Source organism: Coregonus lavaretus, assembly GCF_964263955.1.
Source record: "Coregonus lavaretus genome assembly, chromosome: 22".
NCBI lineage: Eukaryota > Metazoa > Chordata > Actinopteri > Salmoniformes > Salmonidae > Coregonus > Coregonus lavaretus.
The window spans coordinates 25088999-25161087 of NC_140009.1; the positions used below are offsets into that span (position 1 = coordinate 25088999).

The window sequence follows — 72089 nt, forward strand, 5'->3', positions numbered from 1 at the left end:
TCACTTTCATAGCAGCCAGATCGTTGTATAATTCCTTCTTGCATCTACGTGCTCTCCTCCTCTCACCTTTTCCCTTCGCTTGTGGACTTCAATGCACAACACATCAGCTGTCTGTGACCAGGCAAAAAAAACTTTACAAGCCAAACCTTCATATCATAACCGCCATCACACAGCCTACATCATTGTCACCATATTAGCAAATGTCAAGTCAACAACATAGCTACTAGAACTAACGTGTTAGTAAACCCGCTACAATCATGCAGTACAATGTACAGTTAGCAAGCAGTTTAGCAGTTACACCGGAGGGCCCGGTGGCAATAAATTAATAAAACCTTGACTTGGAGGAGTTCCAGTGTTGGATAGCCATAGCCAGCTAGGTAACATATCATCCCTCTCTGTTTGAGCCAGGTGTTTGAGTAGTCTAAACTAGCTAGCTAGCTGCATTTGCTAGCTAAGAAAGTAAAAATAAAAAACTGAAATATAGCTAACTCTCTTGCTTCTCCTTCATTTTTGAAGAAATTAATTTGTTAAACTGTTCAACTATTGTCTTTCTCTCTCTTTGAGTCAACTACTCACCACATTTTATGCACTGCAGTGCTAGCTAACTGTAGCTTATGCTTTCAGTACTAGATTCATTCTCTGATCCTTTGAATCGGTGGACAACATATCAGTTCATGCTGCAATAGCTCTGATAGGTTGGAGGACGTCCTCCGGAAGTTGTCATAATTACTGTGCAAGTCTATGGAAGGGGGTGAGAGAACCACGAGTCAATGTGCCCAGAGGAGGACGGAAACTAGCTGTCCTCCGGCTACACCCTGGTGCTACTCTACAGAGTGCTGCTGAGGCTACTGTAGACCTTCATTGCAAAACAGTGTGTTTTAATCAATTATTTGGTGACGTGAATATATTTATTTAGTATAGTTTTATCTAAAGAATATCACTTTTTTTATGTTTCACTATTTTTATGAAATTCACTGAGGAGGATGGCCTAGCCTGCCTTCTCTGAGGAGCCTCCACTGGTCAATACATGTTAGAATCACCTTTAGCAGCGATTACAGCTGTGAGTCTTTCTGTGTAAGTCTCTAAGAGCTTTCCACACCTGGATTGTGCAACATTTGCCCATTTTTCTTTTCAAAATTCTTCAAGCTCTGTCAAATTGATTGTTGATCATTGCTAGACGACCATTTTCAGGTCTTGACATATATTTTAAAGCAGATTTAAGTCAAAATTGTAACTCGGCCACTCAGGAACATTCAATCTTATTGGTAACCAACTCCAGTGTAGATTTGGCCTTGTGTTTTAGGTTATTGTCTGGTGGAAAGCAGACTGAACCAGATTTTCTTACCTTACAGATAATTGTATGTGTGAGGTACAGAGATGAGGTAGTCATTCAAAAATCATGTTAAACACTATTATTGCACACAGAGTGAGTCCATGCAACTTATTATGGGACTTGTTAAGCAAATTTTTACTCCTGAGGCAAATATTTGGCCGGGGTAGGCCGTCATTGTAAATAAGAATTTGTTCTTAACTGACTTGCCTAGTTAAATAACGTTTTTTTTTAAATAAAATAAAATAAAATAAAAAGGGGGGTTGAGTACTTATTGACTCAAGACATTTCAGCTTTTCATTGTATTAATTTGTTAAAATTTCAACTTTGACATTATGGGGTATTATGTGTAGGGCAGTGACAAAATATCTCAATTTAATCCATTTTAATGAGAAGCAATAAAACTCTCATGAGCCGACTGAGTCGTACTCTTACTGTAAGTATCACCTCCTCTTTCTCATACTGTATATTCTAATAGATATCCTATTCCCCTCTGTTCCAGGAAGAGCCCTCCAGGGCTGTAGACGCGCCCCAGCTGGAGACATGTTCTAAGGGCAGCAGCAGACCTGCACTCTGGAAACCATGAAAGGGTTAGGAGCCAATCGCAGCCGTCACCTGTCGGACTCCTGTGAGCCATCGGGGGCCCCAAAGAAGCCCCTGTACCCCTTGACCTCTGACGCCGGCGGTCCCTTCCTCCTGAGCCCCACCATGAACCACTACAGCACCCTGGACCCCCACCAACTCTACCAGGCCCCCAACCCCCAATCACTGCCTCCGGAGTACCTGCTGCCCCTCAACCAGATGTCCAACAGCAGCACCTTCCCCCGCCTCCACTTCACCTCCCAACCGGAGCAGGCTGACTACTCCCAGGACTACTCCCAGGATTGCATGGTCCCTGCCGGGGGCGGGGGTGGGCCTGGGGGCAGCCGGGCGGGCACCATGTCCACCTCCATGTCCATGGGCCTGGGTCTTAGAGGGGCTCCCATGATCACCAGTGGATCAGTTACCATCTCCTCTGCAGCAGCGGCCAAGATGAATCGTCTGCCATCTAACCTGTTGGACCAGCTGGAGAAGCACCTACCTCTGCAGAGGGATGGCTTCAGTACCCTCCAGTTCCACCGGGGCAGGGTGGCCAAGCAGCGCAGCGAGAGCCCCGGACGCATCCGTCACATCATGCACTCTGTCCAGAAGCTCTTCAACAAGTCCCAGTCCCTGGAGGGCTCGGTGGTCAAGGGCAACATGAACAGCACTACAGGGGGAGGTGAGGAGGGGACCAAGCAGACCCGCAGGAGTAAGAGTAAAGACAGGGCTAAGACTGAGATGCTGAAGAAGCGACCTAGCAGGCAGAATGCACTGGGGCTCTGGAGCTCAGACGATGCCCTGGACAGTGACACCACCACCAAAGCTGGCACTATCGCCGTGGGCTACCGTAACCCACTTAGCATGATGACGCTGGGCAGGGCAGTGTCGGACAGCCAGGCTCCTCCCAGGCACCTCCCACAGGGCTACAACACCATCTCTGCTCACACACTCAAGGCCTCCAAGAGTAGCAGCGACCTCAAGTACCTGGCCTGCCCGCATGCGCTGGCAGGGACCAGCGGAGGGGAGCTGGTGGGAGGAGGAGGCAGGGAGAGCACTCTGGTGAAGAGAGGCTCCTGGTCAACACTGACCCTCAGCCAGGCCAGGCAGGTGCTCCAGAAGGGCTCAGCCACAGTCAACAGGACGCTGCTCAAATCCAAGTCATATCACCAGGACCTGACCTGTCAGTACCTCCAGGTAGGAGGCCCAGTGAGTATTATTCACACCAGGCACTAGTATCACTGCACCCCCTAATTCCCCTCACGGCTTTACTGTTTCCTGAAATTAGGAGATTTGTTTTAAAACCTCATTAATTTGAATCCCTTTCTAACTATTGCAGCAGCAGCATCTTGACATGTATAGTCTATAATCCCATTATTCAAATGCTTTCATTACAAATACACACAGTACATTCACATGAATTGAAATTACACATTCGAGGTCTCTCTCATTAAACTAGTTTAAAGACTGTCTGATAAAATGGAGATGAAGGTTTGGTGACTCAGTGAGTCACAGTGGGATGGGGTGTGGCCCCATGCTGTCTGTAGATTCCCCTGGGAGACTGGAGCGCTACGTTGGGGGGCCGGGGCCGGCCCGGTGGCCTGGAGATCCCCTGCCGGAGGATGCGTAGCGGCAGCTACGTCAAGGCCATGGGGGACGTGGACCAGGACAGCGAGGAGTCGGAGGGAAGCCCCAAACCCTCACCCAAAACAGCTGCCCGCCGCCAGAGCTACCTGAAGGCCACCCATCAGTCCCTGAGCGAGCAGCAGCCTCCACCACACAAGTAAGTGAGACAGCCACAAGAGGAAATGTGCATGTAGATCATACTGTAGTTAATACTGTTTAGATATGTGTCTGAAGAGGAGTTTGTTTCTCCTTATCAATTTATGTCATGACAGAACAGATAACATGGGATGTCCGGGGGAACTTATTATTTTATAGAGAAGTAGCTACAGACACCCTGCATGGAAACCTGCCTGCTCTATAAGAGAGTCAAATATAACTGAATAAAACTAAAGTGGCCACCACAAATGGACAGCAGGGGGCAGAATCCTGACACTGATGTGGAACAGTAACTACAGTATGCAAGGTCAAACCTGCAGGCTGCAACAGACCCTTGTTCATTAGGAGTACATATCAGCTTAACATGTTCTTAGGGGCTGTTCAATTATAGCAAAAGGAAATCACCTACCAACAACAAAGGAAATCACCTACCAACAACAGGTAACCAAAAGTTTCCATTTGAGGTCAAAAAGGTGAAATGTTTTGTCATGTTCCCCACCACCCACACCGGCAGGCCTCGCTGCTACGCTCTCATGCTGAAGGATAATGGGGTACTGTGGTCTCCACTACAGAGTGCATGCTCAATGCAGCATTTGGCCAGGTCAGTGTCCTATGTATGGGGGCAGCACGGTCCTCCACTCACACATGCCCACTGCTGCTGCCACTTCTCTTTAACCAACCCAGTGCTTTGTCCCGTGCCCCTGCCCACATCCCATCTATTGCCAAGTGCTCCGAGTGGTGTGTTATTATCCCGGCCACAGCCAATCCCGTCACGTCTCTCATTATAAACCACTGATCTCCCATATAAACCCCTTCCACCCTCACTCCTCTGCCCGGCACACACATTTCCACTAACAGGTGCCTTCTTGACAGGCAAGTCAGAACAGAGGAAACAATCTCTCTGTCTCAGCAGATTCGATTAATGATTATAAAGCAAAAATAGAACTCAAATTTTCTCCCTTTTGTTTAGATGTTTACTGACAACTCAATGTTTCCTCTGTGCTGTCATTTTGATACCCAGATACACTCCGCTATCCTCTCATCTCACTGGTATTTAATCTCACAAAATCACAAGAAGTTTGGGGAAGGTTCAAAGCATCCACTGAAAATGGATGCTCCAGCACCAGCGGTTCTCATCAACCCAAGACGTCACGTATCCTCCCCACCCTTCATCCAGGTATTTTCCTTACTGTTAAGGGGTAATTTCAGCAGCTAATTCTCCCCCCTATCCCTGTAGCTGTCTCCCCTCCCTGAGAGAGCTCTCCTCCAATCGGAGCCTGGACAATCTGGACTGCCTGGTGAGCCCGGGAGAGCCCCCGATGGCCATGCGGCACTGGGACGATGGCAAAGACTACCATCAGAGCTATGCTACCCTGGGCAGGGGCATGACGAGCAGTGGGCAGGTATGTAAGTCCACTCTCTCTATCACTCAGGACACTCTTCATCAGGGTCTAAAACAGGCCTGTCAGTGTGTGGGGGAATAATACCCCCATACAACAAATACAACATAACAGTGTGACAGATGTAGGCGTAATTAACTAATAAAAAGGTACTACTGTATGAAATGAATTATTCATAAAGAATGCCCTCAGCCAGTGCAAAGACCTTTAGTGTTGACAAGCCTCAAGCCTGAAACAACAACCAGAAATGAATAGGATGTTGACGGCATGGTGCATTGCAGACAGCAGAATCCTCTATTTCTGTGACTGCAGGCAGGGATAGAACATTTCAGATTATGTGTGTGGTGAGACGCTGTTTGGTTAAATATTCAGTAAGCCAGTAGAGACAGGAATAGGAATGATGTTTGAAAGTAATTTTCAGAAGTTAAGACTGGGACATGAGCCTCTGTCTAATCCTGAGGAAGTTCGGTTTTTATCAAGACCAGCAGACTCCTTTCAGATGGAAGACCTGGCGCCACTTATGCTCATGGAGATAAAATGTCATCATATTACAGATGACAATAGTTAAATTACCCTCTACCTCTTACAGGAAGCTTTTGTTATTATCAAATAATATTTTATTAATTTAATTTGGGAGATGACAAGAAGATCTCTCTTTGGGACAAAAGCACGTTTTTTATGAATGAACTGCAACGTTTTATCAGGATTGATATCTGACGGATTACGATGGCTGCCTTAGCAGGAGAAGAGCCTTCAAAGGATATGCATTGTCATGGAGGTAACTGTGCATACAATCTAATATAGGAGAGGTTGTAACACATCGATGCCTTTCCATCAAGGCTTTTCATTGGGTATAAAAAGGAGTACAGACAATATCAGCTTGCATGCTAGTCAGTAAAGATGGTTTCAAGATAGTAATAATCATTACAAAACCATGGTGAAAAGTATTGCAAGATTCCAATGGATCAAATAACAGATAACCAGCAACCAAGGAAAAAGCTATTATTTGTAAATATCATGAAATGGTGTGAAGTTTCATCATTTGATTTGAATGAAGATAAAACATTTATTTTGAAAACTGAGCATCCCTGTTACATCTCCTTTCTTTATTGGGGGACACAACAATGTGCCATCTCTGGCACCAGCCTCCTCCTCCTCACACTGCAATGAAAAGCAGGATGAACAAACAGAGACTCCACCTGCTACCAACATCATTAAACCCTTGAACATCACAGCAGCCTGGTATAGAAGACTGGGCTGTAATAGGCCATCATTGTTCCTCCTCCACTCTGGCACTGTTTGAACAGTGAAACTAGCCCTTATCGCAGGGTGGACAGGTGAAGTTGACTCAGCTGGTCCGTCTCTCTACAATACCTCCTTCCTGTCCAGCCTATCCCTGGCCCTGGGATATACAGTTGTATTATGATATATTCCTGCTGGTGAATGTGCTATTGTGGAAAAGTGTCATGTTGTCAACGCCGGAGCCTGGAAATGTGCTACACCAATAAATACGTCCTGTAGATCAATAGCATCGCTGAGCAAAACCAGACACCACCACAACCACTACGACTATGATGTGGAGAGAGTGGACAGCTTGTAATGGGAGGCTGTTGATGCCTCAGACAGTGATTACATTAGCTCCAGGCATGAGGAGGAAAGTGAAATCTGACGCTGCTGGCTTATCATCCCTGATTAAACATTCTGTGTGGTATTTCACATTAGATACAATACAGTGAGTACGCATATTCTATAAGTGGACACAAAGCTTAAACAGAATATTGATATAATGAGATGCCTTCAACATGGTTATTGAAGTAGCTTACTTTTGATCAATCCATTTCATTAAGTACAATTTTGACTGTGCATGATAACTCCTGTACCCATTTTCCTCTGGAGATAGTGAGAAGGTCCTTTATCAGTGCATGAGTTTCTTTGGTAAATCTAACAGTCATTTGGATTGGGCTCTTGTGAGCTGAGGGAAACAGGATCCTTCACACTTTCTCACCCTACACCACTACCTTACTCCAGAAGCATGCCCCGCCACCCGAGACTGGCACTGCTTTCGCCTCACCGGCAGCGGCGGGCTAGCAGTCGCCTAAGTCCCCGCCCCCAACGTGTCAACCTGCACGTGTCCTTTCAGGTGTGTGGGCAGGGCTGCGGGCGCTCGCTGTACTGCGAGGGGGAGTCCCAGGCGGTGGAGGCTCTGAACCTGCCCACACCGACGTGCTTTCGCTCCCGCAGCCACAGCTACCTGCGGGCCATCCAGGCCGGCTGCTCCCAGGATGAGGACACCGCCTCAGTGGACTCAGATTCACCTCCACCCACCACCACCGGCTGCACCTACACCTCCAGCACCAGTGAGTGTACTGTACTGCTCAGGAGGGGGGTGGGCTGGGACCTGGGCTCAGGAGAGGGGTGGGCTGGGCCATGGGCTCAATTCATTAATAATTTAGTATCTGCAAGATAAGGACTATGATTTAAGATTCCCACATGCATTGATGTATTTTCAAATCCAGCAGAAGGGAAATTAATATGAATGGTGTGAGGGACTGTACTTCTTCCGCCGTAAGGGGTATGTACTCAGTGACGCACGTATGCACATACACAAACAGGGCGAGACAGATTCGGTCTCTGGCCGGTGGCACTGAATGGCCTACCAGCCCAGTGTGAAAGTAGACAGTGTGGGGGGAGGTGATGCAGCAAGACTGTACTGGTGCCAGCTAACTCATCCATACTCATTACACAACAGAGTGCAGGGGAGGTATGCTATGTCTGGTGATAGAAATCATGGTGAGTTCGAACACCTGGGTCACAGACACATACAGTATACACTACACACACACTGGCGCTGCTGCTGTCTTCCATGCATGAGCACAACATTTCTCCTCTCTAGCCATCCTTATCAAATGATCACTCCATATCAAGCCAGTTCACAGTTTTAGGGGGATTACTTACATGACATGAAGCAATTCATCCATTGCAGCTGTGGGTGGTCTCAGATAGTGGCCTGTCCACTGCTGGAGCCTGTGAACAGATCAAAACATAAAGCCCAAAGCATGACAATCATATGTTGAGCATGAATAAAAACACATCATGGTCTACTTTTCATTGCAATTGTTTCCTCCAAACAAGGCTCAGCTCAGGGCCTTTGTTGTCTGTTACCACATCAAGGCCTATGAAAAGGGCACTCAGACAGAGCTTACAGAGGATGAAAAGTTTATAGGGGTAGAGTCTGAGCAGCATGGGAATCACTGTGCCATATGAATGCAGTCTCTTTGCAGCACAACAGCGGCGCTTGCCCAGATGAAAGTTGCCTCAGGGCAGATTGTGGTGGGCTTAGAGCAGCGGCAGTGGAGTTGGTCTCGCTAGGGCTGCTTTGTGCTCTCTTGCTGAATCATCTATTTTAAACAGATGCTGAAACAAAATGTTTTTTGTAGGCCTTTACAAGGGCAGGGCACCCCATAATTGAAATGTTAGAGACTATTGCTGCCGCCATTCAATTTTTTTGTACAGACTTAGCTATAGCCCGGTATGAATATTCAAGTGTCAATCTGAACATTAGACATTTACATTTACGTCATTTAGCAGACGCTCTTATCCAGAGCGACTTACAAATTGGTGCATTCACCCTATAACCAGTGGGATAACCACTTTACAATTTACCATAATGTATAATTGCACTCATAGTTTTCAGTCAATTGAAGTAACATGTTCCATCAAACATATTTTGCACTTTTGTCTTTTCTTACTGATTTTGCTGATAGCTGCTCTGAGGAAAGTTTTACTTGCAATGGCTGTGTGTAATGTGGTTGTCTTACCTAAGTTGAATGCAACACTGAGGCTGCGTTCACACAGGCAGCCCAATTCTGATCTTTTTTCCACTAATTGGTCTTTTGACCAATCACATCAGATCTTTTCACATCATCTCTGTTTCACAGAGCTGATTGATCAAAAGACCAATTAGTGGAAGAAAAGATCAGCATTGGGCTGCCTGTCTATGGATGTGTTTACGCAGGCATTTGTTTCAGTAATTTGACATTACCTCTGAAAAAGATCTGATGGGAATGCAGCCCTGGATAATGCTGGGTTCATAACCAAGTGGGAAGGTGGCAATTACCAGTTGTGAAGTCGTGAAATACCTGTTGAATGCATGCATTCATTCACATGCTTTGAACTAATTGAGAAACGCTGATTGGCTAATGGCCAACAACCTGCTTCAACCATAAACTAAAAGTACAGCTATTATGCTTGTAAACAAATTATAGTGTTAAGAAAACATATTAATATATAGATTGCTTTTTATAAATAATGTTTTGTTACGTTTAACTGCCGAAAATGCTGTTATCGAGGTAATTTCCTCAGTAGGTGACATCAGAGGTCAGCATGTGGGAGAAGTCGGAGCTCAGGGATGATAGATGAGTTTCCCACTAGTAATTACCAGTTGGAAATACAATTTAATGTTTAGTAAATAACAGGTGTAGACGAACAGTGAAATGCTTACTTACAGGTCCCTTTTCCAACAATGCAGAGTCAAAGATAAAGATACAAAATAAAGATACAAAAATAAACATAGAAATAGTGACACGAGGAATAAATACACAAAGAATAATGAATAACAATAACGAGTAAAAATAACATGGCTATATACAGGGAGTACTAGTACCTTGTCGATGTAATTGAGGTAGCTATGTACATATAATTTAGTAGGGCTGGGGTAAAGTGACTAGTCAACATGATAGATAATAGACAGTAGCAGTATGTGTGTATGGGCATATCGTGTGTGTGTGTGTGCATAGGGGCGTTCAAGTGGATTTTTCCCAGTCATATGGTAAAAATGACTAAAATGTAGATTTAGAGGCGGGAACGTACACTACAAGGGCGGGAAAAAACGTACCCACAAAAACAGACAGAGATATTGTCCAATGGGCGTTTCGAACTCCTCTGTCGTATACCAAAACGTCGGGGAAACGTGACGCACTTAGCTGACTGGAGAATTGAACCAATCCTGTTCGTCTACGCTAAGATTAATGACCATCAACATCCAATGGTGTTATAGTGTGTGCCTGTCTTGAAAAGGTGGACTCCAATCCCCATCTTCAAGGGCGTGTCCCATTCGATTCCTTTCTTTAAGGAAGGGACGTTGTGAACACTGAACAATCAAATGGCACGGTAGCGTCTGCCTCTCTCAATGAAAAAAACATGAATGAGTGAACAGAAAATACGGATTTATTGACTCACCTTTATCAAAGTAAGCTTCAATATGTTTTAACGTACTCCTGCCTGCACTGAGTTTTGAACCGATTGGCATTACACGTCGTTAGCTAGCTTTAAGTTTCGCTAAATACCTAGCTGGATAACGTGGATGAGGAATCGCCCTGATTCTGGTAACCACGTAGCTAGCCAGCTTGTTAGTAATGATAGCTAGGCAGCTAAATCTCCACGAGTCGTACAGATGCTTGTTTCATAGCAGTCGTTTGTCATGCTAATAAGTTAGCTATTATTATTAGCAGGTGACAGTTTGTGGCGAATACAATCTAGCTAGCAACATAATGCATTTGATGTAATGTTCGTTAGCTCGTTTAGCTAGCCAATGTTAGCGATGCCTATGAAAGCAACCGTATTGTTAACCAGCTAGCTACCAGCACGCCATCATGATGGAGCGGGTATTTAGCTAGCAAAGCTGTCAACCACTGGTTGAATTATCAAAGCATTTAACTAGATTCCTATTTTGGTGAGTTTGAAGAGAGACTGGTAAAATTCAATAACTAGTTCTAGGTCATACATTTTCCCTCCATGACATTGATGATCATTAGATCAAGCTAACGTTAGATCCGTTGCTAGATCATCCAGCAAAGTTATCTAAACAGCTTGTTTAACCATCTTGACATTATTGTGTATTCTGCTTTGTCTTAGTTACAGGTTAAGAGGTGTGTATGGTAAGTTAAGTAGTAAGAACTCACCCTTGCCAATGATCTAGCTACCTCCTTGCCAAATGCTTTAATAATGCATGCATTTGTTTGGTTTTACTGCTATGGTCAAAGAGCAAATTGATAGTTGACGATTTGTGAGCCAACCACATATTAAGCAAGTATGGATTGCTAACTATACTATTTCAAAACATACTGTTATGTATTTTCATCACTCAGGTCAACTGATGTTCATAGGACTTTATCTTCCTTAGAAGTCACTTGAAGGCCAGCGACTATTTCAGTAGCAATCCCCTGTCGCTTGGCTTTTGTATTGCCTAATATCTGAGTCAGTGGGTGGAGTGAGGGAGTCACTTTCGTTGCCTGAAATATGGTAAATTTCAGATCACCCTAAAGGATAAAGTAGTAAAATGACTCATTCGGTCGGTTGTGCTAAAGATAAATTAATAAAAGTAGCACAATGATGCAATCCCAGCCACAGAGTCTGCAAGAATCTGAATCTTCAAGTGAACAATCTGTCAGAATTGGGTCACAAGGAGGATTTCCTGCATCCATGGTGTCATAATTCAATCTCAAAGGCTCCGTCTGAGAAAGCAGGACGATGTACCGCTCATGTAGCTGGTCACTACACACACTGCTCTTCTAAAAAAGAGGGTCGCCCAATCCTACGATATGTGTTGAACACAAGATTACAAGGGGCTGAAAGGGGTTTGATGAAGTGTGTGCATGCATGAGCAAAAGTGTGTGTCTGGTCTGTCTGGCAATGTAGAAGGATTTGCCTTGCTGTAGTAGAGCCTATCTTCCGTTTTGTCTCATCAGCCCTGTCCGTCCCCTATGGTTTCGCGCCAGCCAGTCTGCATGTCACCCTGCCACACTGTCACTATAATGCTGTTAATCTGGGGCTGATCCAACCCCCGGCCGTGCTTGTGCAGATTGGGAACACTCAGACACTCACAGGAGCGCCTATTAAAGGTTTCCCAGGCAGCACTAGTCCCACACACAGTGGGGGCATGGAGGCTTAGTGTTGCAGACTGGAAGGAATGCAGGAAGCAGCTCTGGAGTCACCAGACCACCAAGGTCCCATTCAATGGGGTGCAATGGCATACATGTTGTAGAATGTTCAGAGAAAGAACATGCATGCTTCTTTTTCTATCTGCAGTGTTTAGAACTGTGTTCCCTCCAGGTTGGGGAAACAACAGGATCAACACCGTGTCTCATCTCCCCCCACTGAGGCTAGTTTGCTTAATTAACACACATCTCAACTGGCAGGATGAGGAGTGCACAGAAATAAGCCCAACAGTAATGAAACCATTGAAATCCCACAGCAATCTCCAAAGAGACTTGACGTCCCAAGAGAGCAGAGATCTAGGGCTGTCCCTGACAAAAAAAAGTAAGTTGTCTGTTCTTTCGACTAATCGATTGGTCGAAATTAAAATGTGTATTTTTCCATATATAGACATCCTATGTGTTTTAATCAAATCAACCATATGCACTGAGCTTGTCTAATGGCACACTGTTTGATTAAATAATTAAGACACAAGTGGCTAGAGGGAGTCCTATTGCAATTTATTTGATTGTGCCGGACCGGCTTAGACTTATTGCGCTGTGTTTTTAAAAAAAAATGACAGCGAGTGACTGTGACTTGCACCCGTTGTCTCGCTCTCCTCCCTGCTGCAGCGACCACCACAGAACATCAAGTGTTTATCGCGCTCTCCGTGTTGCTGAAGCTGCAACATAATTACAGCCACTTCTGACAAAGTTCTGTTACCGAAATACCAAAATTTGTTTAGGGAAAACATTCCCTCAACCCATGCACGTGACCAATAGGGCCTGCCCTATAGCATATCATAATCACATCAATAAATTGGTTATAACAAACTCTGAACACCGTAACAGCAAAGTGGATGCAGAGGACATGACAAACTCGAAACAGGAATGTTTACTGGTTGCTCAGGAGGTAAAGGGGAAGTCAGATGTGTGGAATAAATTTGACTAGTTGTGGAAAATACTGGAGATCAAGAAAAAAAAGGTAAGGAGCAAGCGCTGCATGCAAATTATGTGTGCCAAACAGGTGCTGTTAGATTACAACAAAATATCTGACCGTTTTGAACAATGTAAACAACACTAGATAAATTATAAATGTACCAGAGAGTGTTGTAATGTTTTTTTGCTAAGCCTTTATTACGGCAAAGACTAAAAACAGTCGCATTCATTGGAGAATGCAACTTCCAAAATGGAACGGTTTATTTATTGTTTATGCTAATTTTTCAAGGGAAGCTTTCTTTTAAAACTAAAATGCTTGATTGCATTACAAATCATGAATGACTCATATGCTGTGTGATGACATGAACGAATTATTGAAACAGTAGCATATATAAGTACTGAAATAGTCCTAAGTAAGTTATGGTATTAATACTAAACAGGATGCGCTCGATGGTGGTTATACAAGGCTGCTATACTACTCCTACTAATGATAATGACATTACTTTATTATTATAATGATGATCATAATAATAATGAGATCAAGAAAAATGAGGGTTATTATAAATAATTTCAGACAATTTGGAACAGTGTAAACAACACTAAATTAATTATAAATAATACGAGAGACCTAATTAAGTTGGTTTCCTCTCCTCACTTTTCTTAGACAATAAGGCAAGGGCTGTTTTCTCATCTCATTCTGCTGCTGCCTCCGCCACATTGTTCTCAACACCAATATGCTGATTAACTTTGCTATTATGCACATAGCAACATGGTCTAGGAAAAGGCGCCAATTCAACAGCGCACTGATGTTTCAGAACCGCGGACAGCGATCACTATCCAATGTGGAAGAAAGCGCATTTGTTATAAAATAACATTGTTATTAGTGTTGCACCATTGTTCTTACATAATATAACCATATAAAATGTAAGTAGCGCATGTCTTAGTGATGGACTGTGCCATCCCCACTGCTTCCACAATGGATTAGTCCAATCAGACAGGCGGGAATCAGACAGGTGTCTTGCTACTGCTCGACTAAAGAAATCTTGGTCAACCAAAAGCCTATCGACCAAACAATCGACCAGTCGACTAAATGGGGTCAGCCCTACAGAGAACAGAACTGATTTTAAATCTGCGGTTACAAACGATGATGACAGGGTGAAATGAGACTGGGTCACACACATTTTTTAACTGTCTACCGGTCCATTACTGGATATCAGATATGTCTCATGATAGAGCTAGTATTTCTTGGAGCATTCACTGCAATGCTTTAAACGAGCGATCCAATTTAGGTTAACTAAAATCGCCAACTTGTGATGATCACCAACATGTTGACAGTGCTGTTACTGCTGTAATGGATGTTGAGTGCTTACCTAGCAGGAGAAACCCCATGAGCCCCACAGAGAAACAACCTTTTGCCTACTGCCTAGCCTACTCTCCTAACACCTTTCACTTTCATCAGTGCATGATAGACCGCTCCCCATCAGTTATAATCAATAACACTGACTGTAAAACAACTTTGGTTCTGATCAAAGTCCAGTTCTGTAATCAACTCATGCCTTGTGTATGAACATACAGTAGCGTGGGCCAGACAGGTTTTGCATTGAGTGCAAAGTAAAGATGTGATTCGCTGACGCATTCACTACTCATGTTATCAGATATCCAAGTGCTCAGTGTTTTCAGAGATGAACAGGGTACATGTTTGTCCCTACTGATGCCAGCCCTAAGTATCTGATACTATCTGTGGAACCAGTGGGTGAGTAGCATAGCTGGTTGGCACTGCCCCATTTGAGCAGAGGTTCCAGGCAGCTTAGTTTATCTACCCCATAATCACCTCTGGGCGGTCAGCCCATGATCATGGAGTAGAAGAGGGCAGGGCAAGTATAGAACAGGAGTACAAATCACAGCAGGACTGGACGGAGAGCATTTCTGTCAACAGAATGAATAATCTGTAGTACTACAGCATTAGTGAGTGCTTTAGAACAGCATTTATCCTGTCACTGGTGTTATTGATGGATTATGACTTCTTTTTCTATGACATTTGTTTGCGGGAGTCGGCTGTCAGTCTGGACATTGTACACATTTGTGTGTGTGCTGTGTATAGTGCACACTAGCCTCATAGACATGGGGATCAAGAGGCTTGTGGTACTTAGAACGTGACAACAAGGAACACGTCACATTAATTAACTCATTGAGTCTCGTGTGTCTATGCTGGGCATTTGAGGAATGTGTCTCGTTCTCAAGGAATAAATGTCCCTTTGTCATCGGCTGGCGCCGGGCCCAGAGCTGAGGTGGTTGCTGCTATTAGAGCAACGTTTGAGACAGCATTTCTCTCTGTGGCCACTGGATTCCACAGCCCTGTTTGTGTGCATTGGTGACATTTTAATGATGGATTAAATGGAGCAGCCTGGCGTTTGTTGATGACAGATCTCATGTCTACACTTCCCTGTTGATATAAACAAAGGATATTGAAGGAATTTTGGTCACAGCAACATTAGCCTATATAGGCCAGGCATTGCCCTTTATAACAGTGAATCAACTGTGAAACAGGCCTAGGCAAACCCATGTAATTACCCTGTCCTTGTAGTAGTGAAGTATGTAGGTTATTCCCTACAGTTGCTGGTAATAGTGCTACCAACTTTTTTTCATTCAGCCTGTGACTGTGTGTGGGCGTAGACTTGGAGCCCATGTGACTTGGTGAATGTGGTAACTGGACAAGTTTTCCTTTCCTCTTCCATTTGAGGCAGCCCTGTCAGTCTTCTCTCTCTCTCTCTCTCCAGCATCTGTTGATCCCACTCAGCCAGCTTTTTAAATAGCTAGCCAGCTAAGTAGTTAGGCTCCATCTAGCCAGCAAGGTAGTTAGCCTAGCTTGCTATCTGTGCTACTTATGTGTGAATACTGGACTGGCGCCAAAGTGAACACTCGTCCTTGATGATACAAAAATAACACAGTTACAGTCTGGGCCTATTAGTGGTCTTATTTAGTCAGTTTTCTGAGATATGCCATCTGCAAAAAGCAATCCATCATTCAGGCCATGTGCTTGCATTCATGATGAGAAGATTTTTAGCTAGCTAAATTAGAACAATTGTGACTAAAACCAGTGTGGCAAGCGTTTTCCTGCATGGACGTTTTCAGTCATCAGCGCTAGCCATTTTGCAGAAATATATAGCCAATACATTTTGTATTGAATAACAGTGTAATTTACATTATGGTTTCAGTAAGAAAACATTAACAGCTAGCGTGTGCTTGACACATGGGTCATAACCACTGAGGTATAATAAGAAATGGAGACGTCCAAGATGTCCGCCCGTTGTTTTCAAGGTAATTTACTGCGCAAAGGTGATGACAAATGTGTCTGATTTAGGAATTTTCAAATCTGACTTCTCTATGTGGCCATCTATGAACATTTTCTTTCTGGGCCGGGCGTCAGTTAAACTGCAGTACCAAAGCAAAACTGTAGGAGCACTCAAAACCGTGCTTCTAGACTGGAACCCAAGGCCCCTGGTCGTCACTAGTTGCCACAAAGTCAGAAGGCCCGCCTACTCGACCAATCAGATGGAGTATTCCGGTTCACGGAAACGTCTCATGTTCGAAATGGCATATTTCGAGTTCAAGTTTTAGGACCAACTAACTAAATACATTTGGGAACAAGAATTGGCAACGTCACTAAAATTCATAACACTGAGAAAGGACAAAAGTTTTTGGCTAAAGGGAAAGTTGTCTTTTCTTTTTAGATAACTTGCGCTAGTTATTCTATTTGACAGGACAACATTGTTAGTTAACCTACAAGCCTTTCATTCTAATAGTAATATATCATATTCTTGAACTGCAACAGATGCACAGCCTTTGACAAGAAATGAACTCGTTTCGGAGAATAAAAGTTTACCATTCAATGGTGTTCCCTTTCAAGTTGTGGGGGGAAAAAAAGTATTTAGTCAGCCACCAATTGTGCAAGTTCTCCCACTTAAAAAGATGAGAGAGGCCTGTAATTTTCATCATAGGTACACGTCAACTATGACAGACAAAATGAGGAGAAAAAATCCAGAAAATCACATTGTAGGATTTTTAATGAATTTATTTGCAAATGATGGTGGAAAATAAGTATTTGTAACTTTGTTTTACATTTTGTTTTTTACAGATATGTTGTTACATATACATTATTTATACACTTACATGATACTTTTATACACAGTATTACATTATTAGGAATACAGTGATATACAGTGCATTCGGAAAGTATTCAGACACTTTACTTTTTCCACATTTTGTTACGTTACAGCCTTATTCTGAAATTGATTACATTGTTTTTTCCCCCTTATCAATCTACACAAAATAGCCGATAATGACATATCACATTTACATAAGTATTCAGACCCTTTACTCAGTACTTTGTTGAAGCACCTTTGGCAGCGATTACAGCCTTGAGTCTTCTTTAGTATGATGCTACAAGCTTGGCACACCTGTATTTGTGGAGTTTCTCCCATTATTCTCTGCAGATCCTCTCAAGCTCGGTCAGGTTGGATGGGGAGCGTCGCTGCACAGCTATTTTCAGGTCTCTCCAGAGATGTTCGATTGGGTTCAATGGCTGGGCCACTAATGGACATTCAGAGACTTGTCCCGAAGCCACTCCTGCGTTGTCTTGGCTGTGTGCTTAGGGTCGTTGTCCTGTTGGAAGGTGAACCTTCAACCCAGTCTAAGGTCCTGAGCACTCTGCAGAAGGTTTTCATCAAGGATCTCTCTGTACTTTGCTCTGTTCATCTTTCCCTCGATCCTGACTAGTCTCCCAGTCCCTGCCGCTGAAAAACATCCCCACAGCATGATGCTGCCACCATCGTGATTCACCGTAGGGATGGTGCCAGGTTTCCTCCACACGTGATGCTTGGTATTCAGGCCAAAGAGTTCAATCTTGGTTTCATCAGACCAGAGAATCTTGTTTCTCATGGTCTGAAAGTCCTTTAGGTGCCTTTTGGCAAACTCCAAGTGGGCTGTCGTGCCTTTTACTGAGGAGTGGCTTCCATCTGGCCACTCTACCATAAAGGGCTGATTGGTGGAGTGCTGCAGAGATTGTTGTTCTTCTGGAAGGTTCTCCCATCTCCACAGAGGAACTCTGGAGCTCTGTCAGAGTGACCATCGGGTTCTTGGTCACCTCCCTGACCAAGGCCCTTCTCCCCCGATTGCTCAGTTTGGCCGGGCGGCCAGCTCTAGGAAGAATCTTGGTGACTCCAAACCTCTTCCGTTTAAGAATGATGGAGGCCACTGTGCTGCCAACATTTTTTTTTGGTACCCTTCCCCAAATCTGTGCCTCGACACAATCCTGTCTACAGACAATTCCTTCGACCTCGTAGCTTGTTTTTTGCTCTGACATGCACTGTCAACTGTGGGACCTTTTTATATAGACAGGTGTGTGCCTTTCCAAATCATGCCCAATCAATTGAATTTACCACAGGTGGACTCCAAGTTGTAGAAACATCTCAAGGATGATCAATGGAAACAGGATGCACCCGAGCTCAATTTCGAGTCTCATAGCAAAGGGTCTGAATACTTATGTAAATAAGGTATTTCTGCTTTTATTTTTCATAAATTTGCAAACATTTCTAAACCTGTTATCGGTTTGTCATTATGGGGTATTGTGTGTAGATTGAGGGGATCATTTTTATTTAATCCATTTTAGAATAAGGCTGTAACGTAACAAAATGTGGAAAAAGTCAAGGGGTCTGAATGGTTTCGGAATGCACTGTACATTGTAATTATCGAACATATGCGTCAAACTCTATGCGTAGACGGCTTAACAAAAATGGTAGGAGAAGGTGAATGTTCAACTTTTGTTGTAAACATATCCAGGTGATGCTGCGCACCATTTTGCGCAATGACACTGTGTGATCAAGGCGTTATCTACTTCATGTAGCTAAAATTCATGCTTCACCTATTCCTCTTTTGATTTAAAAGATACTGTTGCACAAACAACATACTGATTTGGGCATACACCATCACTGGTATCAGGCTGTTTAGCTAGCTACATTATCCTGACTCAGTACATTTATCACCGACAACGACGAGACAGCCTATAGGGAGGAGGTCAGAGACATGGCCGTGTGGTGCCAGGACAACAACCTCTCCCTCAACATGATCAAGACAAAGGAGATGATTGTGGACTTGAGGAAAAAGAAGAGGACCGAGCACATCTCCATTCTCATCGACGGGGCTGTAGTGGAGCAGGTTGAGAGCTTCAAGTTCCTTGGTGTCCACATCACCAACAAACTAACATGGTCCAAGCACACCAAGACAGTTGTGAAGAGGGCAGGACAAAACGTATTCCCCCTCAGGAGACTGAAAATATTTGGCATGGGTCCTCAGATCCTCAAAAGGTTCTACAGCTGCACCATCGAGAGCATCCTGAGTGGTTGCATCACTGCCTGGTATGGCAACTGTTCAGCCTCCGACCGCAAGGCACTACAGAGGGTAGTGCGTACTAGCGATTAGCATTAGCGGCTAACACAACTTAGCCACAACTTGCTAAAGAAAGACAAACTAGCTGGTTGCAGATGTAAGAAACACAAACTAATAGTGTAATTATAGGACACGTGTGGATTTATATTAAGAAGCAAAGTGGAAACGGCATCGTAGTCATCAACATTATTGCATGTGCTGTATTGACCATGCAGACTGAACGCAAGTGTCTCGTGGTCGAGCAACAATAAATGCGCTCCTTGAGTGATGAAGCGGGGCTAAGTCTGTGGAAAGCGGCATGATGTGAGTGGAGAGAGATGAGTAAACTATAATAATGGACGTTACACACGGCGTATCACATTTTAACAAACTAAACATAAATATACCATTTTATAGAAGGTAAAGTAAAAATCCAAACCGGTCAGTGTGTATATACACTGAACTAAAATATAAACACAATATGTAAAGTGCTGGTTTCATGAGCTGAAATAAAAGATCCCACAAATTTGTTTAGTGAGCATTTTATCCTTTATCAAGATAATCCATTCACCTGAAAGATGTGGCATATCAAGAAGTTAATTAAACTGCATGATCATTACACAGGTGCACCTTGTGCTGGGGACAATAAGGCCACTCTAAAATGTGCAGTTTTGTCCCGCAACACAATTGCAGAGATGTCTCAGGTTTTTGAGGGAGCATGCAATTTGCATGCTGAATGTAGGACTACCAACCAGAGCTGTTTCCAGAGTATTGAATGTTCGTTTCTGTACCATAAGCCACCTCCAACATCCTTTTAGAGAATTTGGCAGTATGTCCAACTGGCCTCACAACTGCAGACCACGTGTAACCATGCCAGCCCAGGACCTCCACATCCGGCTTCTTCACCTGCTGGATCGTCAGAGGGGGGAGGGCGGGGTGCTGAGAAGTGTTTGTCTGTAATAAAGCCCTTTTGTGGGGAAAAACTCATTCTGATCGGCTGGGCCTGGCTCCCCGGTGGGTGGGCTTATGCCCTCCCAGTCCCACCCATGGCTACGCCCCTGCCCTGTAATGTGAAATCCATAGATTTAGGGCCTAATTAATTAATTTCATGTGACTGATTTCCTTATATGAACTGTAACTCAGTAAAATATTTGTAATTGTTGCGTTTACTTTTGTTCAGTGTAGTAAAATACGGTTTACCGCCCAGCCCTAAGTGTTCATTGTTCAAATGTGTTTGTGTTCAATAAACATTTGGAGAAAAAAAATAGTTTACATGAAGTCAACAATCTAAGCCAACCCCGTTTGTTTTGCCCCATAGTTGCGCACACGTCGGTTTTGTTGCTAAACAACCCGTCTATATTCCCATGAGAATGTACGACTATTTGGTAGCTAGGCAGGTAAGGGACTCCCATAGGGGCAGACTGATGTCAATGGAACTGAAACTGATAACAGGAAACATGGAGTGTGTGTGTGTGTGTGTTAGGCATGGGAAAATATGTTTAGGAAAATTGGGTATGTTTTCTGCTTTTGAGCGTGCTGCTCTTTTTGCAGTCGTTTGACTTCAGCGATAACCCTCTAGGCCTCAGGATACCTTTGTGATCTGCCCAGTTTTTTTACAGCTCCATTTAGCTGTTGTGGTGGTTCAGTTGGCACTACTGGAACGTCCTGCTTTGTCCTGGTTCAGGTTTCACATAATGGTCCTCCTGTCCCTTCTCTTCCCAGCACCACCTACGTGTGTAAGCAGCTCCTGTAAGAAGGCTCCCCCGCCGGTCCCTCCGCGCACTACCTCCAAGCCCTACATCTCTGTGACGGTGCAGAGCAGCACTGAGTCGGCCCAGGACACATACCTGGACCAACAGGACCACCGCAGCGAGGCCAACAGCCAATCAGGACGCAGCAGCAACTCTTCCGACAGCCTCTACAGCCTGCGTACAGGCAGCCTGGCCAAAGGCTCTCAGCCCCCGGCCCCAGCTGCCACCCCAGCCCACGTCGCTGCCCCTGTCCCTGCCCCGAGGGACCCCCACCCACCCCCTTCCTCCAGCACCCAGTCTTTGCCCCAGGTCCAGCCCCAGAATGACACCCTAAACCCAGGCCCCAGCCTCACCCCAGACCAGTCCCTGACCCTACCAGAGCCTGTTCCCACCAAAAGGAAGCTCTCATCTATCGGCATCCAGGTGAGCCCAGGAATCAATTTTCTAAATTGGCAAGACCTGGGTTTTCAGTATGAGTGTCTGACTTACTGGAATGTGCTGCTACACAGAGGATGTGTAGAATGACTCATTCATTGTAATGGTTGACTCGTAGGTGGACTGCGTTCAGCCAATCCAGAGAGAGGATCAACTGCCTCCTTCAACCAAGTTCCAGTCTATTGGAGTGCAGGTGGAGAACGGCAGGCCGTAAGTCTCAATCAGCTGTTCAGAGCCACTTGCGTAATGGTCATTTATCATTTTCACATTGGAGACCTTGACACTTTTCAGTTACATTTCCCACACAATCTCTAAATTTAGCTGCTACACATTTGTGTTTGTGCATCTCCTGCTGTGTCAGCCATTACTTTTCCATCCATCCACACCCTCTGCAATCCCTGTTTCCTCCCTCCATCCCTCCCTCCCTCTTGGCATGGCTTCAGCATGTTTGCTCCAGGCAGTTGCCAAGGTCACTTAGCAGTCACACTGTGAGTTAGCGCTGGCAGACAGTAGCAGCATTAGTGTAGCGTCTCTCTTTCTGATTGATGGCCTGTTTCTCTTATTTTGGCCACAGTGGAGGAGGCAGAGTGCTGTGAAGAACTGGCCATTTAAATAGCCTAGTGCAGAGTAATTCCCCCTAATCACATGTAAGTCGCTCTGGATAAGAGCGTCTACTAAATGACTAAAATATAAATGTAATTGGTTGGACTCTGCTGTTCTTCTCCCTATCGCTTAAAGCTGTAATCCATCTGCCTTTTTTATCTTGTCCTCTCTCTCCCCGTCCATCTCTCGCATTCTCTCTTTCTCGCATGCTCTCTCGTCTTGCCGTCTCTGCATTTACTGGAAAGGCAAAGAGACAGGCAATGTGCTTTCAGCTCCCCTCATCTATCAGTCAAACTCCACTTCATAATGATGTCTTACTGTGTATGCCTGTCGTTGGGAGAGGAAGTCTGACCTAGGTATTGGCTTCATAACTGTCCTTGGTCTATTTATTTATTATGTTACTATTTATTTGGGATACAGAGGAACAGCCTGTTAAAGTGTGTGCGTGTGACTCAGACCTAGATTCAATCAGATCAAGCATAAACAGGCAATATCCGGCACCCGCATAGACACCGCCAAAACATCAGCTGAGGTGTAACTGCATTGGAACTGTCAAATTGGCGAGCAGCTGCTCTTGTGATCATTGTCACGAAGCCATGCCTGTCCCACTGGCGTTAGAAGTTCAGAAGCAGAAAAATTAGGCAACATAGAAATATAGTTCCACCTCAGATACCGGCAAAACAACCGCTATGCGAATGTCGGCTAGTGCGGATCTGATAGAATCAAGCCCTCAGTGTTCCAGTAATCTCTGGAACACAGTGCGGTCAGAGGTAGCGCAGTGATGTGTTGGTCGTCAGGCCCCAAGGTCGACCTTTTCTACATCCACAGTAAATGATCTCCAACCTGCACCAATACTAATCCGTGTGTGTCCGTCCAGACTCAGCCGGGCCAGCAGCATGGCCTCCAGACAAGACACAGAGACAGAGCCTCAGGACTCTAAACAAGACGCCCCTCCCTCAGAAAACAACAATACAGTCAACCGCAACAGCCAGCCGCTAGACCCCGCCCCCGCTGCTTCCAACGGTAAGGAGCATGCGGTGGTGCGGCAGCCCCCTAAACATCCCCCTGTCCCGGCTAGAGCATCCGCCTCCCTCCCAGAGAGCCTGGACCCGGCCCTGGATCCCTCCTTCCTGCCCCCTCCGGACCCCAGCTTGGAGAGTGGAAACGGCAGTGCCCAGGGAGATGCGGCCACGCCCACCTGCCTCCGGAACGGCAACTGGTTTCTCAAACTTCTACAGGCTGAGACGGCACGCATGGAGGGCTGGTGTCAACAGATGGAGCAGGAGACCAAAGACAAGGACATCTCAGAGGAGGGTACGAGACAGACAGTACACCATACTCACTCTAACTAGCTAAATGTATACGAGACATACTATACTCACTCTGATAGGAATACAGAGGTTTTCAGAGAGTAAGAGAGTTTATCATACTCACTGTATAGAGTAGACCATATCAGTTCAATAGCAGTATTTGACTGAAGGAAATTAGAGAATCTTTTATCAGTTCTCTAACGTGGATTTGGCATTGAAATTATGACGTCCTCCTTGTCCCTGAAACCCAAAGACAACAGACAGTCCTTATCTGCTCCTGTCTACTGTGGGGATTGGAGATGACAGGGCAGGACATGCTAATGGTTAGCGGCTAACACTGCTCATTACCTAGTGGACCGGATCTTCCCTTCAGTCTTCTAGAGCTACTGCAGACATTCATTTCATGTCTTTGATCTGTCTCAGGCAGGCAGATAGATAATATACCTCCGCCTGCGTTGCAGGGATTTAATGAATGTGTAATGAACACAATTGACTCCCACATCAGATTATTAATCAGCTCTTTTCTCAGTGGACCTGTACTGTATGGATTTACTTTATTATGCAATTGTTAAGACTGGTTTAACAGTGTATAAAGTCCTTTAAAAAAGTATATTTATTCTAAGGATTAAGTGTGTCACCAGCAATGTAAATTCCACGCTGAATGAAAATGGTCATAGAGGACCAGGATTAATGTCAAATGAATGTCACATAATCATACAATTTTTAACAGCATTTTACAGATAAACTACATTAATTCACTAAATATTGGTCTCTGTGCCCATTTTGAAGAATGTTTAACTACAGTACCTGCATGTTGTTGAGGTTGTGATGGCTGACTGGCTGTTATGTGTGTAGTGATGGGGACGGTCCGCAGTGCAGTGGGCAGTGCCCAGCTCCTCATAGCCCAGAAGTTCCAACAGTTCAGAGGACTCTGTGACGAGAACCTGGTGAGTGGCACTAACCCTTCAAAATCCCTGTTAATCTGGCACATTTCAGTACACTGTTTTGAGTCTCGGCATGCAAAGGTTGAGTTGTTTAAGAGCTTCCCCTGGTGTCAAAATACATGCATACCAAAGGGAGGCATTCGTCTGCTAGGCAATGAGGCAACACACACCCATCTCTGTTATGAATTACTCATATTGGTGCTAAATCTTCCTGAAAGTGAATAATGTTATGATTTAATTTGTGATTTAGTTAAGTGTTATACACCTACCAGTGCCTAGCCCACATGGGCTTACAATACACTACTAAACACCATACCATTTTCCTTGTACTCAAAATATATTTGTTTACAAATTATATGCATATACAATAATCAGGGCAAGTACCGATACCATCTAGCCACACTACACAAGCGGTACATTTCTCCTCCTCCAGTTATGTAATGTCAATGTGTCTAGACAAGCCAATCAGCACTTCACATTTTAAACCAGCGCTGTCCTTCTTCCTGTCTGTTAGAATGTGAATGCCAACCCTCAGCCCACAGCTCAGGACCTGGCAGGGTTCTGGGACCTGCTGCAGCTCTCTGTAGAGGACATCAGTGTCAAGTTTGATGAGCTCTGGCAACTCAAGGCCAACAACTGGCAGCTGCCGGAGAAGAAGGTATTGGAATCACGCCACATTTCACCTCAATAGATCCTGTTTACATCCTAACAGATATTCTTAATGGGTTTGCATTGTTTGCTTTGCAACGTCTCTTCATCCTAGTCTCATCCTCAGGAAGAGAAGAAGTCTGCACCCCCCTTTGTGCCAAAGAAGACATCCAAGCCCAAGCTGAGCCCTGGGAAGGACCGGAGCATAGACTCGGCGATGGACAAGCAGCGGCAGGAGGCCAGGAAACGCCTGATGGCGGCCAAGCGTGCGGCGTCCGTACGACAGAACTCTGCCACGGAAAGCTCAGACAGCATTGAGATCTACGTCCCTGAGGCCCAGACACGCCTCTGAGAACGGACCACCATTGGCACCCTGCTCCCCCCCATTAAGGAACAGCCACACACACACACACTAGCAAACACGCAGACACCGTGCTCCCCATGAAGGAACAGCCTCAAACACATTAGAGAAACACCCAGGGGCGCAGAGGTCGGTCCCCTAATGGCAACGCAGCATCTGACAGGAGGAGAGCACAGGACCGCAAAAAATGCAGAACAATGCAAAACTATTTCCTTCCTGGCTGCCATGGAGACAGAGACCTGAACAGACATTTAGTACTATTGTTATTAATATTATAATAAGTATTGTTTTCTGCTCAAATATATCAAGACTGTCTTAAATGTGCAAGTATCTTGGATAAAAGGACATCCTTATTCCTTGTGAGCTAAAGAATCTTGGTATCCCAGAAGTTTACTCTCTTTTCACCCCCTCACTTCTTCTGAGTCTGTGAGCTGGGCTGGTCTAGTCCAGTCAGCCTCTCTCGTTTACGAGCTACGTACCACCACACTCAGGATACACACAGATGTACTCACTCACGGTCCACACACACAGTCTTCCTCTTCTCTCTTTGTATTAGGCTGCCACTGCATTGGTTGTGGACGGTAAGCTTTACTGTGTATGGAATTAAATCTATATGAGATGATGGTGTTGTCGTGTACAGAGGTAGAACACAGTCAGAAGACCAGAGGAAGACCGTAGCATTATACCCATCTCACAGTCTGGTTATTAGTAGGATGGGTCTTTTTTTTAAATGTTCTTTACCAGATTGTTTGTTAGACAAGGTCCAGTGTTCAGTACTAAGTTATTATTTTTTATAGAACAAGTACATGTACGGTCATGAAGATATTCTCACATGATGCAATCATTAACTCTCACTCATAAACACACACTATGCTGTGTGTTTTAAGTCTTATATGCCCTTTTGGAAGAGATATTACTATGGCCAGTTGATGTGTGCTACAGTAGGAATGTAAAATGCATTGAAGAATAACTTGACTGCACCTTCCACTCCATCTGTTTACCCAGATCAAGTTAGCTCCCTTCTGTTTCCCTGTTTATTGTCTACATATTTGGTGCAGGGGACCATGAGATACACGTCTATTTATTACATTCCTAGTTTCCCACTCAACCTTTGTGGACTCTCAGCAGCATCGCTCCCATTTGAATCAGAAAGAGGAATCAACAATAAGCTCCCTTTCTTGCCTCATTACAGACTGGTTTATTTTCACCTGCATAGGCCAGTGCTCTGCCAGTGGTTTCGTGAGACAACTAGTATAAGCAATAAGTAAAATGGGACATTTGAGATGGCACCGTAAAAATTATTCTGATGCCCAGTCAAAAAAACAACCCCTAGCCCCCAAACGTTCAGTGTTTTCAGACCTGAAGCGATAGGTGAAAGCCAAACAATATGTAATGACTCTACCTTGTCATACAATGTGCTTTGAGGAGCTTCCACTATATTGCTTCCTCCAGTCTAATGCTTAGGCTAGGAGTTGTTTTCTGACTGGGCTGAGTTTTCTCAGGTTGAGCGCTCAGTCACTTAACACACCAAAAGTCAAACCATAACAGCACTTTGGTCATCATACCCCATTACTAACCACTACTTGATTGGTCAAAGCCTTAACACAAACTGTCAAATTAATAATGATCCAAAAGTATGAAAACATACCATGCATTATAAAGAAATGCATTTGCATAAGTATCACTCATCTGTGCATTCAAAATGTCAGAATAAAAATATTGGTGTCAAGTACTATTCCTGTTTTGTTGACGCGTTTCAGACTATGCTCAAGCTGAATTATTTTAGTCATATTATAGTGTGTCAGCTTGACCTTTCATTCCTGTATACAGAAAAATGCACATTGAGGAGATTTTGTATGAGACATTTTCTGTGACCTGTTTGAATTGATCATGTTTTGACCTGTGCCACAGTGGTTATATTGGTATTTTTCTGGGTTTGGAGAGAATTGATGGTACTGCACAGGATTGACCATTGTACTGAGATGGTGTGGAGTTTTTCAGCATCACTGAAAAACAGGCTTATTCCCACTATCATGACTACAACATGCATGTAAATGAGCTTTCAGCTTTGCATTTCTCGTAACATGAAAGTTATTTTTCTCAAATTAATTGTAATGTTCCACTCATTCACTGAATTCCAAATCAACCCCCTAACCTAGGCACTCCTGTAGATATGAAATTATTGGATAGGTTGTAAACAATATGGTGCAAGAAATTCCACCCAGTCTAACATAAGCAAAGAACCTCTGATCAGAAGGTAATGTGATGTTATGCATAAACCTATGTGAGGGATTGATTTTGGAATTTAGAAATGGATGATCTGCAACAAGGATCTGCAATTTCAGGATCGCAGTACTACTTGTTCCCTTGAAGCGCTGGTTCTTCCCCCCCCTAAATGGTCAACACCTTCGTCACATGGCTGCCCCCAAAGTGTTGATCTGATCCACAGTCCGTTTTGTATTTTTAGATCTTAATGTCAAAGAATAGAGGGAATTAGTAGAACTGGGAAAGCAGCTGATGCGGTACCAGGATGTTAATTTTGATTATTTGTAATACATCAACTACGGACATGTACATTTCATTGTCCAAAGAAATCATTAAACATCCCTTTTGTTACAGTACATTTCCTTGTCACCATCATTATGCTGTTCTATTATACTCATTGCTATATGTAATATTAGCTCAGATGTTAATATTACAGATGATCGCTGTCTTCAACAATAGTTAGCTGTATGTTATACCCTAAAAGCATGAACCATCTCTCTTTGAATGACCATCCTCATAGCTCAGAACAAGAGTCATGCAAAGATCCTATTGAGATCACAGTACCAATCACAATCTGTTTTCTGTCAGGGGATGGAGACTAGGCTGTATTCTGTCTCATTGTGTCATTCAGGGTTGGTGAATTGGTCTTAGTCAATTGCAAAGATCTGTCTTTAACACATTTCACCATATTGATTGAAGGTATTATTGAAAGTTAAATCTTAGACTAAGATTTCATTTTATAATTATCTTTAATCAGTACAGTGAAATGTGTTAAAGACAGATTTTTGCAATGCAATGGCATAGCATAGGTTTCAGAATTTAGATCTGTTTCTAGATTAGATTCCTTCATAATCAGGAGCCTGGAAGGATGGAACCCTTTAGGCCCACACTACTTCAAGAGAACATGGCCTGACCAGGGATCTTCAGGCAGTTTGTATACTTCTTGAGATATAAAGGGCTATAATGGACACATGAAGGGCCAACCCCTGATGGCATATATCCTGTTGAGACTGGACGATGAAAAACTCTTCAGTCATCTGGCTTGGATTGTTAGAACTGATGATCTTGATTGTATCCTTAACGTCAATAACATTTTGCCATGAATCTCTTTCAGGGTAATGATGGGACACTAACAAAATCCCCTACTATATAATCTATTCTACATAGATTAACTTTTCTATGGACAGAAACACCCTATAATCTAATTTACCTGACTGTAGATATACCTCCTTAGACTTGTCACTTGTGATTAAACTATCCCCATTAACCAACTCCTCTTTGAGAGATGCAAATAGTGAAACATACATAAATAAATTAGATATAGAGGACCATTTAGATACTACTGGTCATTATTTTACAAATCAAGCACATATTATATTCTACTGATAAGGGGTTGTCCATATGGTATACTAGTTAGACACTGTGAGGGTTGTTTCTTTTGAAAGAATAAAGAATTGTGATTACCATTAAAATATGTGGATATCCATTTTCAGTGTGTGAATAGTGTAAATACAGAGTAGCAAAACTTATCATAGAGCACCTCCTATTGGCGTCTAGATGGTAGGCCTATTGACCTCAGACAAACAAACCAATGCCGCGTTCAAGTCCTGTCGGAAATTTAGGACCTCCGAGTTAAAGGGAGAATCTCAATTGCATACTCCTGGAGTCATTTCTTCTCGCCACCTCAAAACCCATTGGATGCGAAAGCCAGAGGTCCCTCCCGTTTGGCCTTCTCCAATGGGTGATGAGAAGGAGACAAGGAGAGAGGACGCAAGGATTATGCAATTGAGATTCTCCCAAACTGAACGTAAGTTATTTGGTAGAGCTTCCTATTGGTTGATTCTGTTACGGCTTCACATGCTCGTGGGAAATAGGAAACTGGGAAGTGGTAAGTTCAACATGATTGTGTTCAAGTGCCTTTGAAGTCGGAACAATTCTTCAACCAATAAGATTTTAGCTAACTTGATAAGCTTGCTAACATTGCTAATAATAAAGTTACCTAGGTTGCTAAACATTAACAATATGGTCGGAATAGCTACATTATCCATATTGTTAAGGTTGTAATTGTAAAAAACTGATTTGTTGTCATCTTTTGGTTGAAAAGGCAAAAGGTCAGTGGTGAAACGACAACTCGGGTAACAACATTTTCTTTGAGTTTGTCACTTGTAATTCTGACTTGGAGGGTCATTCAAGTGAAATTTCCCACTGGGAACTAGGAGCTTCCCATAACTCAGATAGCACTTGAACATGGCATCTTTCTACAACGAGTAAGTCGGAATTCTTCCAACATGACGTGAACGCAGCAACACCAATTTTAGATATACGAATAAATGTATGTGTGACATAAAACAGAGCGTTAAGCCTCATTTCTAAATAGAGACCATATAACCATTCCTGCAACAAACATTGTTAGAAATGGGTGTAATTGACTAATCTCTACCTCTTCTCTGCAACGGCACACGTGTATGAGTTTGAGTGAGCGACAGGGAGAATGAGCAAGAGAGAAATGGTAGGAACTTTACATGACTCACCAAGGGAAGTGTCTGTTGAATCAGGACACAAGGGTTTTGCACCTGAAAAAAAAGGTGAGTTAAAATAAGATTTCCTTTGCTTTACAAACATATATTATTAGAAGCGGTGCTATTTCAATTGGATCTACTTACACTACAGTCTTAGAAAAAAGCTTTCCAAAAGGGTCTTCAACTGTCCCGACAGGAGAGCCCTTTTTGGTTCCATGTAGAACCCTCTGTGGAAAGGGTTCTACATGGAACCCAAAAGAGTTCTACCTGAAACAAAAGGTTTCTACGTGGAATCAAAAAGGGTCCTTCAAGGGTTCTCCTATGGGGACAGCCAATGAACACTTCTAGGTTCTAGATAGCACCTTTTTTTCTAAGAGTGTAAGATCAGGCAATCATGGGCAGCTGAATAGCATGTCTCTTGGGGAATCCAGTCTCAGTGAGACCTGATGCAGAGAAAAAACATTAATGATCCTCAGCATAGCTAGTACAAACCTAGCTCTTACAAATCTGGTTAGTAGGAATCAATACACATTGAAGATCAGAGTATCAAGAAAAGAAAAAAAGTTACTGTCAGTGACTATGGATTTAAGGAGAGGTGGTTTTTTCACTGGGATGTGGCAGAATAGGTCACTGGTAACTGAGTGGTTGGCCAAACACTGCTGTAGAGGCCATGCATCAGGTCATTGACATGTTTCAGGAAATGTAAAGACAGAGACAAATCATGATTAACCATTACCTAAGGTCTTCACTAAGTTAGACTTAGCCTAGCAAGTACATTGACTATGTTGCCCCTCAGCAATCTGGCAGTTAGGCAGACATATGGAGAGAGAGAGAGAGCAAAACATAGGCTATTTTAATTTCTTAGTCATCAGGCTGGATAACTACTGTACTCCTCTTTGTTCCTCCTCCATCCTTCCATCCAAGCTGGAAGATTCTTGCAAGAAAATAGAATAAAAAAAGGCAGTTGAGAGTTGTAACATTAGAATGAGTGTTGGGGGGAGAAGGGACAGGCTAAATGTATAGTGAAATACAAAAGGATCCCTGATTAATCAAGAAAAACTTCACATCCATATTGGGGGGTACACGTTTAAAGTCTCTCTCTCTCTCTCTCTCTCTCTCTCTCTCTCTCTCTCTCTCTCTCTCTCTCTCTCTCTCTCTCTCTCCAACAAACCGTCGCTTTACTTACAAAAGTAATACAAGAATGCAGGGGAATGGGAACTGCCACCTAGCAGTCAAATATTTTTGATCTTTTTTTGTGTACATTTCAAGAAACTTTAGTTGTTTTCCAGCTGTGTTGTTGTGTAGCCTACTGGGCGCTCTGTCCCAACTGCCATATGGAATGTTGATCGATGTGCTTGAGCAAGCAGGATGCCTGCGGGCAGAGACATACAGTATTGCTGCGCATGAAGCACAGATTCCAATCCAAGTTTTAGCTGTAACTGATATACCTACCTCCTTATTTAACTACTGAAATTAAAATGCAATTACTGAATGCATTATGTTAATTGCTTAAAAGCTTTAAAGTGGCAATCAGCAGTAGAAACAATAACAAAGCAGTCGCCCCAACCCCTAATTCAGTAAAAAACTGAGGAATGGGGCTGAAGAAATGTAACCTATTTCAAATTCATAGACAGAGCTATGAATGCAAGGATTATACATTTAGTTTTAACCATGTGTTGAGGCTATATAGTGTTTGTTTACTTTTTGCGTTTACAAACATTAGAATAAAACAAGCTTATATTTTGGGTTCTAATGGGGAAAGACAGTTGAACTAAGCTCATGAGGCATTTAAGTTATATTTTTCAAGAATCAATGGGTACATTAATTTATAAGTCCAAAAATGGATGTAGCAACTGCTGATTGCCACTAAGGGAAAATAAAATGTTGTGCAAATTATTGATGGAAATAAAAGCGATAAATATATAGTTTTGTAAATCCTGGTGGACTGTAGTAGGATATTGAAATAAAACACATTGGCCTATGTGTTATTTGCTAAATTCTGAAAACCAAATGAGTTAGTCATAAAAGAACATCAAAACAGCATTCAGTGCAACAGAAGAAAAATCTGCAGCACAATAAACAGTGTAATTAGCTAACACAAAAGATTACCATTAGAAGCCAACACACAGCAAGCTACCAGATATAGTTGAAGTCGGAAGTTTACATACAATTAGGTTGGAGTCATTAAAACTCATTTTTCAACCACTCCACAAATTTCTTGTTAACAAACTATAGTTTTGGCAAGTCGGTTAGGACATCTACTTTGTGCATGACACAAGTAATTTTTCCACCAATTGTTAACAGACAGATTATTTCACTTATAATTCACTGTATCACAATTCCAGTGGGTCAGAAGTTAACATACACTAAGTTGACTGTGCCTTTAAACAGCTTGGAAAATTCCAGAAAATTATGTCATGGCTTTAGAAGGCTAATTGACATCATTTTACTCAATTGGAGGTGTACCTGTGGATGTATTTCAAGGCCTACCTTCAAACTCAGTGCCTCTCATGGGAAAATCTAAATAAATCAGCCAAGACCTCAGAAACAAAATTGTAGACCTCCAAAAGTCTGGTTCATCCTTGGGAGCAATTTCCAAATGCCTGAAGGTACAACATTCATCTGTACAAACAATAGTACGCAAGTATAAACACCATGGGACCACGCAGCCGTCATACCGCTCAGGAAGGAGACGCATTCTGTCTCCTAGAGATGAACGTACTTTGGTGCAAAGAGTGCAAATCAATCCCAGAACAATAGCAAAGGACCTTGTGAAGATACTGGAGGAAACAGGTACAAAAGTATCTATATCCACAGTAAAACGAGTCCTATATCGACATAACGAGAAAGGCCACTCAGCAAGGAAGAAGCCACTGCTCCAAAACCGCCATAAAAAAGCCAGACTACGGTTTGCAACTGCACATGGGGACAAATATCATACTTTTTGGAGAAATGTCCTCTGGTCTGATGAAACAAAAATAGAACTGTTTGGCCATAATGACCATCGTTATGTTTGGAGGAAAAAGGGGGTTGCTTGCAAGCCGAAGAACACCATCCCAACCGTGAAGCACAGGGGTGGCAGCATCATGATGTGGGGGTGCTTTGCTGCAGGAGGGACTGGTGCACTTCACAAAATAGATGGCATCATGAGGAAGGAAAATAATGTGGATATATTGAAGTAACATCTCAAGACATCAGTCAGGAAGTTAAAGCAAATGGGTCTTCCAAATGGACAATGACCCCAAGCATACTTCCAAAGTTGTGGCAAAATGGCTTAAGGACAACAAAGTCAAGGTATTGGAGTGGCCATCACAAAGCCCTGACCTCAATCCTATAGAAAATGTGTGGGCAGAACTGAAAAATGTAAAGGCAATGCTACCAAATACTAATTGAGGGTATGTAAACTCCTGACCCACTGGGAATGTGATGAAATAAATAAAAGCTGAAATAAATCACTCTCTCTACTATTATTCTGACATTTCACATTCTTAAAATAAAGTGGTGATCCTAACTGACCTAAGACAGGGCATTTTTACTAGGATTAAATGTCAGGAATTGTGAAAAACTGAGTTTAAATGTATTTGGCTAAGGTGTATGTAAACTTCCGACTTCAACTGTATCATTAATTAAACAACCATTATTTCATTGTACTGCAGTTTTACTGCATTTTAACAGGTGTGAATTTTTGTAAAGGTATCCTGTATTGTTGTGCATGTTTATCTAACATGCTGGTAGCCTATCATTTTTTTAATGGAAGTGAATGTGTACTTTTAAATTGGGTGGACCTCAATTACGAAAAACACTGCCATAGCCTGTAGTAAAAGCAAAAGCATTTATAGCATCAGAGATTCTCTAAATTAGGGACCATCTCTGTGAGGGAAAAAAGTATTTGATCCCCTGCTGATTTTGTACATTTACCCACTGACAAAGAAATGACCAGTATATAATTTTAATGGTAGGTTTATTTGAACAGTGAGAGACAGAATAACAACAAAAAAATCCAGAAAAACGCATGTCAAAAATGCTATAAATTGATTTGCATTTTAATGAGGGAAATAAGTATTTGACCCCCTCTCACTCAGAAAGATTTCTGGCTCCCAGGTGTCTTTTATACAGGTAACGAGTTGAGATTAGGAGCACACTCTTAAAGGGAGTGCTCCTAATCTCAGTTTGTTACCTGTATAAAAGACACCTGTCCACAGAAGCAATCACTCAATCAGATTCCAAACTCTCCACCATGGCCAAGACCAAAGAGCTCTCCAAGGATGTCAGGGACAAGATTGTAGACCTACACAATGCTGGAATGGGCTACAAGACCATTGCCAAGCAGCTTGGTGAGAAGGTGACAACAGTTGGTGCGATTATTCACAAATGGAAGAAACACAAAAGAACTGTCAATCTCCCTCGGCCTGGGGCTCCATGCAAGATTTCACCTTGTGGAGTTGCAATGATCATGAGAACAGTGAGGAATCAGCCCAGAACTACACAGGAGGATCTTGTCAATGATCTCAAGGCAGCTGGGACAATAGTCACCAAGTAAACAATTGGTAACACATTACGCCGTGAAGGACTGAAATCCTGCAGCGCCCGCAAGGTCCCCCTGTTCAAGAAAGCACATATACATGCCTGTCTGAAGTTTGCCAATGAACATCTGAATGATTCAGAGGAAAACTGGGTGAAAGTGTTGTGGTCAGATGAGACCAAAATTGAGCTCTTTGGCATCAACTCAACTCGCTGTGTTTGGAGGAGGAGGAATGCTGCCTATGACCCCAAGAACACCATCTCCACCGTCAAACATGGAGGTGGAAACATTATGCTTTAGGGGTGTTTTTCTGCTAAGGGGACAGGACAACTTCACCGCATCAAAGGGACGATGGACGGGGCCATGTACCGTCAAATCTTGGGTGAGAACCTCCTTCCCTCAGCCAGGGCATTGATAATGGGTCGTGGATGGATATTCCAGCATGACAATGACCCAAAACACACGGCCAAGGCAACAAAGGAGTGGTTCAAGAAGAATCACATTAAGGTCCTGGAGTGGCCTAGCCAGTCTCCAGACCTTAATCCCATAGAAAATCTGTGGAGGGAGCTGAAGGTTCGAGTTGCCAAAGGTCAGCCTCGACACCTTAATGACTTGGAGAAGATCTGCAAAGAGGAGTGGGACAAAATCCCTCCTGAGATGTGTGCAAACCTGGTGGCCAACTACAAGAAACATCTGACCTCTGTGATTGCCAACAAGGGTTTTGCCACCAAGTACTAAGTCATGTTTTGCAGAGGGGTCAAATACTTATTTCCCTCATTAAAATGCAAATCAATTTATAACATTTTTGACATGCGTTTTTCTAGATTTTTTTGTTGTTATTCTGTCTCACTGTTCAAATAAACATACCATTAAAATTATAGACTGATCATGTCTTTGTCAGTGGGCAAACGTACAAAATCAGCAGGGGATCAAATACTTTTTTCCCTCTCTGTATATGACCGCAGAGACGGTCACAAATTTGAGCTTTTAATGACCTAGCAATTTCGATGACTTGGAGGTGAAATACAGTGCCTTCAGAAAGTATTCACATCCCTTGACTTTTTCCACATTTTGTTGTGTGACAGACTGAATATAAAATGGATAAAATTTAGATTGTGTCACTGATCTACACATAATACCCCATAATGTCAAAATCTGTGTTTAGAATGTTCTACAAATTAATTACAAATGAAAAGCTGAAATGTCTTGAGTCAAAATGTATTCGAACCCCTTTGTTATGGCAAGCCTAAATAAGTACAGTCGTAAAAATGTGCTAAACAGATCACATAATAAATTGCTTGCATGGACTCACTCTGTGTGCAATAATAGTGGTTAACATGATTTTTGAATAACTACCCCATCTCTGTTTACCACACATACAATTATCTGTAAGTACTCAGTCGAGTAGTGAATTTCAAGCACATATTCAACCACAAAGACCAAGGAGGTTTTCCAATGCCTCGCAAAGCAGTGCACCGATATTTTTATTTTATTTTTTAAAGCAGACACTGAATATCCCTTTGATACAGGCCTCCTTCCTAATTCAGTTGCTGGAGAGGAAGGAAACAGCTCAGGAATTTTACCATGAGGCCAATGGTGATTTTAAAACAGTTACAGAGTTTAATGGCTGTGATAGGAGAAAACTGAGGATGGATCAACAACATTGTAGTTACTCCACAATACTAACAGTGAAAAGAAGGAAGCCTGTACAGAATACAAAATATTCCAAAACATGCATGCTGTTTGCAACAAGGCACTAAAGTAATACTGCAAAAAAATGTGGCAAAGGAATTCACTTTTTGTGCTGAATACAAAGTGTTATGTTTGGGGCAAATCCAACACAACACATCACTGTGTACCACTCTCCATATATTCAAGAATGATGGTGGCTGCATCATGTTATGGGTATGTTTGTCATCGGCAAGGACTGGGGAGTTTTTCAGGATAAAAAGAAACAGAATACAGCTAAGCACAGGCAAAATCCTAGAGGAAAACCCGGTTCAGACACTGGGAGACGAATTCACCTTTCAGCAGGACAATAACCCTTAAACACAAGGCCAAATCAACGCTAGAGTTGCTTACCAAGATGACATTGAATGTTCCTGAGTGGCCTAGTTACAGTTTTGACTTAAATCTGCTTGAACATCTATGTCAAGACTTGAAAATGGCTGTCTAGCAATGATCAGCAAACAACTTGACAGAGCTTGAAGAATTTCTAAAAGAATAAATGGGCAAATATTGCACAACCCAGGTGTGCAAAGCTCTTAGAAAGACTTACAGCTGTATTCACTGCCAAAGGTGTTTCTAACATGTTTTGACTTAGGGGGTGTGAATACGTATCTAATCAATACACACAAACAAAAATATAAACGCAACATGCAACAACATTTTACTGAGTTACAGTTTATATAAGGAAATCAGTCGATTGAAATAAATTCATTAGGCCTTAATCTATAAATTTCACATGACTGGGAATACAGATATGCATCTGTTGGTCACAGATACCTTTAAATAAAGGTAGGGGCGTCGATCAAAAAAACAGTCAGTATCTGGTGTGACCACCATTTGCCTCATACAGCGCGACACATCTCCTTCGCATAGAGTTGATCAGGCTGTTGATTGTGGCCTGTGGAATGTTGTCCCACTACTCTTCAATGGCTGAGCGAAGTTGCTGGATATTGGCGGGAACTGGAACACGCTGTCGTACACGTTGTTGTAGAAACATTTGACTAAGAGATAATCAACTCAAAAAAATATATCTCTCAAGACACAGGAGCCTGTGAATTCAAGAATTAGACTTTATTGCATAATAAAGTCAGAGTTTGCTCCATGAAGCAACAACTGGCCCTCCTTGGCTCAAAGATCTCCTTTTTATACAGTCACACTGATACAACTGATGGCTACACCTCCCTATGTAAATCAACAGCATCTTTCAGTATCACATGTTGGCTGCTCACGAGGGCTACTTGCGCTTCTCTAAGTGGGGCCTCTGTGTCTTATTAGTGGCATGACTCAAAAAATTATGCACATACGTACGTTAAAGAACAATCACACTCTGTATTGACTATATTCACTATCCAGGCATGCATCTGGAGTACAAAGTATCAATCATGTTCATTCTGTTTCACCATTATCATTTCATAACACATTATAAAAAATATCCATTAATACTTAAACATGATTTAAACATTTATCATTTACCATCCTCCCTGGCCCTTAAGATTATGTGCATGTGGCCATGTGTCAGGTCATAAGGTCATAAGCACAAAGAAATGATAACACTAGTTCCATTGTTACTCCAATCTCCACACAGCCACCACGAGGAGTTGTATCTCCATCACATGTCATTGACATGCCCTGACCATCTGCAGGGAGTTTATGATAAACACATAAATGTCTCTGCTCTGTATTAACCTTTCAACTGGTTCTCAATCCATAAACATTTTAAGGCATATAGGTGTTTAATTCTACAACATATGTACTTGAAAATCATCTATATATTTCCCCCTCTGGGACTTTTAAGTCCCAACCAATAAAACAAAAGATAACATAAAATGAGTGTAAGCATGTGCATATACTTATTCTTAGCCTTGCCATCTGTGGTTACATTTTATAAGAATATATATTCAGACCAATGTATCTTCCTCATTGTCTGACCCATCCTGATGAGGACCCATAGCCCAGTCAGGTATTGGATACAAGTCTGCAAGGTTTTTCTCTAAATTAACCTCCCCATTTTCCTGTTGGGCTTTGTAACCATGGCAGGCCCATCCACCCCCAGGAACAACTCCATACAGACATTCAGGATTCCCAAATGGACAGTCCATTGGTCCTCCTTTAACATTACAAGATTTCCCATATTTATTAACATACTGTCCTGGAGCTCCCTGAACTGGGTGTATTTCTTTGGCTGAACTAGTAACAATTGTCTGTACAGTCATTTGTTTTACTGTGGTTTGAATCAAAAGTGATTTTAACAGAGGTAGTATACAACAAAACACTACTCCCATTACTACAAGTGATATTCCTATCATTATTGCCATTTTAGTAAACATTGCACCCCATTTTCCCAAAGTTAATTCCATCCAGTCCCAAACATGAGCATCATACCCAGCATTATCCTTAACCTCTTTTCGTAGTCCTTTGAGCTTAGTCATTGCTTCAGTGAATGAACCATCCGGAGCAGTATTATTGGGGATAAAAGTACAACATTCATCTCCAAACATAACACAAACTCCACCTTTCTCCGCTAATAGCCAGTTTAGAGCCTGCCTATTCTGCCATGCCATTCTACTAGTAGCCTGTACTTGCTCTCCTAAAGCTGATAATGCAGAGTCTGTGTAATTAATAAACCTTTGTTGATTATAATAAATATAATTGATCCATTCTAGGTTTTTGTTGGTTGTAATCCAGACAAATATTGATTCAAATCCTGCTTTAATTTCATCTCTTGCCTTATATTCATTTGGAATTCCTCTGGGTTGACCTATTGCATCCAAATATACACTGGGGTCGTGTTCATATGATCTTTTTACCCTTTTATTATTATTCTGTGCATCCCTATTTGTTGTTTGGTCTACCTCCCACTCTGATATAACCACCTCCTGAAGCATTTGTACTCTAGCACATACTCCCTTCCATCCTTTAAGCAAAGTAGCTCTAATCCTTTGTCCTCCACATACCCAAAAGAAATCTGCCACTGCCACCGATTGATCCTCATAAGGAGAAATCAATGGCATTGCCAGTGTTTGCTTCTCACATTCCCCAGGGTCACCCGGCCCTCCATTTGTAGCTATTACCCCAGTACTTGATCCTGCTGCCTGATAAATTGCTCTGTGAGGGGTATCTGCATTCCAGGACGTATCATTATTTAGGTGCCATGTGGTCTCACACTTTCCCTTAAATTTTCCCAAATCATGCTCCCCATCTGTTTTATTGTAGCATTCATAATTTAGATTATAGTCTATACGGTATTTTTCCGGTGCTTCCATTTTTCTGGGCTCTATTCTGATATCTAATTTTTTACACCACTCTCCCCATCCTGTTTGATTATAGAATCTGTAATGATAGGGATTTCCCAAAAATGATAAACATTCTGCAGGACAGTATGGCCTTTCTCCTCTTTTAAGATGACAGTAGCTTCGTTGGAAGTTAGCACAGTCCTTGTAACTATGTGGACTTGGTATTACTATCAATTCTTTTAATGGAGAAGGAGCACATACTAAACAATTTGTTTTTCTATTAATTATTTTAGCTGAATATTGTGCCCATTTGTACCAATCATTTTGCATTGCTCCCTCCCATAGCCTTTCTATTTTTTGTGATGCTATTATTACTTTCGGTATTACTGTTGGGGCTGAGGTAGATTGTCTATTTTCCTGACTTCCCCAGTTTGTTAAAGAATCCCATACATTTTGAAAAAAACCATTTGTTTCTAATTTTTCTAATCCTGTCTTTGTTAGTTCAACTGCTATAGTAATTAGTGGTCCTTGGGTAGTGGTCATAGTTACATTAACTATTTCAGGTTCTTCCTCCTGTCTAGATTGGTGTTTGGAAATAGGATCAATGTCCATTGTTGTTATACTATTTCCTTCTAACCCTTTAACACTATCTATTTCCAATATGTACTTTGCATTATTTTCCTGAGTCAATTCCTTAAAGGTAATTTCCCAACTAGTGTCTCCTTTGTTAACTTCTATTTGACAGCCATATTCATCCCAGATTGCTTCTCCTCTTGTCTGATGTTTAGCCCACCCACAAAGTGACTTCTCCGGCAGAGGTTTTATCCTACGTATTGAAAAGGATCTTTGAGTTTCTTCAACTGTCAGTACTTGCGCTGGAATAGAAATACTAGTTCGAGCTATCCCCAATGGTACATGCTTTTTTATTCTATTCTATTCTATTCTTCAATCTAACTTTAGGGGCCAATTTCTTAAGTACTGATGGAATCATGAAATGTCTAGCTTGTTTTATATCCATTATTTTTCCATGTCTATTTACTTTTGGCTCAACTTCTACACAATGATTTACTAGACATTTTATTCTAAACATTACATATCCTTCAACCTGACACTTCCCCAATCTAGGCCATCCTGTATACGATACTTGTTCTTTGTTTACAACAGCAATTCTTCCTGGCTCAGTAAGACTATCTCTAGAATATTGTATAGTTGTAGGCAGACCCACCACCATCTCTCCTAGGTTAACTGCTATTACCGTTAGAGCAATTCCACAGTTCTTAAATTGTCGGAGATCATGTGAGGGCAGAGAAGTCAATTGTGGGAAAGTCTCTTTCCTCAACAGCAGAGGAGTCTCTTCCTTCAATGGTAGAAAGATCGCTTCTTCCTCCTTCTCCTGTTGTCCCTCCACTCCCTGGGTGTCTGCTTGTGTTTGGGGGATCTGCCATAGCAGGCATCCTATCAGCAGTATTCCCCACATCATCAGGCCCCTCCTCCCGACTCTCCGGATTTTCAGGTGGGAGTGCCTGTTGTCCTTCGACGTTGGCACTTGGACTCGTGCATGCTTCTTCTTCTTGGACTCCATCTGGTGCCTCGACATCCTCCTCTTCCCCATGGCTCGACGATGGCAGACTGGTTCTCTTCGGGACCCTGGTGCAGTGGTTTAGATGGTACCACGTCGTACTTCCTTCCACCTGTACTGCTGTGGGCGTCGCTCGGATCACCGTATATGGTCCTTCTCTCCTGGGCTCGTTCCACTTCCTACGAAACACTCGGATGTAGACTTGATCTCCTGGAATCACTGGTCCTGGCTCCTCTGGTCCAGGTTCCCGTTCTCGCCCTTTTTCCTGGAGATAGATCACTTTATGTATAGCAGTTAGTTGTCTTACATATGCTTTAAGTTCCATCTCTAATTGTTCCAATGAGGGTCCTTTGTAGGGCCCTCTTAGACCTGGCACTGGCATGGGTCGACCCGTAAGCATTTCATGCGGGGTTAGATGTGTATTTCTGTTAGTTTGCATGCGATAACTCATCAATGCTAGTGGTAGTGCATCCACCCAATTGAGTTTTGCACTAGCACAGATTTTATTCAGTTTAGCCTTGAGGGTGCCATTAATTCTCTCAACCATCCCCTGAGATTGCGGATGATACACACACCCTAATCTTTGCTTAATCCTTAGCTGCTGTAATACTTGCTTCACTGTTTTCTGAATAAACGCTGATCCATTGTCTGAACTGATTTCTGTTGGTATTCCGAATCTGGGTATTACTTCTCTGGTTAGAAATTTGACTACTGTTCCTGATCCTAGATCTGCTGAGGGTACCGCTTCTACCCATCTACTGAATCTATCTATGATCACTAGCATGTACCTTTTGCCATTCACCTTTTTTATCATATCTACATAGTCCATGACTAAATGTCGAAATGGTCCTTCAGGAACCGGTATGTGCCCTATAGGTGTTGTTATCCCTTTCCTTACATTGTTTTGTGCACACACCTCACATCTTGCTAATGCCTCATCTATTGTTGCCTGTAGGTATGGAGACCAGTATCCTTGTTTTTTAATTTTCCTTACTATTTCCCCCCTTGCGCAATGGTCAAAACCATGCGCATCAGTTATCATGTTGTGCCACATAGTCTGTTCATAAGGTCCTGCTCTTTCCTGCATCCTTATTATATCGTCTGGCTGTGGCATGGATTCAATAATGACCATTGGTGCTGTTAACACTGGGACGGTGCATCTAGATGCCTTTCTTGCAGCTTCATCAGCTGCATTGTTTCCTTTAGTTATAAATCCTTTTCCTTTTCTATGCGCCTGACATTTCACTATCGCCAATTTAGTGGGATACATTAACGCCATCATTAATTCCACAATCTGCTCGTGGTGTTGTATGGGTGTACCATCGCTTTTCTTGAACCCTCGCTGCTTCCAGACTGCCCCAAATAAATGACACACCCCATGTGCATATGCTGAATCAGTATAGATATTAACAGTTTTTCGTTTCCCTAGGATGCAAGCTGCAGTGAGTGCTTTTAGCTCAGCCAACTGGGCTGAGCATGGCTGTGGACAGTACTCTGCTATCACCTCTTTGAAACTTTCTCCTTGTTTTTTCACTACTGCATAGCCCGCATGATTTCCCACATGATCTTTATAACAGGATCCATCAACAAAATACTCTTCTATGCACTCTTCCCCTAGGCTGGACAACGGGGTTGACTCTAAGTCTGGCCTTAGTCGAGTAAATGTCAATGAATCTGCTACACAGTCATGTGCTCGCCCCTCAAACTCTAAGGGGATTCTTTCAGCTGGGTTTACTGTACTGCATCGTTTAATGGAAACATCTGCATAGGTCAATAGAGTCAAGTATTCCAAAGTTCTAGCATTGGTAAGGACAAACTTCCCTTGTTCTATTAGTTCCACTATTTTATGGTGTGTATATATTATTACCGGGTATCCCATAGTAATTGTGGACGCTTTGTCATATGCATATTGTAATGCAGCTAGACCTTGATAACCGGGTGGATATCCCTGGGCAACAGAATCTAGTTTAGAACTATAATACGCAATAGGTTGTTTTCGTCTTCCACTGCATGTCTCTTGCATAAGTACCGCTGTTGCATACCTATCACATCTATTTGCCACATACAACAAGAATGGTTTTGTGTAATCTGGGGCTGCTAGAGCCGGAGCTGACTGTATTTCTTTCTTTATTGTTTCGAACGCAGTCAATGCGTCAATGTTCCATTCCAGGCTTGCTCTAAGGTCTAGTTGTCCTGCTTCTTTCATGATTTCTCGTAGAGGAGCAGTTTTAACTGCATACTCCTCTATCCAGTCTGAGCTGAATCCAGTCATCCCTAAGAACGTCATCATCTGAGCAACTGTTTGAGGTAGTGGTGCCTTGCTGATTCCTTCCAATTGTCCTGGTGCTATTGCCTTTGTTCCATGTGCAATTGTTCTTCCTAGATATTCAACTTGGGATTGGCAATACTGAAGTTTCTTTTTTGACACCTTGTGTCCTCCTTCTGCCAGTCGCTTTAAAACCTTTATAGAATCAGCATGGCATTGTTCTAAAGAGGTAGCGCAGATCAACAGGTCATCCACGTACTGGATCAATGTTCCTTCAAGTATTAGATCTTCTAGATCTACTCTTAACACCCGATTGAACAAATGAGGAGAATGCTTAAATCCCTGTGGAGTTCGAGTATACGTAATTTGTTTACCTTTGTAGGTAAATGCAAACAAGTGTCTGCATTCTTCTGCCAGGGGCACACTAAAAAATGCTCCACATAAGTCAATCACTGTGAAGTGCTTTGCTTCTGGGGGAACATTGGTGAGTAGCGTATGAGGGTTTGGAACATCAGCAGGCCAATCTTGTACTATTTCATTTATGGCCCTTAAATCATGTACCAGCCTCCACGTTTTCCCATCTGCTTTAAGGACCGGCAACAAAGGTGTATTACAACAACTTTGTGTTTCTATTAGTACTCCTGCTTTTATCAGTCCTTCAATTGTGCCACTGATGCCCTCTTCTGCTTCAGGTTTCATATAGTATTGAGCCCTCCAAGGGGGCTTAACATGTGGCTTTGTTTTGACAAACACAGGACTTGCCGATTTTACCAATCCAACATCTGTATCATGTTGTGACCATACCTCCTGAGGTATGTTTTTCTCCATTTCCTGTTTTAGCTTGTCCTCCAATTCTATCACTTCCCCTAGCTGTGTTAGCTGTTGGGATGTAACTTCCACTGCCCTGGGGTCCCCAGTCATTATTGTAGTATGGTGTATTTTGATTAAGGCTTTATCTTTCGAGTGATAAATCAGTGGATTTTCTGTTTTGTTCCATTGAATTGTTTTTGCTCGCATCATCATGGTGCCCAAATCCTTAGCCTCCATTCCCTTGTTCACCAGCAAGGTAATGTGTGGGGCAGCTTTAGAAACATTATACCATTTTGCCACAAAGTCTGAGCCATCCATGTCCGTCACCTCCATTGCTGCTCCTTGATTTCCTATAATTATGTACTGAGACATTATAGGTACTGATTTCCCATTTGTATTTAACAACCACAGTTGCTCTAAAAGATCATCACGATAGGGATCATATTGCATGGTGCAGTGAAATTCTGACTTTCCTCTTTCCGCTTCTGGTATCTGAGCCTGAATAAACCTACCCCATTTCTTTACTACTCTATCTACTTCTGTCTCAATATCCCCTAACCAATAGACATTTGCTGTATCCTGTTTCATTACCATTTGTAAGTTCAACCCTGCCCTTTCTATAATTACTCCTTCAGAGGAACATCGAATTTGTATACCCATTTTGCATAGGGCATCTCTTCCCAATAGATTGACAGGGGTGTGTTCTGATACAAGTATAGGGAGGGTTGCGGATTTGTCATCCGCTGTCAGGCGAACTGGAGCTGTCATTGGAATTAACTGCGTTTGTCCCGAGAATCCTATAGTTTTTGCATATTTGCCAGACATGGGGAGGTGAGAGGCATAATTTGGACTTACACAAGTGTAAGTGGCTCCAGTATCAACCATCATTGGTGTGCCTCTGTTCTCTATTTGAACCTGCAGCATAGGTTCTTGATCAGCTTGTGTAGTTAGTACTGTAAACTGACCCTCCCCGGTAGGATTCTCTGGGCACCCCTAGTACCCCTGATTAGGCCCAGCCCATGGATTCACAGGACCTTGGATTTGTTGCTGATTTTGTTGCCAGCCGTCAGGTTGCTTCCAATTATTTTGGTTTTTGTTCCCCTGTTGTTGCCAGGGCTTTGTGGGGCAGTTTCGTCTGATATGCCCTTGCTGCTGGCATCCCCAGCAAATTCCAGGTTGCCCTTGTGGGCCCTGAGTTCCTCCTTTTTGATTATTTTGCTGAAATTTTTGTTGTTTATTGTTATTATTCCATTGCCGGGGTTGTTGTGCATACACATTCACTACTGGTACTGTGGGTTGTACTTGGGCCTGTGGCGCGGGAGGCAGATATGGCCCTCCTGGAGTAACTGCAGCCATCATTCCTGTTTCATTCGCAGGTGCTGCTACTGGGGCCTGGATTTTCTTCTTCCCTCTGTTTGTCAGTTCTTCCAATTGGAGTTGAGTCAGTTTCCTCTGAATGTCTCTCCCCTGCTCCATAAGTCTCTGTTCATCCTTTCTGTGTTTTTCTACTGCATGTATCACATGGTCACAGAATTCTTTGTGTGTCTTTGAGGTTAGTCCCACCACATCCTCCAGCCTGCTTCTTACTGATTGGGGCATTGCCTCTATTATGGAGTTTCGGAATAGAGTTGTCATCAGTGGGTCCCCTTCTGGATCTCGTTCCGTTTCCAGTCTCCATCGTTTCATCTGTTCATGTAGATAGGCAGCTGGATTCTCAGTTTCTCCCAGTGTCCCCCCTTTCAGTGACTTGGGGTCAATTCTCGCCGGGTATTCCAGTCTTAGTGCTTGCCAGACTTCGGGGCGGTGTGAATCAAAGTCCATCCCATCTCCTTGTGGGTCACTCACTTCTCTACTCAGGTCACTGTTCCCCAGTATATCCTCCATCTTTGCCTTTCCAACCACCCTCGCCAACAGTGCCTTCAGATCCCCCACAGCCAGCAGTTTCCCCATGGTCTGTTCCTCAAAAATCCTAATCCATTTTCCCGCCCCATCATGCAAATCTGGCAGACGGGCAACCAATCCTTCCAGGTCCTGTGATCCCCACGGAGCATAGTGAGCCTGGGTACCTTTTATCAGAATTGGATATTGTCCCTTATATTTTTCAGTCCTTCTCAATGTTCTCCTATTGCGCAATCTTTCTTCTCTTACGCCTTGATTGCAATCTCCCCATATGTCAGCTGCTGCTCCCTCCTCCTCTAGCTCTCTACCTGTATGCTGTCTTACCTCACTTTGCTCCCTTTTATTTTCTTCCTTTTCTCTCAACATTCGCCTCATCCTGTCCATTTCTCTCTCTATTTGTTCGTTTGTTGCTTCAATTTCTGCCATTTCTTCATCTGAGAGTTCTCCATCATCTCTCTTCGTCATTTTCATTCTTCCCAATGCTTCCCTCAGCTCTCCATAGCAGTCCAATCTATTTGGCTTGATTTCTATCCTTCGCTTGATTCCTTCTGTTTCCTTTGAGTTTTTTTCCATCCTTTGGGAGGATATAAACAAAGGTCTTTCTTCTTCCATTTCTATTTCTCCTTTTATTGATACTACTCCGGACACCTGGGGATATTGTCCACCAACATATGGTGGGGGTCCCACAGACCAATCTGCTTTCTTTTTGTTTGTTTTCTCATCATCTTTTCTCAACATGTTTCTGGCTTCTCGCATGTTCCTTAGCAATCCTTCTCCTTCCATTTTGAACATGTTGAGTACTTATTTTTCTCTTTCTTTTTTGACGCTTCTCTTCTTTCCTGTGTCTTTTGTTTTATGGTTCTTTATCAGTGTTTCCATTTCCTCACACACCGAGACATCAAATGTTCCTCCTTCTGGCCATTTGGTGCCCATTTTCCTGGTGCGTTTCTCCCATTTTTCAGATGTTTTCGCTATTTCTTCCTTGCCTAAGGGATACCTGGCACTCAGTATCTCTACCGCCGTTTTATTCATATTTATGGCCTATATTTTTTAACTTCCTTTTTAATCTATTTTAGTATTCCTCCTATTTATTTATTCTTTTATTAGTATTTGTTTTTATTGTTAGACTATTTGTGCTTCTTTGATTATTGTTTGGTTAGAACTTATTTATTATTAATGGGCATTTGACAGTCTCCTTATATCATAATAATATTTCCTGATGTCCACTTTTGTGTGGACACCTCATAAATATTTCTCTTCCTAGTGTTTTTCCTTAGCTTTAAATCACTCAGCTATATTTTTAATGTAATAATAAAATGACTTATCCTGATGTCCACTTTTCCTTTGTGTGGACAACTTATAAATCCTTCCCTTCCTAGTGTTTTTCCTTAGCTTTATATCACTCAGCTATATTCTTTATGTAATAATAAAATGACTTATCCTGATGTCCACTTTTCTTTTGTGTGGACAACTTATAAATCCTTCCCTTCCTAGTACAGAGATTTTCACACTCACTTGCACTCTCACTCTTTTACTCTTTCACTCTTGGTGTGAGACCGGGTGCGTCCCTCCTACCAGGTTACACTCAAGTAACGGTCCAGGAAAGGTGCGCCAACCCTTCTCCACCCAACACAGAGATTTTCACCCTCACTTTCACTCTCACTCTTTCACTCTTTCACTCTCGGTGTGAGACCGGGTGCGTCCTTCCTACCAGGTCACACTCAAGTAACGGTCCAGGAAAGGTGCGCCAACCTTTCTCCACCCAACACAGAGATTTTCACACTCACTTTCACTCTCACTCTTTCACTCTTTCACTCTTGGTGTGAGACCGGGTGCGTCCCTCCTACCAGGTTACACTCAAGTAACGGTCCAGGAAAGGTGCGCCAACCTTTCTCCACCCAACACAGAGATTTTCAAACGACCTCAAACACAGCTTCTCTCCTCAACACAGAAAATGAGCTGTTATCTTCAGGATTTCTTATTATTCTCATTCATATAGATGAGCAGCCACTTGTGCCCAAATGAATCAGACAGTTGAATGACTCACAGCCACCAAAGTAAACCACTCACTCACATAAGATGAGCAGACCTACTCTTAGTTAACACATTATCAAAAGGTTTAAGCCCTTGTGGCTATTTAACCCGTTCACCTACTCAGGATGACCGGTGTTACTCCAATTTATGGTGTCACCTACGCCGGATGACCTAACTCTTTTACCTGATCAACCCTACCTAATTTTGGCATCACCACAACACAGGATGATGACCTGCCCGTTCAGTCCTCTGGAATTTTAGCTCTCCAAAGCGTTATCCACAGGATTTATATTTATTTAGCCCCCTAGGTATTACACTTCCTCAACACACCTGGACTTCTACTACGCTTTCCTAAGCGACCTGTCAATTCTGCCCTATTCTTCTGTTACACTTTCTCAACACAGAAAAAGGAGCGGTATTACACAGGATTTCTGCCTTCCTAAGCAGCCTATAAACGATACACTTTCGCTACATGTTCATAGCGGTATTCGAAGGACTTAACATGTTATTGTCTGATCACTCAACCAGCTGGACAGCCGCCCGTGTCGAAATGACCCAGACAGAGCGATCAGCAAAATGAATCAAATGAATCGACCGAATCGAACAGACGCATCAGATGAGCAACCGAGTGACCCCGACGATTGAACGCACGAGTTGAGCAGTCGAATCAAACAGATCAATCAGACTGTCCAACTCAGCAACCCGAATGAGACAGATTAATCATCCAACCTGACCACAATCTATCAAATCTCAATGGATTAAACAGAATTTGTAGCAGGATGAACAATTGAATCAGATGTTTTGAAAAGAAAACGGTTCAGACGAACAACCGAGTGTCATTGACAAGTACAAGACGCGTCAAACCGTCGGTTTAGTCAAACAGATGCATTCATACTGACCAAATGATCAACTCAACCGAGACAGATAACCCACCCCACTCAACCACAATGACTGACCTACCCCAACCCAGGCAGACCTATTTATACTATTTTCTACTTATTGCAACCCTCGAGGCTTTTTTATCATTTAGCATGTATTTTAAATTCAAAAGCTCCCAGTGTCTAATTTTCTGGTTCTTATATTTGGAGAGACCTACTAGGTTTTTCTGCAGATGTTGCCGAGCCCCAGATCGAACCACACAAACGTTATACTATATGAGTAAGAACTTGGCTTACCTCTTAAAAGCGGCCGCTTTTGTTTGTATGGTCCGTCCAAGCCGTTTCACAACCGCAGATGTACACCGTCTCTGATCCCTATTTTTAAACTTCTGGACAAGCTCGCCAATTATGTTGTAGAAACATTTGACTAAGAGATAATCAACTCAAAAAAATATATCTCTCAAGACACAGGAGCCTGTGAATTCAAGAATTAGACTTTATTGCATAATAAAGTCAGAGTTTGCTCCATGAAGCAACAACTGGCCCTCCTTGGCTCAAAGATCTCCTTTTTATACAGTCACACTGATACAACTGATGGCTACACCTCCCTATGTAAATCAACAGCATCTTTCAGTATCACATGTTGGCTGCTCACAAGGGCTACTTGCGCTTCTCTAAGTGGGGCCTCTGTGTCTTATTAGTGGCATGACTCAAAAAATTATGCACATACGTACGTTAAAGAACAATCACACTCTGTATTGACTATATTCACTATCCAGGCATGCATCTGGAGTACAAAGTATCAATCATGTTCATTCTGTTTCACCATTATCATTTCATAACACATTATAAAAAATATCCATTAATACTTAAACATGATTTAAACATTTATCATTTACCATCCTCCCTGGCCCTTAAGATTATGTGCATGTGGCCATGTGTCAGGTCATAAGGTCATAAGCACAAAGAAATGATAACACTAGTTCCATTGTTACTCCAATCTCCACACAGCCACCACGAGGAGTTGTATCTCCATCACATGTCATTGACATGCCCTGACCATCTGCAGGGAGTTTATGATAAACACATAAATGTCTCTGCTCTGTATTAACCTTTCAACTGGTTCTCAATCCATAAACATTTTAAGGCATATAGGTGTTTAATTCTACAACATATGTACTTGAAAATCATCTATAACGTCGACCCAGAGCATCCCAAATATGCTCAAAGGGTGACATGTCTGGTGAGTATGCAGGCCATGGAAGAACTACGAAATTTTTCAGCTTTCAGGAATTGTGTACAGATCCTTGCGACATGGGGCCGTGCATAATCATGCTGAAACATGAGGTGATGGCGGCGGATGAATGGCACGACAATGGGCCTCAGGATCTCGTAACGGTATCTCTGTGCATTCAAATTGCCATCAATAAAATGCAATTGTGTTCGTTGTCCATAGCTTATGCCTACCCATACCATAACCCCACCTCCACCATGGGGCACTCTGTTCACAACATTGACATCAGCAAACTGCTCGCCCACATGATGCCAGACACGCTGTTTGCCATCTGCCCGGTACAGTTGAAACCAGGATTAATCCTTGAAGAGCACACTTCTCCAGCATGCCAGTGGCCATCAAAGGTGAGCATTTGCCCGCTGAAGCCGGTTACGATGCCAACTTGCAGTCAGTTCAAGACCCTGGTGAGGATGACTAGCATGCAGATGAGCTTCCCTGAGACGGTTTCTGACAGCTTGTGCAGAAATTCTTCTGTTGTGCAAACCCACAGTTTCATCAGCTGTCTGGGTGGCTGGTCTCAGATGATCCCGCAGGTGAAGAAGCCGGATGTGGAGGTACTGGGGTGGTGTGGTTACAGGTGGTCTGCGGTGGTGAGGCCGGTTGGACATACTGCCAAATTCTCTAAAACGACGTTGGAGGTGGCTTATGGTAGAAAAATGAACATTCAATTAGCTGGCAACAGCCCTGGTGGACATTCCCGCAGTCAGCATGCCAATTGCACGCTCCCTCAAAACTTGAGACTTCTGTGGCATTGTGTTGTGTGACAAAACTGCATATTTTAGAGTGGCCTTTTATTGTCCCCAGCACTAGCAGCACCATGTAATTACCATTCTGTTTAATCAGCTTCTTGATATGCCACACCTGTCAGGTAGATGGATTATCTTGGCAAAGGAGAAATGCTCACCAACAGGGATGTAAACAAATTTGTGCACAAAATCTGAGAGAAAGAAGCTTTTCTGGAATCTTTTATTTCAGCTCATGAAACATGGGACCAACACTTTACATGTTACGTTTATATTTTTGTTCATTTATTGTTTTATTTTTCATTCGTTTTGACATTTTTTCTTCCACTTTGACATTAAAGAGTATTTTATGTAGATTGTTCTCCAAAACAATGACAATTAAATCCATTTTAACCCCACTTTGTAACAAAACAAAATGTGGAAAAGTCAAGGGTTGGGAATACTTTCTGAATTCACTGTATATCAGATTTCTTTGTTTTTTTAAATGTGTATTTCATCACCTGCCAAATAAAAACCTCTAATGGCCCTAGTCCTGAAAAAGTGAATCGGGCTGGATAAGATGAAATGGACTCGGCCCGAGTACCATTAGCCAGAGCCCAGAGTAATATGATTCTGCATTAAGCCCCCGCCCCCGAGTCAGAGTCCATGCCGAGTCCCCCGAGTCTCAAATGGAATAGGCCGGAGCCCAGCATGTTGACTGGGTACCATATGTCATGAGACCCTAACCCGCTTTGGTGCGCTCTGCCAGCTGTTGTTTGCCAAGTGTGCTAAGCTGAATCATGCAAACCCTGCTGAAAAATAATATTACTCAATTTTTTATCATTGTAAGGGTTCTAGTGTCTTATATGCAATGGGTGCATGGCTCACAAACACTATTGTGATGAGTGTGATTAGAAGGAATCAGGCGCAGGAGGGTAAATCACCGAATACAGAGTTTATTCCGTCGTACACAGTTGCGCTGGATAGCGACAACAAAATACAGGCACAGGGGAATAATCTACCCCGGCAATACAAGGTACGGGTAGCTCCAACAAAATACAGGCACAGGGGAATAATCTACCCCGGCAATACAAGGTACGGGTAGCTCCAACAAAATATAGGCACAGGGGAATAATCTACCCCGGCAATACAAGGTACGAGTAGCTCCACCGAACTACACTCAACTCACATAAAACAATCACCCACAAGGACAAGGGGGCAGATGGAACACTTATACACAGACTAATGAGGGGATATGAACCAGGTGTATGAACCTCCACAAGACAAATGGAATGATGATATATGGAGCGGCAGTGGCTAGTACAGTGAGGGGAAAAAGTATTTGATCCCCTGCTGATTTTGTATGTTTGCCCACTGACAAAGAAATGATCAGTCTATACTTTTAATGGTAGGTGGTTTATTTGAACAGTGAGAGACAGAATAACAACAAAAAAATCCAGAAAAACGCATGTCAAAAATGTTATAAATTGATTTGCATTTTAATGAGGGAAATAAGTATTTGACCCCCTCTCAATCAGAAAGATTTCTGGCTCCCAGGTGTCTTTTATACAGGTAACAAGCTGAGATTAGGAGCGCACTCTTAAAGGGAGTGCTCCTAATCTCAGTTTGTTACCTGTATAAAAGACACCTGTCCACAGAAGCAATCAATCAATCAGATTCCAAACTCTCCACCATGGCCAAGACCAAAGAGCTCTCCAAGGATGTCAGGGACAAGATTGTAGACCTACACAAGGCTGGAATGGGCTAAAAGACCATCGCCAAGCAGCTTGGTGAGAAGGTGACAACATTTGGTGCGATTATTTGCAAATGGAAGAAACACGAAATAACTGTCAATCTCCCTCGGCCTGGGGCTCCATGCAAGATCTCACCTCGTGGAGTTGCAATGATCATGAGAACGGTGAGGAATCAGCCCAGAACTACACGGGAGGATCTTGTCAATGATCTCAAGGCAGCTGGGACCACAGTCACCAAGAAAACAAAGGACTGAAATCATGCAGCGCCCGCAAGGTCCCCCTGCTCAAGAAAGCACATATACATGCCCGTCTGAAGTTTGCCAATGAACATCTGAATGATTCAGAGGAGAACTGGGTGAAAGTGTTGCGGTCAGATGAGACCAAAATGGAGCTCTTTGGCATCAACTCAACTCGCCGTGTTTGGAGGAGGAGGAATGCTGCCTATGACCCCAAGAACACCATCCCCACCGTCAAACATGAAGGTGGAAACATTATGCTTTGGGGGTGTTTTTCTGCTAAGGGGACAGGACAACTTCACCGCATCAAAGGGACGATGGACGGGGCCATGTACCGTCAAATCTTGGGTGAGAATCTCCTTCCCTCAGCCAGGGCATTGAAAATGTGTCGTGGATGGATATTCCAGCATGACAATGACCCAAAACACACGGCCAAGGCAACAAAGGAGTGGCTCAAGAAGAAGCACATTAAGGTCCTGGAGTGGCCTAGCCAGTCTCCAGACCTTAATCCCATAGAAAATCTGTGGAGAGAGCTGAAGGTTCGAGTTGCCAAACGTCAGCCTTGAAACCTTAATGACTTGGAGAAGATCTGCAAAGAGGAGTGGGACAAAATCCCTCCTGAGATGTGTGCAAACCTGGTGGCCAACTACAAGAAACATCTGACCTCTGTGATTGCCAACAAGGGTTTTGCCACCAAGTACTAAGTCATGTTTTGCAGGGGGGTCAAATACTTATTTCCCTCATTAAAATGCAAATCAATTTATAACATTTTTGATTTTTTTGTTGTTATTCTGTCTTTTTTGTCGGTAGAGAATTGAATTGTCTTAAAATATTGTTTAGATGTGACGCTTGGCATTCAGGCCAAAGAGTTCAATCTTGGTTTCATCAGACCAGAGAATCTTGTTTCTCATGGTCTGGGAGTCCTTTAGGTGCCTTTTGGCAAACTCCAAGCGGGCTGTTTTTTACTGAGGAGTGGATTCCATCTGGCCACTCTACCATAAAGGCCTGATTGGTGGTGTGCTGCAGAGATGTTTATCCTTCTGGAAGGTTCTCCCATCTCCACAGAGGAACTATGGAGCGCTGTCAGAGTGACCATCGGGTTCTTGGTCACCTCCCGGACCAAGGCCCTTCTCCTCCGATTGCTCAGTTTGGCCGGGCGGCCAGCTCTAGGTAGAGTCTTGGTGGTTCCAAACTTCTTCTATTTAAGAATGATGTAAGCCACTGTGTTCTTGGGGACCTTCAATGATGCAGAAATGTTTTGGTACCTTTCCTGTCAAGCCTACTCCTGCTCCCTCCCTCCGGCGCTCGACATCGCCGGTTTACTAACCACCGGCCCTGGCATCTATTATTACGCACACCTGGTCATCATTTACTCCGTGATTACTCCCCTTTTATTTAGCCCTCAGGTAACATTAGTCATTAGGTAGTATTGTTTTCTCTCACATTCTGTATGCCTCTCATGTTTGTTCATCTGTATAGTTTCTTTATTAAACTCACCTTCTGCACCTGCTTCCTGACGTATTACGTTACAGAATACTACCTCCGAAAAATGGAAGCAGCAGAGGATAACATCATCTTCCAGACGGTCAAGGAACAGATATTCTAATCCACCAACACCACGACCAGCTGGCGCAACTGGGTGCGGAGGACCAGCTTTCCTGCACCCTGTGGTTCCATGTCGGTGGAGGGTCCTGTGAGTGTCCTCCAGCCCATCAATCTGTCCACCTGTATCGTTGGCCCCGTGTTTTGGAACGTAGATGTGGACATCCGCCAGGCTCTGGAGAGGGAACCCACTCCTGCTACCTGCCCTCCAGACCGCATCTACGTCCCCAAGGGGGTGAGACATCTGCTGTTGACCTGGGCACACACATCCCTCACCGCTGGACACCAAGGTATCACCCCCACCATCCAATCCCTCTCCAATAAGTACTGGTGGCCCACCTTGGCGCAGGACGTCGCCTATTATGTTAACTCATGCTCCGTATGTACCCAATCCAAATCTCCCCGGCACAGTGGTGGCTGCATCATGTTATGGGTATGCTTGTAATCATTAAGGCCAGGGGAGTTTTTCAGTATAAAAAATCAAGCGGAATGGAGCTAAGCACATGCAAAATCCTAGAAGAGAACCTGGTTCAGTCTGCTTTCCACCAGACACCGGGAGATTAATTCACCTTTCAGCAGGACAATAACCTAAAACACAAGGTCAAATCTACACTGGAGTTGTTTACCAAGAAGACAGTGAACGTTTCTGAGTGGGCGAGTTACAGTTTTGACTTAAATCTACTTGAAAATCTATGGCAAGACCTGAAAATGGTTGTGTAGCTTGCGTTCTTCTTTGCAGCTTTCCAGACAGAATCCCTGTAGAATCTGGCGGCGAAGAAGATGATGATGCCCCTTGGTCTTGAATCGTTTTGCTGTTTCTTTTTGCTGAGGCGATGCACAACATCGGTGCTATCAGCAACTTTGTTCTTCTCTGCAGGCAGAACGTCTTGGCAGATGCGGATAGCCTTGCGTTGCACTTCCTCATTCTCTACCTCGGGCACACTGTAGAGTCTCAGGTTCCATCTTCTCGTGTATTGCGCCAGATCAGTGAAATGTCTATGGTAGACATTGGTCTTCTGTTCCACCTTTTCTACACTCTTTCCAATGTTAGCCACTCATTTTCACATCCTTGATTAAACCACATGCAAACTCCACAGTCTTTTTCAAGCATTCGATTACCATGGTGTTTGCGCCTACCATTTTCTCAGCCATGGAAAGCGTGAGATTATCCATGGGGCCAGCATAGTTGGTCCGTATGCTTATGGATAATTCCTATTTCCTTTCATCATGGCAAGGCCAAACAAGAGGAAATGTATCGTTTCATCAAAACCCCCCAAAAAATATTTGCCAATTTCAAAGATAAAAATTATAAAACGCTAAACGCTTGGATATCCCACTTTTCCACTTATTTCAAAATTTGATAACGGTAGCAGACAAAATCTAAAAATGTGATTGTTCTATTCGGATCTTTCAATCAATATCCGAACTTAAACAACGAAGACGGATAATCATTTTAACTGCATGAATTCATTTTTCCACAAGATTGAATTAATGAACAGAGACGGTGTTGGCCTGGAGAGGAGGGGCTGCCACAGGATACAGTGGTTCTTCCTTTAAAAGTTTTGAGCTTATACCACGACCGTTTGTGGTAGATGGTGGCAGATTGTGGTAAATTGCGTCATTCTGTCATTGCACCACACTTTCACAAGGGGGAGTTAGAACGCTGATCTGTCGGTCTAAACTGTGGCATAAATTGTCTATCTTTTCGTAAGTTAATGGAAGTGTTTTCAGTCCGAGTGTCTCTCTTCTCTGGCACTAGAGTCCTGCATCAGGCAACAACAAAAAAATGTGCTGGCGGTGGTCCTGGAGTTGAGAGAGAATTTGGGTAAATACAATGGCGTAATTAAACTTGATATGTGGACTGACGATTTTCGAAAAATAGGCACGGTGGGCTTTCGGTTTCTCTCCCTCTAAAATCTAAATAAATCATTCTAAATAACTGGCTTTTTTACCACAGTGTGAAAGAGTGTTAGCCCCCCTATATAAAGTGAGTTTCTGAAACACTGAGTCCTTCTTTGCTGATGTGAAGAAGAAACGGAATGAAAGAGAGTCCAGTGAGGATTTGTCAGCATAAAGCTGAGTGACTCACTCATTCGTTGCTTTGGATCAAAATAAATAAAGTACCAACATTCTTTCTGATAGTCTTTAATAAAGAAATGTTTTGACTGTTTTGACCAAGTCATGTTGTGTGTGTTCAATTATGTGACATTGTGGTTACAATGAAGAATGTAAACGAAATAAATCAAATAAATCCTATTCATAATGAATAATCAGATGTGTGTTGCAAGCTTTTCATTTTTCCTTATTTATTTATTTTTGTACGAATTTATTGTATATTTTTAGACAATACAAAACATACACATACAAACGACAACTACATCACACCTGCCCAGACCCACCTGCTCACACCCCCATCTCCAGTGCCCGCATCACTCTCTGCCACATTGCCTCAAACTGCACCATTTTGTTTCTCTCCGTCGCCCACACACACTTTAAACATTTGGATAATAAAGCATTGGTTGATTTTAATTCTTCTGACAGCCACATTTCTAATTCCACCCATAACTTTTGGACTTTTTAACATTCCCAGAAGGCATGGATTATTATAACCTAATGAAAAATGAACCTGGTAATCTAACTTAATTTACTGCATCCTAAAAGCTGTGGGTTTAAACTTCTGAATTAATGATTATATTGAAGATAGAAGCCGCCTCTTAATGAGTACTGAGAGCCGATCTGTTACCCAAAAAATAATATCAATTTATTTAGCCTAATTGTTTTTATGACTACAGACAGTAGGCTATTATTCCTAAAAAAATAAATAGAAAATTATTACAATGTAAATCCAATGACATTTTATTGATCTGCCAGTATTTTAATTGACAGATTCCGGAAAACTCTTTGATGTTTCATTTTATGTGTCATACCAATTATTATTGGATTATTCACCATGGCAACCACTTGTTAGTATAAAACCTAAACTTATTTCTCAGTTCAGTTGGCTTTAGTGGAGATCAGACCGTTTTCATTTGCAGGGATATTTGTGCATTTTTGACCAAATGTAAGTCACGAGTGGACACAGAATACCAACTGGGATGGATCCCGAGGCAAATGTGGCTTTTTAAAAATAAATTCAATAATATATTTGTACCAATGTAGATGCTGTGTTTTTATTTACATTAGTGATGGACAGATGGAGGCATTTTGAAAACATGTTTTCAAACACTAGTTTTTCACAAGTGTAGGAGGTTGTGAACTCTGCAAATAAAGTTTCAATGATGGGCTAATAGCAGGACAATAGACTCTTCATATCTCCATTAATTTACAAAGAGCTCGGCTAGGTGTGAAAAATCCCCCTTACCGTGAAATGCTAATTTACAAGCCCTTAACCAACAATGCAGTTCAAGAAATAGAGTTAAGAAAATATTTACTAAGTAAACTAAAGTAAAAAATAAAAAGTTACACAATAAAATTCCATAACAATAACGAGGCTATAGACAGGGGGTACCGGTACCGAGTCAATGTGCCGGGGTAAAGGTTAGTCGAGGTAGTTTGTACATGTAGGTTGGGGCAAAGTGACTATGCATAGATAATAAACAGTGAGTAGCAGCAGAGTAAATAGTCCAGGTAGCCATTTTATTAATTGTTCAGCAGTCTTATAGCTTGGGGGTAGAAGCTGTTAAGGAGCCTTTGGACCTAGACTTGGCGCTCTGGTACCGCCTGCCATGTGGTAGCAGAGAGCAGTCTATGACTTGGGTGACTGGAGTCATTGACAATTTTTTGGGCCTTCCTCTGACACCGTCTAGTATATAGGTCCTGGATGGCAGGAAGCTTGGCCCCAGTGATGTATTGGGCCGTACGCACTACCCTCTGTAGCGCCTTACGGTCGGATGCTGGGGGGGGAAATATGTTGTCGTGCCCTCTTCACGACTGTCTTGGTGTGTTTGGACCATGATAGTTTGTTGGCGATGTGGACACCAAGGAACTTGAAACTCTCGACACGCTCCAGTACAGCCTCGTCGATGTTAATGGGGGCCTGTTCGGCCCTCCTTTTCCTGTTGTCCACGATCATCTCCTTTGTCTTGCTCACATTGACGTAGAGGTTGTTGTCCTGGCACCACACTGCCAGGTCTCTGACCTCCTCCCTACAGGCTGTCTCATCGTTGTCGGTGATCAGGCCTACCACTGTTGTGTCGTCAGCAAACTTAATGATGGTGTTGGCCGCGCAGTCGTGGGTGAATAGGGAGTACAGGAGGGGACTAAGCACGCACCCCTGAGGGGCCCCGGTTTTGAGGATCAGCGTGGCAGATGTGTTGTTGCCTACCCTTACCACCTGGTGGCAGCCAGTTGGGAAGTCCAGGATCCAGTTGCAGAGGGAGGTGCGAATTAGAGTGGGTCTAAGGTTTCCGGGATGATGGTATTGATGTGAGCCATGACCAGCCTTTCAAAGCACTTCATGGCTACCGACATGAGTAGTCATTTAGGCAGGTTTCCTTCGCATTCTTGGGCACAGGGACTATGGTGGTCTGCTTGAAACATGTGGGTATTACAGACTCGGTCAGGGAGAGGTTGAAAATGTCAATGAAGACACTTGCCAGTTGGTCCGCGCATGCGCTGAGTACACACCCTGGTAATCCGTCTGGCCCCGCGGCCTTGTGAATGTTGACCTGTTTTAAGGTCTTGCTCACATCGGCTACAGAGAGTGTGATCACACAGTCGTCCGGAACAGCTGGCGCTCTCATGCATTCTTCAGTGTTGCTTGCCTCGAAGCGAGCATAAAAGGCATTTAGCTTGTCCGGTAGGCTTGCGTCACTGGACAACTCGCGGCTGGGTTTCCCCTTTGTAGTCCGTAATAGTTTGCAAGCCCTGCCACATCCAACGAGCATCAGAGCCGGTGTAGTAGGATTCAATCTTAGTACTGCATTGACGCTTTGCCTGTTTGATGGTTCGTCTGAGGTCATAGCAGGGTTTCTTATAAGTGTCCGGATTAGTGTCCTGCTCCTTGAAAGCGGCAGCTCTAGCCTTTAGCTCGGTGCGGATGTTGCCTGTAATCCATGGCTTCTGGTTGGATATGTACATACGGTCACTGTGGGGACGACGTCGTAAATGCACTTATTGATGAAGCCGGTGACTGAGGTGGTATACTCCTCAATGCCATTGGATGAATCACAGAACATATTTCTAGCAAAACAGTTCTGTAGCGTAGCATCCGCGTCATCTGACCACTTCCGTATTGAGCGAGTCACTGGTACTTCCTGCTTTAGTTTTTGCTTGTAAGCAGGAATCAGGAGGATATAATTATGGTCAGATTTGCCAAATGGAGGGCGAGGGAGAGCTTTGTATGCGTGTCTGTGTGTGGAGTAAAGGTGGTCTAGAGTTTTTTTGCCTCTGGTTGCACATGTTACTTGCGGGTAGAAATTAGGTAAAACGGATGTAAGTTTGCCTGCATTAAAGTCCCTGGCCACTAGGAGCGCCGCTTCTGGATGAGCATTTTCTTGTTTGCTTATGGCCTTATACAGCTCGTTGAGTGCAGTCTTAGTGCCAGCATCGGTTTGTGGTGGTAAATAGACGGCTACGAATAATATAGATGAGAACTCTCTTGGTAGATAGTGTGGTCTACAGCTTATCATGAGGTACTCTACCTCAGACGAGCAATACCTCGAGACTTCTTTAATATTCGACATCGCGCACCAGCTGTTATTGAGAAATAGACAGACACCCCTGCCCCTTGTCTTACCAGACATAGCTGCTCTGTCCTGCCGATGCATGGAAAACCCAGCCAGCACTATATTATCCATGTCGTCATTCAGCCACGACTTGATGAAACATAAGATATTACTGTTCATTTTCCTGGGCTTTCGCGTTCGGCGTAACACAAGCATCTGATGACAGTGTTTGTGAATAGCACTGTCATTGTTTAATTATTCAAGGCTCCTTTCTCTTCTCTGTGCTGGAGTTCTTTTAAGAATAAAAAAGAAGCCATCCATCCTTGATGGGCTATCAGCAGGACAATAGACTCTTGCAGAGTGTAGGGACTTTAAATGTATTAATGGATGTTTTCGAGGCATGTCACTTCTCCCATCTTTTTTGCATAGCCCACCAAATGCAGTTTTCTGACCACATCTGGATGGATCTATAACAAATTACTATGGGAATAAATATCACTGAATGAATATTGGAATAAAGTAGGCAAATGAAGGCAACATATTGTTGCTTACTGAAACACCCAAAGTCATCCAATTGTTATAATAGGATTTGAAGCAATAGCCTACCCTCATGTGGTCAACTATTTCAGCATCGTTCCGCGCTACTCTGTGACAAGCATGGGGACTGTTCTTGATATATCAATCAGATTTTTATTTTCACTGAATCTCCGTTTGGGTATTGGTTAGCCTATGTGTTTTAGCGGTTTCAACGTAGACCTAAAAGCTGTGTGACCACAGACAGAAGGGGAAACCTGCCGTCTGCACCCCAGCTCCCTCCAACCACAGATAGACCACACATTAACCACACAACATGGTCAATACACTGTCAAATCAAACATGACCTCATCCCCAGGCTATTGAGCACAGTGCATATAAGCCTGGGATATCAACAACTCAAAGTTGGCCTTACTTGGAGTGACCATAGAATTCTATGGGACCTACTGAGTAAAGTATTTGCATGCCTCTGTGCTTGTGGTGTGCTAGCATACAAGGGAGGGTTAGGGGGATGGTGTTGTGGGAGATGATTGGTTGGTAGATTAAGCCAATTAAGCCAATGCCTATGTGCCAGGAGATTCTCCCGGCACTCTGTATTGGATAACGAAGGCCAAGTTTGACGTGTTGGCCCATCAGACTCTTCGCCCATTTGGGCAGAAGTGTCTGGGAACAAGATTAAACATGGCAACAGTAAACATGTCGTCCCCCAAGAATCCCCCACGAATTATGACCGTCTGTGTATCTGTGTGTTCCTCCATTCCTGTGTGCATGTTACCTGTAGGAAGCTCAATTTCTATGAAAGTTATTCTCTACTGAACATGTGGGATATGAGGGATCGTAAGGGACTGTAACTCTGCATCCAGCGTCTCTATGGAGAATGAAGATTATACACAAATGCAAAGTCAATTTAGTTACTCGCACATTACACACTGTCTGTGTCCTTCTCTAGAAAAGCTACTCTAGTATATACAGAGCCATACCATGCAAGGCAGGGAAGGGAAGCAGTTTTGTGAAAGCCTATATGTGTAGTGTCACTGTCAACACTGCCAGCTTCAATCTCACCCAGTGGTGCAGGTGTAGTGGTTGCCATACGCAGGCATACGCAGTATGCCCACCTATTTCTGGTGTTGGTTTTCAAGGAGAAAAATTATTGTTGCCTCTTGTTTGGCCTTGCTGAGATGAAAGGAAATAGGAATTATCCATAAGCATACGTACTTACTATGCTGGCCCCCTTGGACTATCTGGCCCCATGGATAAAGTACATGGACCCAGCAGTTGTCTCCAAGCACATTCCTCTCTTGTTGCTTAGCAGTAGAACGGCCTGCTTCATCCTTTATCTTTCTGTCACGACTTCGCATGGATGAGCCGCAAGAAATTAGCCACTTCTCATTCCAGTCACAGGGAAGTTCTTATACTTGAGCAAATAAAAACAAATAAAAACAGGAAAGTAGTGTTTTTTTCTCAAACATTTTCTGAAGTTTGGTGCGCAGCTCGGTAAAAAGCATCTGTTCAAGCCGTCATCTTGGCCCTCTCCAACTCAGTGATGGTTATAAGATGCCCCAACCAGATTTAAACCAGTAAAATATGTCTTTATCACATTTTATGCCCACTGGGCAGAGACTGAAGAGGAGGGGGGGGGGGTTAATGCAAGTCAATTAACTACAAGTAGACCAGACCCAGCTGCTATTGTGTTGGTGTCTATGGGAGACACATCCAGTTAAAGTGGAACTGACAGCATTTTAGCAACATTACATGTTCATATACACCTCCAGGAAGAACATTTGTACATTTTCTGACAAGCAAGCACTTAGATATGTTCATTTTCATAGAATGTTTGGGAATAGTAAGGCATTTGTGAAAATTCTATAGCAATATAGAAAAGCGGCCATGCGTTTGGACAATTAATAGACACTGCAGTAAATAAAACATCTGCCTGCCAATGCATGCTTGTCCCAACCCATGTTTTGACAACTGAATGTGAACTTGCCTGCCCGCCCATTTGATTGATGCCAAATACATTTGATTAACAACTAAGGGTGCTTTCATAAATTGCCTCCAGTGTGTCAGTGCGCTCTGGGGACAGAGGAACAGGTATAATTAAGATGATTTAATGTAGGTAGGCCGTGCGCCTGACCACCTGACTGATGTATAATGTATGCGGTGCCATCAATGAAGGCGGAAGTCTTCTTCTGACGACAATTGTTTTGGAAAAAAGGCTGATCGAGGTGGACGAGGAAGAGGTTTGTGCCACACGTTGGCTCTCCATTAATATATTATTATTAAACCCACGGTTTCACACATTTTGGACCAGTGGGAGGAGCTTGGGCTGCATTTCGCAGTCACCAAGTCCAGTGAACACTGCTACATGGCTGAGGTTTTATACTCCATGTACAGTGATCCTCAAAACATATTGTATCTGACTTTTTTGAAGTCAGTGCTGGGTGAGGTACAGTTGGCCATCAAGGCTTTTGAGGGAGAGCAAGTAGATCCTCTTAAGCTACTTGACAGCTTCGTTAGCCTGATCAAGTCTGTGAGCAGCAGGGTGCTGAATCCACTGGCAAATGTTGATGTACTCAAAGGGCCAATAGATGGATACATCAGTCCCAAACCGTACCTTGGTTACCTTTTTGAGTCAAAGGCAGCTGAGCTCCACCTTGCGCCTGAGGATGAAAACAATGTCAGAAAACGGTGTGTAGTTTTCACCATCTCCCTCACTAATGAGTTGAGGGTGAGACTGCCGGACAACATCGAAGCATTGCAGTACATGTCAGTTTTCAATGTGGAGGAAACTCTAAAGCACAATAAGAGCCCTGGAGAAATAGAAAAAATAGCCAAGCTCCTTGGCTACTCCCCTGCGAGATAGACAAGATTGTCCAGCAATGGCATACCATCCATCTTAGTAAATGTAATGAGACAAAAAACACACTGGGCTTCTGGAGTGAGATTTGGAAGTTCAGGGATGCAGCTGATATCAACCCGTTTCAAGAACTTGCCATGGCTGCTGTGTCTGTGTTGTCCTTGCCACACTCGAATGCTGAAGTCGAGAGAGTATTCAGCCAGATGAGTGTGGTAAAAAGCAAACTTAGAAATCGGATGACCTTGCAGACCCTTAACTCCATCCTGTACATTCGATATGGACTGAAGCTGTCTGGTGAGGCTTGCTATGAGCACCAGCTGCCTGATATTGTTTTGCAGCTGCTAACTAATTTAAGTCAGCTCCCTCAGTTGCTGAACCTGCCATAGAGAGCCTTGACCAAAATGACAAGGACCCACTCTTTCTGTGAGCCAGAACAGCCTGTGTGTGTGTGGAGGGGGGTCAGATTTTTTTTTTTTTTTTACCTGAATTAGGGCCAGACTAGTTACCATCATTTTCTCACATTGCCATTGACAGTTTTTTCTGTTGTCTCTTTTTGGTACATTTAGATTGTTCATGTAGATTGTATACAAAAAAATGTTTTAAATGTTATGGTTAAAAATGTTCATGTTTTACTGTGACTTGTTGTAGGCTCCTAAGTGGACCATAAGGTTAAAAACCAAACCAAACTTAAGAAAACTAAAAAAATAATGAAATAAAAAATGTTTGCCGGTTCCAAGCCCGGATAAAGGAGGATAGTTGGAATTGTGACATAAAAAAAACAAGAACCGACAGAAGAAAGTTCATTTGTATTTGAAATAATATTTAGCGTGTTTTTTTACTCACTTTTTGTCCTTCCCACAACGTTATTCCTCTCTCCTACAGCGTCCATCACAATAACATGCACATGGCCAATTATGAAATCGGAGTAGATAACCAGAGTGAATTTGCAAACGCAAGCCAAGAGATATGCTAACTGGATAACAGTCGTTCAAGTGCAGCATAGCTAGCAAAGCGATTCACATTTGTTGCCAGCTAACCAAATTACACCTGCATCTCTAGCTGTAGCCACCAAAAAATGATATGAGGGGAGAAGTCGGTCACCCACCCACTTCTCCAATGACATGACATCCTCCCAGCTGCTAGCTGGCTAGCTAACGGTAGGCGCCGTGTTTGTAGCTTGCTACATAAATAGATACGCTAGCCTATTAGTCATGACTGACTTTTGATCATTTCCCTTGCTAGTTTGATTGTAGTGACCTCCCCAGCCTTAGTTTTTGTCATGAAACTGAAATAGTACATCCCGAATGGGTGGAGGCAGCAAACAATGTACCAGGCCAGCAGTGATTTACAACCTGATACCAATATTTTATGGACTACTAACAAATCTATTGGTGAATTATATTAATCATGCATTGAACTGCATCCATCTATTCTGCCAACAATGCCTTACTGTACGTCATGGAATTTTTGGTCAAATAGAACCTATTTTTAAACCTCTTATAAAGTTGGTTTTGTAGCATAAACTGGGAATTTGAAAATGTTTATATATATGCAAAGTTAAAACGTTGTCAGTTCCACTTTAAGTAGACCAGAACTGACTATTTATTTTCCAATGGTAAACGGCCTGAGTGAACTATCTTCATTTATCCACCATCTTTGATGACATTACTGGTGTGTGACACATCTGATTCAGTATAAGCAGGCCCTGGTGAGGCAAAGAGGTCATGGCAATTGGAAGGGCTGTGGGAGATGATTAAGAGGATGAGTGGGGTCAGAAGGGAGTGGGATTACCCAGTGTTGACGAGTGGGGCGGATATGGCAGTAACATGAGGAGAAGGCAGAGATGATGGCCAAAGCTTTTGTCCAAGTGCATAGCTCGGCAAATTTTGTCAGAGAAGGGGCAGAGGGGGAGAGACAGAAAGAGAGAGGAGGACCCTGGAGTGCTGGATAGGAGGGGGGATGTAAATGGCAATAGGTAAGGCTGGGTTACCTTCACCTGGGAAAGATGAGGTATGCTATGTTATGTTGGCCCGTCTTAGTGATGAGGCACTGGATAAGGTATTGGTGTTGTACAACAGAGTGTGGGAGGAGGGGAAACTACCAGGCAGCTGGAAGGAGGCAGGAGTGGTACCAATCCGGAAGCCAGGGAAGGACCCAACGAGGCCATCAAGCTATCGGCCAATATCTTTAACATCACATGTATGTAAGATTATGGAACGTATGATTTCGGAGAGGTAAACTTACTTCCTGGAGAGCAGGGGGCTAGTATCGTCACATCAGAGTGGGTTCAGGAAGGGGAGGGGAACTATGGACCTAGTGTTCTGCTTAGAGCAGAGATCAGGAAGGCTCAGGTGAACAAGGAGCCTGTTGTAGCTGTCTTTTTTGATGTGGAGAAGGCATATGGTATGATGTGGAAGGGAACTGGATAAAGGATTTCCTGTTTGGAAGGTCTATTCAGGTGAGGGTGGGGAAGTCTGTATCAGGCAGCAACCTGGTGGATAACAGTACACCGCAGGGGAGAGTGATTGGTCCTCTGTTGTTCTCAATCATGATCAATGATGTTTACTCTCAGGTGCGGCCGGATATTGGGAGGTTGTTATTTGCAGATGATGGTGCCTTATGGAAGAGGGGAAGAAATGTGCCATACATAGTCAGGAAGGTACAGGAAGCAATTGATGAGCTAGAGCGGTGGGCATTAATGTGGGGATTCAGGTTCTCTGTAGAGAAAACTCAGACAGTGTTCTTTACCAGGAGGAAGGTGGGAGATGAGGTACACTTGAGGTTATATGGGAGAAACTTGGAGAGGGTGGGGCCCTTAGTGTACTTTGACACTAGGCTGACCTGGGCAGAACACATTGAGAGAGTGGTGGGAAAGTGTAAGAAGGTGCTAAATGTAATGCGCTGTCTGACGGGGAAGGAGTGGGGGGCTGGCCGTTCCTCATTGAGGACCATGTATGTTGCATTAATCTGATCTGTAATAGACTATGGCAGTATAGCATATGGTTCGGCAGCCCGGACCTCATTAGAAAGGCTAGATGTCATACAGGGGCAAGGACACAGAATATGTAGTGGGGTGTTTCAGACCTCCCCAGTGTCTGCACTACAGGTGGAGATGGGGGATATGCCATTGCAGGTTAGGAGACAGCAGCTGGCAATTAATTATTGGGTGTTGATCAATCTGATTTGTTTAATGGACGTCTGGATACTGTGTATCAGGATTTTGTGGCCATTTACACAGATGGTTCAAACGACAGGACGTACTGGATCAGCATTTGTAGTGCAGGAATGTGGGGTGGTAGTCAGGAAACATATTACAGGTCATCTGGCTCTATATACGGCGGAGCTGATGGCCATACTGTTGGCCTTGCAGTGGGTGGAGGAAGTCAAGCCAGATAGAGTAGTTATTTGCTCTGATTCATGTGCAGTGTTGATGAGTCTGCAGTTCTTTAGCTAACGTAGCAGACAATACCTGCTTTATGATGTACTACAAACCCATGGCAGGATTAGACAGATGGGTATACAGATCATATTTACTTGGGGGTGGAGGGGAATGAGGCAGTTGATGTACTGGCTAAACAAGCACTTAGTAGTGGGGATGTTGATGTTGTAGTTTCAATAAGCAAGGCAGTGGCAAAAAGCCTGATATGGACAGTGGTGGTGCAGAGATGGCAGGAGCAGTGTAATAGAGATACTAAGAGCAGGCATTTATTTCAAGTACATAGGAAAGTTGGGGAGGACGATAGGAAGGGACAGAAGAGAGGAGGCTATTTATTAAGGGTGGGACATAGCCGATTGAATAAGACTTTAATGTTATAGGAATGCATGCAACAGGAAAGTGTGATTATTGCCAGGAAACAGAAACAGTGGAGCATGTATTGATACAGTGTGGGCAGTATGAGAGGGAAAGAGAGGCTGAGATCTAGTATGAGGGAGAAGGGGATACAGGAAATTAGTTTAAAGAGTATATTGAGTAGAAGGTAATTAGATACATTCTCTAATATTTTGTTTATTTTTTAAGAGAAACGGGGCTCACAGGTAGGATTTAGTTTATCCGTCTCTGGCCCACACAGCTAGCGAGATCCTATTGGCCCCTTCTAGCATGCATCTGCATATTTCCGTTAGAGAACGTCTACTCTGTGAAGTGTGCGTGTGCAATAACTCAATTCGCCTCTGTACTCCTTCTAAACAACGCAAGTTTTAACAACTTTGGCAAAGGGTAAAGTCTACAAAACTTAGTACACTCTGTTCATAACATATTGTAGTTTTGGGAACAGAAAACTCTATTGAGATGAAATGATTCATCGATGAGAAAACGTTCAGAATGTCAGTCAAAATCCATCTTCTCCCACTGCCGGCCACTGGGCTTCCTCTTACTACCATATTTGATAGTGAGCGGAAACGCAAAGCGGATGCTTCACATTTATACATCCGGTGAAATATCTGTCTCATTGTTCTATCTGTGTTACCGTGTGTTTATCGTCAGTCATTGCGCATGTTGATTTCCTTCCCGCAGTGTCGGGGGGGAGGAGCCAAACAATAGAATACCTCGGAGCGTGAGAGCAGACAGATGAAATAGCTACTGTACAGAGTGGTTACAAAGTGTCATATTGTGTCTGTCGACTCACTTGTTGTCATTTTGGTAAGTGCTTCTGTAAATTATCCGTCGTGCTGAGGTGAAACTGTTGTTGTTGCATAGTGTGAAGTTGTAGCTGAACCGGTCTTATGTCTTCAAGTTGTTGTAGATAGAACAAGCGTGTCATATGAACGTGTGAAAAAAAATAAACTGTCACTTTCTTCAGATGTAAAGGGTATGTATTATGCTTAGCTAGCTAGACATATTTTGCACTGTAACAGTAGCTAGGCGTATTTATAGGTTAACTAGCTAAACTAATTGTGTAAAATATTTACTCAGCTAGCTAGCTATGATTGTTTGAAAGTAAACAATTTATGGAATCTGGGAAGATAGACTAAACAACTATGTTATCTGCAGAATCTTCTGCAGAGATGATGACCTCACTTAGCTAGAGTGTCCTGACCTCCCAGTCCCAGAGAGAGTCCCCAGCCAGGCGACCCTGCCGTGACAGGACTAGCCAGGCGACCCTGCCGTGACAGGACCAGTCATTGGACAGCACAGTGACAGTGTGCTGTGTCTACTAGCATCATGGCTGCCCGCCAACAGAAAGGCAGTGCAGTGCTGGAAAGTTCAGCAGAGGGGAAGAGAACGGAACTCAGGGCTAATGAAGTACTGAAGAAATGCTGTAAGTACTAGTGTCTTGTCTGCCTGCCTCATATGCTCCAGTCTATTCTGGTCCCTTTCCTGTATTAACCCAATTAGGTTAAATGTCAACCTGATCTTTGGGTATTCATTGCAAGCTGCTGCATAACCAATGTGAGCTATGTTCCTAACGACACAAGGCAATTACATTGATTACATGGAATTGAATTGGGCTGTGCAGAATCTGACATTTAGAAATGAACACAAAATGCAATTTTTTACCAAGTAATCAGCCCTATTTTTTTGCCTCGCTGGCTTGTCACTTGGACAAACGTCCCCTTCCTCCCCTGTCATGCAATGTGAAACTAGGCATCTCTTGTCTCCCTACCTGCATACAACATGTGAAAGGTGCTCTGATAGTTTACCTTAGGCATAGAGCCTTTCTTCACACTTCTGTTCAAACTAGATTAGATGTGATGTGTGCAGTCATCAGTGCATGTGTTTTTGCGATCACCCCCAGTGAAATAAATCTAGCATTAAAGGCACAGTGCAGTCAACTAGATTTCCGGGTGTCTTTATATATATATTTCCACACTATGAGGTTAGAATAATACTGTGAAATTGTGAAAATGATGATAATGCCCTTTTAGTTTAAGAGCTGTTTGAAAATACCACCTAAAACTTCTTCCTGTTTTGGTGGGATGGAGTTTCAGCCTTCCATGTTGACATCACCATGTGGAAAATTAGTTAAATACCAATAAGAAAGAGTTCCATACTCTGCCAATAACAGCTAATTGTCAGTTTTCCCCTCCCCATTCAGACCACGCAGACAGTCCTAGCAAAATTCTTGCTCGAGAAATTGCCCTAAGATGCTATTTTTGTTTATTTTTGACCATTTTAATTGAAAACAATCACAGTAAGGTACTTAATTGTTACCCAGAAATGATTTGATATTGAGATAAAAGCTGCTGCATTGGACCTTTAACTAGCCAGTCCAGTCCACTCTGAGGAATCTGTAATTAGGAACTGGAGATGGTTCCAAGATATCCCAAACACACTCATACCTCATACTCGCATTCACACACACAAATCTGTTGCGGTTGGCTGCTTGCTAACCACTGAATTTTTAAGCCACAGGGCTGGTTTAAGGAATGTGTAGCATGCAAATGTAATGCCTGGTCTTGTTAAGCATAGCAAGGGTTTGTGTGCAAAGGACTGAGGATTGGTGTTGGTGGTTTTTAAAATCTATCTGCATTAACAGACCAAAGGAGAGAGAGAGAGACACACACTAACAATAACATTCTTCAGAACACCATGCTTAATTTGTACATTTCTGGTCAAAGACTTAACAGTGTCTGTGGACAGTCAGTTGCTAAGCAGCTGCTGTTTGAAAAACATTAACCACTGCTAGTGAGAAGATCTGGATGAAAAAAGAAACCCAAAGGAATAATTGAAAATAGATCAACTCTCTAAACATATTGGCCTTTTTTTTTTTACAATGATAAAATATAATGGAGTTACTGTGCCATGGTAAAATACTTAGCCTACGTTCTATTGACATTTCAAAGTAAGTTGTTTGGTTGGGATTTATGTTTCTCTGTCTGTGTGAACAGCATGGGCCTCTTACATGACCAACTCCCCCACTGTGATTGTGATGATTGGTCTTCCTGCCAGAGGGAAAACCTACATGTCCAAAAAGCTGACCCGCTACCTCAACTGGATAGGAGTGCCAACCAAGGGTTAGTATAAAGGCCTCACTCTATGTACTATACTGTATTTTCATTCAATATTTTTCCAGACCTGCCCAACCGGAAGATAAACATTGAAGCCACACTTTCCTCATTATTCATGTTACTGTATTCAATACAAACATAATCCTCTATACGATGTGTAAATTAATTCCTTTGTGTGGACTACCAATCAAAGGGCTCTTTTGTGTAGATATATTTACAGTATAGTGAATGATGTAATTGAACTGCGATGCTGCAGAACCCATGTCTTCCTTCCACAGTTCAGGAAAATGTCACATGACATTGTACTGATTACAAGAACATGTTGTGCCTTTCATCACCTGATGAAGGCCCTGTATTGTGTTGCAGTATTCAACCTGGGGGTCTACAGGCGAGAGGCTGTGAAAGCCTACAAGTCCTATGACTTCTTCAGACATGACAACGAGGAGGCCATGGAAATCAGGAAGTATAGTATTTTTGGACCTGTGGCAGAAGAATTAGGTTCCTTTGAGTTGTTCAGTATTACAGTAACCCTTTTTTTTTCTAGAATATGCCCTCCATGTTTTCTCCAGCTCCAGGCAGGTGTTATCTGTATTGAAAACCTTGCTGAGGTTTATAAGGCCCCCTACTGGATTGAGACAATTAATGTAATTACTTTTTTAGTGAGGATCTCAATGGTAGTGAGTCACCTGGCCGCCCGCCATTTTCCTTTCTCTCAGTTTAATGCTAGCTGCTAGACCAACAGGTATGATACTTGTTATAAGCGTTATATGAACCCTATAATGTATTATTATAAGGCTTGTAATATATTGCGTATTTCTATGCTATAATTCTTCAACAGATTGAACATAAATGTTACTAAGACATAATGGGGTCATCATACATGGTCTTACAATGCATTATAGCAACATAATGCATTATATCTGTCGGTTTTAAGTGAAGTGTTACTGATTTTTCATTTCAATTGTTATTGATGTGGGTCACTGTGTCCCTACAGGCAGTGTGCTCTGGTGGCTCTGCAGGATGTCAAAGCTTATCTGACTGAAGAGGGGGGCCAGATCGCTGTGAGTATCTACTCTCTCTGCTGTTTTGAGTAATTGGAGACAAAATAGTAATATTAAACTGAAAAGACAAGCTTAATTTGAGATATCAGTGAGATGTGATTATGTCTTTCAGGTCTTTGATGCCACAAACACCACCCGAGAGAGGAGAGAATTAATCCTTAGTTTTGCAAAGGAACATGCTTACAAGGTCAGTGTTATTATTATTA

The 72089-nt window shown here is 42.9% G+C and overlaps 2 protein-coding genes across 3 annotated transcripts in view; both read left to right on the top strand.

Annotated features, from left to right (window-relative positions):
- Positions 1-1912: 1912 nt before the first annotated feature.
- On the top strand, positions 1913-28094 carry LOC311149625 (disks large-associated protein 4-like; the record flags this gene model as incomplete). Its single annotated transcript, XM_084186814.1, has 10 exons — positions 1913-3118; positions 3457-3692; positions 4929-5094; positions 7232-7448; positions 21147-21598; positions 21729-21820; positions 23091-23527; positions 24379-24470; positions 24982-25125; positions 25243-28094. 10 exons carry the CDS (start codon positions 1913-1915, stop codon positions 25465-25467), a joined length of 3267 nt encoding a protein of 1088 aa, XP_084042940.1. The 3' UTR covers positions 25468-28094.
- Positions 28095-68423: 40329 nt separating this feature from the next.
- Positions 68424-72089, top strand: part of LOC311149627 (6-phosphofructo-2-kinase/fructose-2,6-bisphosphatase 2-like) — a 20532-nt gene continuing 16866 nt past the window's right edge. The window contains exons 1-6 of one of the 2 annotated variants that reach the window (XM_084186816.1): positions 68424-68513; positions 68865-69132; positions 70703-70828; positions 71189-71285; positions 71817-71883; positions 71996-72070. In XM_084186816.1, the coding sequence (XP_084042942.1) occupies positions 69036-69132; positions 70703-70828; positions 71189-71285; positions 71817-71883; positions 71996-72070 (462 nt within the window). In that variant the 5' untranslated portion in view covers positions 68424-68513; positions 68865-69035. Of the gene's footprint in view, positions 68514-68864; positions 69133-70702; positions 70829-71188; positions 71467-71816; positions 71884-71995; positions 72071-72089 lie in introns of those variants that run through there. The other variant, XM_084186817.1, reaches the window with a different exon arrangement.